The sequence below is a fragment of the Phacochoerus africanus genome, chromosome 1, assembly GCF_016906955.1.
Source record: "Phacochoerus africanus isolate WHEZ1 chromosome 1, ROS_Pafr_v1, whole genome shotgun sequence".
NCBI lineage: Eukaryota > Metazoa > Chordata > Mammalia > Artiodactyla > Suidae > Phacochoerus > Phacochoerus africanus.
The window spans coordinates 172357808-172429896 of NC_062544.1; the positions used below are offsets into that span (position 1 = coordinate 172357808).

General features: G+C 35.2%; 1 pseudogene; it reads left to right on the forward strand.

The window, feature by feature from the left end:
- The first annotated feature begins 3108 nt into the window (after nt 1–3108).
- On the forward strand, nt 3109–22006 carry LOC125110771 (arylacetamide deacetylase-like; annotated as a pseudogene).
- The last annotated feature ends 50083 nt before the right edge of the window (nt 22007–72089 follow it).

Consider the following 72089-nt stretch of genomic DNA (forward strand, 5'->3'; position numbering starts at 1 on the left):
AAGCAGTTTATACAACTCAACACCAAAAAAGCCAATCACCCAATGGGAAAATGGGCAAAGGACCTGAATAGACATTTCTCCAAGGAAGATATACAGATGGCCAATAAGCACGTGAAAAAATGCTCAACATCGCTGATTATTAGAGAAATGCAAATCAAAACTACCATGAGATACCACCTCACACCAGTCAGAATGGCCATCATTAATAAGTCCACAAATAACAAGTGCTGGAGGGGGTGTGGAGGAAAGGGAACCCTCCTGCACTGCTGGTGGGAATGTAAGCTGGTACAACCACTATGGAGAACAGTATGGAGGTACCTTAGAAAACTATACAGAGAACGACCATATGACCCAGCAATCCCACTCTTGGGCATGTATCTGGACAAAACTTTCCTTAAGAAAGACACATGCACCCACATGTTCATTGCAGCTCTATTCACAATAGCCAAGAGCTGGAAACAACCCAAATGTCCATCGACAGACGATTGGATTAGGAAGATGTGGTGTACATACACAATGGAATGCCACTCAGCCATAAAAAAGAATGACATAATGCCATTTGCAGCAACATGGATGGAACTAGAGACTCTCATACTGAGTGAAATAAGTCAGAAAGAGAAAGACAAATACCATATGATATCACCCATATCTGGTATCTAATATACAGCACAAATGAACCTTTCCACAGAGAAGAAAATCATGGACTTGGAGAAGACACTTGTGCCTGCCTGGGGGGCAGGGAGTGGGAGGAATCGGGAGCTTGGGGTCAACAGATGCAAACTATTGCTCATGGAATGGATTTACAATGAGAGCCTGCTGTGTAGCACTGAGAACTATGTCTAGATACTTACAACAGAGCATGACAATGGGAAAAAAATTTATGTATACATGTATGTATAACTGGGTCCCCATGCTTACAGTGGGGAAAAAAATTTTTTTACAAAATGGATTAAAGACCTAAGTACTATAAAACTCTTAGAGGAAAACATAGGCAGAACACTCTCTGACATAAACTTCAGAAATGTCTTTTTGGATTCACCTTTTGGATTCACCTTGTAGAGTAAAAAAATAAAAACATAAAAAAATAAAATGGGAGTTCCCGTCGTGGCTCAGTGGTTAAGGAATCCAACTAGGAACCATGAGGTTTCAGGTTCGATCCCTGGCCTTGCTCAGTGGGTTAAGGATCCGGCGTTGCTGTGAGCTGTGGTGTAGGTTGCAGACTCAGCTCGGATCCCGCATTGCTGTGGCTCTGGCGTAGGCTGGTGGCTACAGCTCCGATTAGACCCCTAGCCTGGGAACCTCCATATGCCACAGGAGTGGCCCAAGAAAATGGCAAAAAGACAAAAAAAAAAAAAATCAAATGAAGGGACCTAAGTAAAACTGAAAGGTTTTGCATAACAAAAGAAACGTAAATAAAAAGTCGTCCCACAGAATGAGAGAATATATTTGCAAATGAAGTCACGGATAAGGGATTAATTGCCAAAATATACAAACAACTTTTGCAGCTCAGTATCAAAAAAAAGAAAAAAATCCAATAACAAAAAGGGCAGAGGATCCAAATAGACATTTCCCTGAAGAAGACATACAGATGGCAAAAAAAAACCACTGAAAAGATGTTCAACATTGCTAATTATTAGAGAAATGCAAACTGAAACTATAATGAGGTATCACTTCATACCAGTTGAATAGCCAAACAATAAATGCTGGAGAGGGTGTGGAGAAAAGGAAACATTCCTGCAGTGTTGGTGGGAATGTAAGTTGGTGAAAAGACTATGGAAAACAGTATGGAAGTTCCTTTAAAACCTAATTACAGAACTGCCACATGATCAAGCAATCTCACTCCTGGGTTTATATCCAGAGAAGGCCATAATTCAGAAAGATACATGCACCCCAATGTAACTGTAGCACTATTTACAATAGCTAAGAATGGAAGCAACCTAAGTGTCCACCAACATATGAATAGATAAAGAAGTGGTATATATACACAATGGAATATTACTCAGCCATAAAAAGAGAGAAATAATGCCATTTGCAACAACATGGCTAAATCTAGAGATTATTATCTTAAGTGAAATAAATCAGGCTAAAATAGGCATCATATGTTATCATTTATATGTGGCATCTAAAAATGAGACAAATGAACTTACTGAACAGAAACAGACTTACAGACTTTGAAAACAAACTTACAGTTACCAAAGGAAACAGGTTGTATGAAAGGATGAATTGGAGGTTTGGAATTGGCATAGGCACACTATTGTGTAAGGAATGGATGTTCAATGAAAACCTGCTTCATAGCACAGGGAACACTACCCAGTATTCTGTGATGACTTGTGTGGGAGAAGAATCTGTAAAAGAATGGATATGTATGTGTATGTAACTGAATCACTTTATTGTACCTCAAAAATCATCACACTGTAAATCAGCTATACGTCAATAAAACTTTAATGAAAAAAATATAGGGAGCTCCCATTGTGGCTCGGCAGGTTACTAACTCTACTAGTATCCATGAGGATACAGGTTTGATCCCTGCCTAACTCAGTAGGTTAAGGATCCAGAGTTGCCATGAACTGTGGTGGAGGTTGCAGACACAGCTTGGATCCCACATTGCTGTGGCTGTGGTGTATGCCAGCACCTGTGGCTTCAATTCACCGCTAGCCTGGGAACTTCCATATGCTGCAGGTGCAGCCCTAAAAAGCAAATATATCATTAATGATATTTCAGAAGTTATTTATGAATCCCTTTGTTTTCGTTTCTTTTCTTCTTGGAATGTGCTTCTACTCCATTTTCCAGGATCTTTGAAAGTAGCATACTGTTCTCCTAATTGGTATTCCACAAATATTTGGTTTGCTAGTTCTGGCAGATGTGACATGACTTTCCAGAATGTTAGTATTCTCTTTTATAAACTGCACACTGAAACTTCGGAGCTCTTACTAGAAACACTAGTCCTTATTACCTGCCATGTGACATCCTATTGTACTAATGAGGAAACTCTGTGGCCCAGAACCTTACACAATAATTCTCGGTGGGGTTTGCACCAATGCCTATTTAGTTTCAGACATTGAAATGAGGTATAATATTGTCTTGCTTGAGAAACAGAACAGTTACAATATGGGGAAAAAATCCTTTGGCTTTCTGATATTGGGGGTTCTCATAGCATATTACATTTATGAACCTCTCCCAGATAATGTTGAAGAACCATGGAAAATTATGCTGTTTAATGCTTTTTTTAAAAACACCATCGTATTCGGTAAGTGGAAACATTTATTAATCAGAGAGGCAAATTTTCTAAGATTCTGGTTTTGTTTTGCTTTTTTTCAAGTTCTACATTTCCTTTGCTTCCTATTGTCAAATTCTGACTTCTTTCTTATACCTCTGAATGATCTCAAAGCAGACCACCAACAAGGTGACCAAAGAGCCATTCAGGTTACGTTTCTAAAAGAATTTATTCTAGTAGTAGTAAAGTAAAAATATATGTGTGTGTATGTATGTGTATGACAATTTTTGTTGAACTTTTTCTACTCTTGTGGTTTTAAAATTTCACACAAAACTCATAAGTGATGTTTGAGCTACTCTGTATTTAACTATGAGATTTAAACACTCATAATGGATTCAGAATATATACTGTGGACATGACAGTAGGCTCTTATACTATAGACTGGCTGACTGAAGATGCCTAATAAGAACCATGAGAGGTGTGGTTAGTGGCAATGAATTACTGCCACTGGACCTATCATCTCTGCTAGGACTATTGCACTGGGAACCTGACCCAGTTTATTCCTCTCACCCTTTCACCACAAAATTAAGCTTCTCTGTCTCTGTCTCTCTTTCTCAATTACACACACAAATTATATATATTCATATATATTTATGTGTATGTGTATATATATATGGAGAGAGAGAGGGTAGTCAGCAAAGATTGGTGGTAGAGATTGGAAACTGCTAGAGTTCTGGCTGGAAGAAATTTTTGATCTCAACAAGCACATTTCCAGGAATGGAGAGCTCACTACCTTTTTATGTAACATACCGCATTTTTTTTTTCAAAATAATTTTAAAGAAATTTTATTTTTTGAATAGTAGTGCATCCACATAGTTCAAAAATAAAAACAATATGAAAAAATACAGTGAGGCATCATGCTCCCATTCCTGTCTTTATCCATTCTATTCTCAGCTCAATTTACTGTAGAGCACCAGTTTTATTAGTTTCTTGTGATTCATACTGGGAATTCTTTATACAAGCAATACCAGTATTCTTATCCCCCTTTCATTCTTACCTAAGAAGCAACACAACAAGTGTTCTATTGCAGTTTTAACATTATTAATTTAATTATATATCCTACAGATGTTTCCACATCTTCACATATAAAGCCCTTTCATTCTTTTACATACTACAGCGGATTCATTATATGTATAAAATATAATTCACCTAATCAGGTCTATTGAGGTACAAACTTTTGTTCTTTATAGTATTTTCTTATTGCAACCAGTAAAATGATAATACATGAAAAGCACTTGGAGGCTGGGTTCTGTCTATGATAAATCAGTGAAGTGGGATTTTTGAGCCAGTGGGAATTTTGCTAATTATTGCAAAATTGCCCTGTAACTCTTTTCCATTGCTACCAACAAAGCATGAAAATATCCATACATGTCCTGTCAGCTTCTCAACAGTGTATTGTGATTTTTCTTGATTTTGTTTTATCAGCATAAGTGATAAACTATATCTTAGTACAATTTTTTTTTTTTATTTTTCTTAGTTGTAGAATCTTCTATGTTTAAGATCATTTGAATTTCTTCTTTGAGCTACCTGGAAAGCTGCATTGTCCCAATTTTTAATTGGGTTTTTGTTCCTTCTTTATTTTCTTCTATATGAGGACATGAGACCTATGTGAGAAGAAGTGCAAATTTTACTCTCATTTTGTCGTTAATATTAATATAATAAATTGGCCATGATGAAGTATTTTTATTATTCTTCATTTAAAAAAATTAAAATTAGAATTTCTGAATGCTTTAATTTTATCTCCCAGACTTTGATCAGTTAGAAAGATCTTGCCCAGGATTTTTCTTTTTTTTTCTTTCTTTCTTTTTATTTTTTTGCTGCACCTATGGCATGTGGAAGTCCCCAAGCCAGGGACTGAACCCTCACTACAGCAGTAACCAGAATTACAATGCTGGATTCTTAACCCACTGAGTCATCAGGGAATTCAATTTCCAAGGATTATAGTAATATTCACCCATAGTCTCTTCCAGTCTTTTTGCAGTTAAATCTTGTTCCAGTTGAAATTTATATTAATAAAAAGTGAGAGATTATAGATTGAGCTTAACTTTTTTCAGCTTGCTATCCACTATCATTCCTTTTAAAGTCTCTGTTGATTTGAGGTCCCTGTAAAAGATTCATGCAGGTCAGGCCTCTGAGAAGGTGCCAAAAGGAAGTGCCTCCTACATAAGCTATCATAGTATATTAGCTTAAGATAGGCAAGGTAGTACAGTGCTCTAAGAAAAAGGTTGGCATTCAAAATAAAGGGGCACATTGCCTTAAACAAACAGCAGGTACCCAGGATGAAAGCCAAATGTCAATCCAGAGCAGCATACACAAGAAGACTAGAAAGCTGTCACAGGAGCCTACTGTGAACCCAATTTGGGATTTTTTTTTCCTTATATTTAAAAGTTCACTGGATCTTATAAGAATATCCACCAAGTCAGGGAATGCCTGTGACTTTCACATTTTCAGCTGTGATAAAAGTCCTCAGATTGTTCAGGGAAATATTTTTGGAATGCAAATGGTAACCAATATCTATATTTTGTATGACTCTAATAAATGCTAATGATTGTGTTTCCAAGAGCAAATCAAGGCTCTTCTCAAGAGCTTGAGAAGATATTCTAGTTTTGATTTCTATGATTCTTGCAAAATTCATCTCAGCTTGCCAACAAAGGTCTTCCTTTCTTTCCAAGAATCCTGGAATCTGCTTACAAACTTAAAATTTCAGGTTTTGATATCTCTGACATCATGGACACCAAGTAGTTCTAATTGAATAGAGGCAACAGATTTGATATACTCCATCTAGACAAAATAATCTGACCCCAAAAATGTAATTTATGAAATGTACTATAATTGGATATTGGGGAACAAAAGGCCTACCAAGTAAACTTACCTTTTTGTTGTAGAAAAACTCCAAACCTGAACCATGACTAAACCCGCCATAAATCAGTGCAGCACATCACTACAGTCACTCAAATTTAAAACAGTTTATTGACATCACTCCCTAGCATTTCTCACTGGCAGGACCAGCAGTTATATGAAGGGAAGCAGGAGAGAGCTATGAACTGGGAAGGGGCCTATTTGTTGACTTCTTGATGGGAGGGAGTCAAGGAACCCTTAGATTCTGCCTAAGAAATTCAGGAAACAGAAACTTTCTCTCCCAAAGATAGTCATTTAAACTAAGTCATATTGCTACTATTGTGTGACAAGTCTGGGAATGCCTGCACAAGGTTATCAGATGCCTTCACCTTTGTAACTACCAGCTTTGTTGCAGTTTTTACAGGTGCACTGGTGTTCATGATAGTGGCTGGTATATATGCTTCATTTTGGAAGCAAAATAATAGTCTAGCCCCAATCTGTGCACCTATATCATGTACAATGTACATATCAAAGTGCATATCAGAGCTGGCCCCATCATATGTAGAGGCTAGTGTAAAACAAAAATACAAGAACCCTTGTTCAAAAGGCAGGGCAAGGAGTTCCCGTCATGGTGCAGTGGTTAACGAATCCGACTAGGAACCATGAGGTTGTGGGTTCGGTCCCTGCCCTTGCTCAGCGGGTTAAGGATCCGGCGTTGCCGTGAGCTGTGGTGTAGGTCGCAGACGTGGCTCGGATCCTGCATTGCTGTGGCTCTGGCATAGGCCAGCAGTAGAGCTCCGATTCGACCCCTAGCCTGGGAACCTCCATATGCCGCGGGAGCGGCCCAAGAAATGGCAAAAAGACAAAAAAAGACCAAAAAAAGGTGGCTCAAAAAGTACAACAATAGCAAAACAAAACATTTTCCTTTAAAAATATTTTATCACTCATGAAATACAATAGGGGTAACAATGATACATGAATAACAACACAAAGTTACAAGTTGCAAAAAATATATAGCTTGATGTAATTTGTGTGTTATGGTAACTAATAATAATTTATTAATGTAATGTTTTTGATCATAAGATTTTTCTGGCTTGTTTTTCTATAAATTTATTGATTAGGTCAACAAAATCTATACTTTTAGCAACTTTGTTTTCAATTCATGTAATTGAAAATGAAATCAGTTGCTTTTGTCAAATACAAGATTACAATTAATTTTTAATAATCTTTGTATATTTTGGGTATTAACCCCTCAGAAGATATATCATTTGTAAATATTTTCTCCATTCAGCAGGGAGCCTTTTCATTTTGTTGATAGTTTCCTTCAATGTGCAAAAACTTTTTAACTTAATGTAGTCTTTCTTAAATGTTTATTTTTGCTTGTTTCCTTTCTCTGAAGAGACATATCCAAAAAAAAAATTGCTAAGACTGATGTCAAAGAGTGTTTTCTTTTAGGAGTCCTATGGTTTCAAGTCTTACATTTAAGTCTTTAATATATTTTGAGGGTTTTTTTTTTTTTTGGTTTGTTTTTGTTGCTTTTTTTTTTGGCCATGCCTGCACTGTATGAAATTTCCTGGGCCAGGAATGAAACCCTCTCCATAGTAGTGACCCAAGCTGCTGCAATGACAACACCAAATCCTCAAACTGCTACACCTTGAGATAACTCTTGAAGTTGATTTTTTTTTTAATGTGAGGAAGTTGTCTGGTTTGATTCTTAGTATGTAGCTGTCCACTTTCCTTAGCACCAGTTACTGAAGATTTCTTTTCCCTGTTGAATATTCTTGCCTCCTTTGCTGTAGATTAATTTCCTATATGTTAAGTGTGGATTTATTTCTGGGCTCCTTGTTCTATTCCATTGATATATGGGTCTTTTTTTGTTTTGATTACTCTAGCTTTACAGTATAGTTTAAAATCAGGGAGCATGATACCTCCAGCTTTGTTCTTGTTTTTCATGACTGTTTTGGCTATTTGGGGTCTTTTGTTTCCAAACAAATTTTAAAATTCTTTGTTCTTAAAAGTTCTGTGAAAAATGCCATTGGTAATTTGACTCTGTAGATTGCCTTGGGGACTAAGGTCATTTTAACAATATTAATTCTTCCAATCCATAAGCACAGTATGTCTTTCCATATGTTTGTACTACCTTCAGTTTCTTTCATCGGTGTCTCATAGTTGTATAAGTACAGCCCTTTTAGCTCCTTGGTTAGATTTATTCCTAGGTATTTTGTTCTTTTTGATGCAATTGTAAGTGGAATTGTTTTCTTAATTTCTATGATAGTTTCTTGTTAGTATATAGAGTTTCAATGGATTTCTGTATATTAATTTTTTATTCTGCAAGTTTAGAAAACTCAATTATTAGTCCTAATAGTTTTTTGGCGATACTTCTACAATTTTCTATATATAATATACTGCAGTCTGCAAAAAGTGACAGTTTTATTAATCCTATTTCAATTTGGATTCCTTTATTTCTTTTTCCTGTCTGATTACTGTGGCTAGGACTTCTAATACTGCTTTGAAGTAAAGTGGTGAGAGTAGGCATCTTTATCTTACCCCTGGTCTTAGAGAAAATGGTTCACCATTGAGTATGATGTTGGCTGTAGGTTTGTCATAAATGGCCTTTATTATATTGAGATATATTCCCTCTATACCCCCTTTGTTGAGAGTTTTTATCATAATTGAATGTTGAATTTTGTCAAAAGCTCTTTCTGCATCTATCAAGATGAGTTTTATTCTTCAATTTGTTCGTGTAGTGTATCACATTGATTACAGATATTGAACCATTCTTGCATCCCTGGGATCATTCTGCCAATGCAGCTGTTAGTAGAGCTGTGGAATATTTTATAGGTTGTGACAATATTGCAGTACATTTCTGATCAATTATTTGAAAATATAAATTTCAGTAAATCTAGAGTTGATTTTTTTTTTCTTTTTTGCCTCACCTCCCACAGCATGTGGAGTTTCTGGGCCAGGGGTCAGGACCATGGCCTATGCCACTAAGTGCCAGATCTTTAACCCTCTGTGCCGAGCCAGAGATTGAACCTGCATCGCAGTGCTCCAGAGACACCACTGATCCCATTGCACCACAATAGGAACTGCTAGAGCTGATGATTTTTTATAAAAGATTTTTTCCTAAAAAGATTTAGCTTTTATACAAATCAATTTTATGTAAATCTGAATTTAACCTTAAATGTACATTTATACAGTGGAATTTTAGTATTTCTTCTAATGTTCCTGATAATTTGTTAATGTTGTATAAGAAACTGAAAGTAACTTCATGGTTTGCATATAATTTGAAATATCCCTTTATGCATTCTGTTGCTTTATCTTCAATTAAAAGAAAAAATAATTTTTAAAGTGTCTTCCTCATTAATTGTTTCATCCAAAGCTTCATATGAAGATAGTAGTCTTTTCTAACAAGTACAACAATCTTTAAATTTATTTTTTATTTCTAAGCCCATGGATATTTGCTTTGCAGTGTTGCAGCCATTTTCAAAATCAGAGACCAAATAATTTGAAGAATTCTAATAACTTGGGCTAGGCTTAATTGCCATGCCATTGTTTATACTTTAATTTTGTGACAATATAATTATGGTTTAACTGGTTGGACACCCACAGTTCCTGTCCCAGTGCACAGGCAACAGATTTAATATTTGTGGCATTTGAGGATGAATTGAACAAGGCCATTTTCTGTAACAATCCCTGGGCTGTGCCCTTGCAGAACCTCTTTTTTCTCCTAGGCTCTGGCCCCAGTGAGTCACTCCCATGCCCACTGTGCCCTACATTGCACACTCACTGGGTGCACAGGGCACTTTATCTGAGCACACACTGACTGCTGCCTACAAAGCCTACCAGTCTGAGCATCCAAAATGGTGTCCTTTCATTCATTTCTGATACTGGTAAATTGCGACTTCTCTTTTTCTTCCTGATTAGTCTGACTAGAAGCGGATCCATTTTATAGTATCTGCTCAAGGAATAAATCTTTAATTTTCTTTATGTATTTTCCATTTTATTAATTTCTGGGTTTTTTCCTTTATTTTTTCTCCATATTTTCGGTTTAATTTACTCATCTATTTCTAAATTCTTAGTGGAGGAAGCTTAGATCTCTTCCCCACTAAAATATGCACTTAAAGCTGTAAATTTTCCTCCACTCAGTGCTTTATCTGCACTCTACAAATTTTTATTATGCTATGTTTTCTTTTTTAATTGGTTCAAAATGTTTTTTCAATTTGTCTAGAGATACTCTTCCTTAACTAATGATTATTTAGGAGTATGTTGTTTCATTTCCCAGTGTGTGGGGATTCACCATAAATCATTATGCTCTGATTTTTATTTTAATTTTAATATGAAGAGAGAACATACTTTGAATGATTGTAATCCTTTCTAATTTGTTGAGATTTTTTTCCCCAAATTTGTCATCTAGTAGTACATCTTTGTGAAAGTTCTACATGCAATTTAAAAGATGTGTATTCTGCTGTCATTGGGTGAAATGTCCTCAATATGTCCATTAGTTCTGTTGGGTTACTAGTGTTTTTCAAATTTTCTATATGATTACTGTTTTCCTATTTACTTGCTTTATCAATTTATGAGGTAGGAGTGTCAATTTCCAAATAATAGTTTTGGATATTTCTATTTCTCCTTTCAGTTTTTTTTCAGTTCTTAATTCCTGTATTATAAAGTTCTGTTACTATGTGCATACACATTTTAGGATTACTGTCTTTTTTTTTTAACTAGCTTTTGTCATTATGATACCTATAATATGAATTTTGAGAAGCATATATGATAATACAGTTGTCCCTCATCATCAGAGTGGACAGGGGATTGGTTGCAGGAGTCCCCTCCCCCTCAGATACAAAAATCTGTGGATGCCCAAGTCTCTTATATAAAATGGCATAGAACAATGAATATAGTCAGTCCTCCTTATCAGTGGGTTTGCATCCATTCAACTAACCACAGATCAAAATACTAGGATATGGAGGGCTAATAGTATTTTGCTCTCTTAACACAGTTGTATTAAACTTTCTCTCCATCATTTTAATACAATTTGGAGAAATGGGGGAAGGTTAAAACAATGCTTATTCTACATCTTGTTGTATAAGCCATTCCTTTTGATTTATATACTTGAAAAATGAGTATTTTTGTTCCATGGAGCCCCAGTCATTCTAGACATTTCATGAAACAACTGTTGAAGTCTTTTGTCTTTTGAATTGCAAGTGTCATTATTCACATTGTGGCTTGTATTTTCAATCACTTTAGAAGATTTTTTAATATAAATTCTTAATCTTAACCAAACTGAATTTATCAATACATTTATCATGGTGTCTGGGCTTTTGTTTTGATTTTAATATATGTAGGTGTAAATTTTATTAAATTCTTCTTAAGGACTCTTTCCTCTCATTCATCTTCATGAAGTCTGTAAGTATAGGAATAGCAAATGACCTGTACTTTCTATATCACATTTTTTTCCTCTAGGCTAATCTCATTTAATCTGACAAAAGGTTTTTTGCTCAGTTGATCATCCAAACTCTACTTTCCCTCCAAGTCTTAGTTCAACTACAAGTTAAAAATTCTTTTCCTTCCCCAGCATCTTTATAACTCTTCCAAAGAATTTTGCCTCTATATCTAGTAAGCTGTCCTTTTATAACTTAAGTATTTCATTTGGCTCTGATTTTTTTTTATGGTGAAGAGTTTGCCTGGTTTTGCTGGGCATTCACATTATTTAACACAAAATTGTATATATTCCATATTAGTATTCTTATTGGGTGAAATGTATATATAAGCAGTAGTGTCACTTGTAGTAATTCATCATATGGTAATATGGTATCTGGGTTTCTATATTTTCTGCTGGTATCATGGGTGATTTTTCTGAGAATATGTAATTAAGACTTTTGGGGGCATATTGATTTTTTTTTTTTTTGCTTTTTAGTGCCACACCTCTGTGGCATCTGGGGTTGAATCAAAGCTGCAGCTGTACCACAGCCACAGCAACATGGGATCTGAGCTGTGTCTGTGGCCCTCACCACAGCTCCTGGCAATGCCAGATCATTAACCCACTGAGCAAGGCCAGAGATCAAACCCACATCCTCATGGATACTAGCTAGGTTCGTTTCCACTGAGCCACAATGGGAACTCAAGGTCATACTGAATATTAAAGTGCACTTCTTTGTTCAAAACCATTTTGATGCTTAAAATGTGTGTGTCTATGTATGTGTTTCATTTTAGGTCCTGTTTGCTGAAGTGTTGGGACTAAACCACTTTGTGGAATCCATGATGTTCCTTTCAAGCTTTTAGATGTTCCACCAACATCAGATGAAAATGTAACTGTGAAAGATACAATATTTAACAACATTCCTGTCTGTATATATGTGCCTCAATGGAAACCAAAATCATTAAGAAAGAGCTTGTTTTTTATCTATGGTAGTGGCTGGTGTTTGGGTAGTAATGGTAAGGATAATGGAAGTTCCACTTCATATATAACTATACAAATATTGTGATGGGAACTCCTCTTTTGTCTTTTGAACTTAATAATATATTGCTAGAAATGTCTTATTTATCCTTCAAGACTCAAATGAGTATTTCATTTCAGAGTACGCTTTTCTAAAGGCCCCAGACAGAGATGGAACGACTTCACATTTCTTTAAATTAAATATTAAAGTATAGTCTGCTTAACAGTATAGGGCTAAATAATGGGTTGTTTTTTCTTTTTAATTTTTTTCTCCTACATTTCTTCCCTTTCCCAGGTCAAAATGTACTCCAGAAAGAATTTAGTTTTTGTGTTGAAATAAGACATTTAGTACCTTTTTCTCATGTAGGATATTACATAGGATAGAGTTATAGATTAGAAGTAAAAAGACTCTGTTCAAGGCTCAAGGTCCAGGGTACTGAGAGTATGGTTTTCAAGGAAAAGACATGCCACTTTGCTCTGCTGGATCTATGCCCTATGGGGACTCAGGCAACCACAGAAGTCCAAACAGTTCTTCTAAAGTATGGGGCCCGGGCAAGGCTCCAGTCCCTAGGTCTAAAGGGCATTCTGATTGCTGGTGTTCTAGGTTGGGAGACTTAGAGAGTATAGGCATGAAGCTATTTTCAAATGTCGAAGGAAGATGTGATAATCATTCCATGTGACTAAGAGTGGTCAGAGATATAAAGAAAACCTGAGAGAAGAAAATATCAGCAAAGAGGATAGAGTTAGAAGTACCAAATGCTGAAGGAATCCTGAAATGTTAAAAGAAAAAAAATGCCTCGAACATTTTTTATTGATTTTGTGATAGCAGAAATTACAGAATGATAGGATGTTAGCCCAGTTATGATGAGTGAATAGTGAAAGTGATCCAAGGGCAAAGTTTTGCCAACACACAGGAGGGGCAAGTCTTGCTATGAGAGGGAAGAAATAGAAGGCTTTAGTGAAGAGATTGTATGTTGGCAGTGGGAACATAAAAAGTAATTGAGGAAGTATTGTTTAATGCTTACTATGCGTAAGAGTTATTGTTAACTGCTCTAAAGTTGTGTTTCTAAAAAAAAAAAAGAAAATGTACCACAGTTTGTCTTTCAAATGGGCCACTGCTCAAAGTTTTGCTCCTCAAACTGTTTTATTAAATTTGTACCTGTATAGGTGCCATTTCCCAAAATACACACACGCAAAAACACACATACACACACTTCTCATTGAAAACATTGATGCAAACTTACAGTTTCTACTCAAATTCTTTCTAAATTCTACCCAGAACCCCAGGGAAGATTAATGAGAGATTTCTCCCAATATTTCAACACTGCTTTATACTCTTAATTAAGGCAGATATTTTTTGTATTTTTGTTGTTGACCTATATATGTGCCCCTATACCCCATAGAGCTCCTTAAAGTCAGCTCCTTAAAGTCTTCAAATTTGCATTCCCAGCCTCTAACTACTTGCCAGGCACTTGATAGGCAGCTAAACAAAGCCAGTTTGGAATAGTCAATTTGAAAAATTGGCAAATGGAAAGGAAAGCTGATCAAGGGCAAGTAAAAAGATAATTGAAAAGAATGGGTCACATGTGAGTGAGTATATGCATTACTATTAGATTTTTTTTCTTTAGGTAGAATTTCAAGATAAAGGGCAAAAATAAAAAGTCATCACAGTAAACTTTATTAACAAGAGCATCATTTTTCAATTCTCACTAGTGGTCTATTGTTTTTTTCTTTTATTTCAGCTTTCATTACTATGACCTTCTGTCAAGATGGACAGCAGACAGACTTGATGCATTTGTCATATCAACCAAGTAGAGCTGTGCTGATTTGATCTGATGTCACATGCCTTACATATCAGTATACATTCAACTGCATAGAGTGTCTTATTATGCCAAAAGTTAATCAGTGCCTCTGATGACACTGACTATGGACAAATCTAAAGTTAGAGACTGTCCACTCCAGCATTGGAGAGAAAAGGTGTAAATACATATTTCAAGAAAGAACAAAGGACAGAAAGTCAAGAAGTTATTCAAGTAAAATTAACCTACAGTATGACACAGACTTAACTACCATCTATGGATTTTTTTCCCTATAAATAGCAGAGTATTAAGGATGAGGGCTTTGAAGTCAGAGGACTGGAATTAAATTAGGCTTTGCAAATTGGTAACTGTGTGATATTTTCAAAGATATTTAACTCTAAATAATAATAATTGACATATTTCAGCATTGATACAGGGATTAGATGTTGTAATACATTTAACAATGCTTGGAATGTTCCCTAGAACTTGGTGATTCATTAATGAAAGCAGGTATTACACAAGTTAACATTAAAGTTGAGGCAGAACCTATCTCAGAAGTCCATTCTAGAGCACACTTTAGGAAGAGTTTTAAATTTTTTATAGAACATACTCTCTTTGAGAACCTACTTAACCCTTTACAAATGCAAAATTAGTGGACTAATGTAATAATAGTCATATCAAATTTAAATATTTTGATAAGGTTGGAAAAGTCATTCTGGAGAATCAAATAGGTAAAAGTAGTGACTGATTTTTCAAAAAACACTTGGCAGTTACCAAAATCAATCATTCTGTAAATATTTTTAGCTAGGAAAAGATAGCAGCTAAGGAAATCTTTCCCCAAACTGAAACAAATTTAACATTCAGACTTTAAAATTTGATTGTAAAAATGGCAATATTTACTGAATGCCAGTCAAATTTTATGATTAGGGAAAACATGTTTTCCAATTAATAGAAAACATTTAAATATCACGTGGATGACAACAAAATTTTACTTTTGATAATTTGATCAGGAGTACACTCCTTGTTTTGGTACGTGACTAAAAATCAATGATTGAGGAAAGATTGTTTTTCTATCTACAGCTACAGACCAGCCGCAAAGTACCATTTTTCCAGTCAGTTTGAAGATGTATACACTGCATTAAAATGGTTTTTACACCCAGAAGTTCTCAAAAGCTATGGTGAAGATCCTGGAAGGATTGGAATCTCTGGAGACAGTGCTGGAGGGAATTTAGCTGCAGCAGTGACTCAGCAAGTAAGATGCTCAGCATTTTCACTTGCTCTGTTTTCTTTTATCTTTCATTTAATAATTTTTGATAATTTAAATTATAATGTATAAGTTTTTTTCTTTTAGTTAATTAGGAAACATTGAGAAGAATAATTTCATACTTCAGTACTTCTTTTTTATGTAAAACACTGACATAATGTCCTATATATTATACTAGCCTTTTTCATGGGAGAAAAACAATAAATGATAGCAATAATAATAATTAGGAAGTGAGAATATTGTATATACTCTGTGTATATTCACAATATATATTCAGAATATTATACATTATAATATATCATAATATGTGTATGTATGCTTCCCAGAAACAAATGTAGGTCATCCCTAAGAGAAGGCAACATAGACCCTAGGTTTCAGTTTATTTATAAAACTAAATTTTTATCCTGGGAATCAATAGTGAGTTGCAGGTAGCAGATACACAAAGAGGAAAAATAAGAACTAATGAACAGGAAAAAGTATCACCCAGGTTCAGATATTGTTATCATTAAGAAAGTTTTAAGAGAGTATGTTTAATGTAAATAAAAATGTGTATTAAAACCTGGAAATATGCTAATAGAAAAATTATAAAAAGTAATTTGAGATATTTGAAAAATAAACATAAAACTTCAGGCACTCACATTGTGGCTCAGCAGATTAAGAACACAACTAGTATCCATGAGCCATATGGGTTCAATCCTTGGCCTCATTCAGTGGGTTAAGAATCTGGCATTACCACAAGCTGCAGCATAGGTTGCAAATGTGGCTCGGATCTGGTGTTGCTATGTCTGGTGCAGGCCAGCAGCTGCAGCTCCGATTTGATCCCTAGCCTGAGAACGTCCATGTAGCCCAGATGTGACCCTAAAAAAACAAACTCAAAACCTCCAAAAAAAAACAAAAAAAAACCTAAAACTTCAATAACTTAAAATATTAACCATCAAAATTAAACACTCAATGTAGGGTTTTTTTTTAAGATTTTATATTTTAGGAGTTCCCGTTGTGGCTCAGTGGTTAACGAATCCGACTAGGAATCATGAGGTTGCAGGTTCGATCCCTGGCCTTGCTCAGTGGGTTAAGGATCTGGCATTGCCGTGAGCTGTGGTGTGGGTCGCAGATGCGGCTCGGATCCCGCGTTGCTGTGGCTCTGGCATAGGCCGGTGGCTACAGCTCTGATTAGACCCCTATCCTGGGAACCTCCACATGCTTCAGGAGCGGCCCTAGAAATGGCAAAAAGACAAAAAAAAATTATATTTTAGAGAGTTTTAGATTCACAGCAAAATTGAGAGGAAAATAAGAAATTTCTAATATACACTTTGCCCCACATACATAGCCTCCCTCATTATCAACATCCCCCACCAGAGTGGTACATTTGTTACAGTTAATGAACTTATATTTACACATCATAATCATCCAAAGTCCATAGTTTATATTAGGGTTCACTCTTGGTAGGACAATAGAGGTGTTTGTTAGCATATTGGCTGCAATACAGTAATGTAGAAAATTGGAAGACAGATCAGAAAAATTATTTGTAATATTGAACAGAGAGACTAAAGATACAAAATATAAAATAATGAGAATACACATTAAGAATATGGTGAGAAAGGCTAATATGAATATATCCTTCCAGTCTGTAGACAAAAAAAAGGACTTTTTTGACATATAAAACTCAAGAGAAATCACAACCCAGCATGCCGTCATTTTGGATTTTAAAGAAGATTATTTCAGGTAGAAGAACATTAACTGCAGATGTAGGATCAAAAAGGCAGAAAGAAATTACATTCAGGAAAAAGTAAATATATTGACAAACCAAAATGTAAATGAACATTGACTATATAAAACAATAATAATTGAGTTTTGTCATTTAAAAATAAAAATTAATATACACAATGACAATAGCCAATACATGAAGGGATGAATCAAAATATTAAAGTATTCCAATAAATTTCTATTGTCTAAGATTAAAAGATATAATTAATATTAGGCATTGATAAATTAATGAATTTTATCTTAATCCCTAGTGTAATCTATAAAAGAATTATTTAAAAGGTACAAATAAAAAGATATCATAGGAAAATGAAATGATAAAACAATACTCCAAAAGAATGTAAAATAAAGGAAAAGTAATAGAATAGGTGAGATAAACAGAATGCACAATAATAGATAAGTTTAATATATTTAAACAAAATATATTAATAAAAAAACTTCAGTGTAGATGGACTTAAAATTCAGGTAGAATCAAAAAAATGGCAGACTACATAAAATTTAACAATCCAAAATAATAATAGAATGTAATAAAATATATATTGATAGGTAGAAAGAAAAAAGATAGGAAAAGATGTCATGCAAATACAGATGTCATGAAAATACTAATTATTATAATTATTTTATAATTAGATTAAATAGTTTTAGAGGAAAAACTATTACTAGAGTTAATATGCAGCATTCCTAAGACAATTCCATTCAACTGGAAGATATCAATTTATATGAATAAATAACATTTTCTCAAAATACACAGAGTAAAATGGATAGAAATAAAGGAAAAATTAGCAAAATAATAGCAAAAGTGGAAGAAGTTTACTAACATTTTTCAGTGATTGTTGGGACAGCATGGATAACAAATTTGTGACTAATGAATGTAAAATAATAAGCAACAGAATGTCCATTCTTTTCAAACACACAAAATATATATTTAAATAAGAATATGCAGGGTTATAGACCGTTTCAATCAATTCAAAGAACTGAACCCAGATAGACCCCTGCTATTCATAGCATTCTCTGCAGACTAATAACATTAGCAGCATATAGGTATGTAAAGATGCAGAATCATGAGTCTTACCACAGACTTACTGAATAACAACATGCATATTAACAAGAAATCCAAGTCTTTTGTATATACAATAAAATTTGAGAAATCAAATTATTTCCATTATATCTCTGTCCACAGTTAGCATAATGCTTTGGATCACTAATAAAATATCACTAAGAAAACCCCATTTTTTTTTTATAGTTTAAATAATTGTTTTTAATTGATGAAGTTTTTTTTTATGGTCTCATTTTAACTTTTTTTTTAATTACTCAAATGAATTTATCACATCTGTAGTTGTATAATGATCATGTTTTTAAATTAAGATACTCAGTTCCTACTTAACCCAAGTGTGAAAGAGGAAATCACAATGAAGATTTGAAAATATTTGAACTACATTGTAATGAAAATATTATAGATTATGCTCTATGAAATACAACTATCTCAATATTCATAGGAAAATATAGTCTTAAATAAATACATAAAAATTACTAAAATTAATAAGTTGGCATCCATTCCATGAAATTAAAAAAGAAAAAGAATGTCTAAAAAGTAGAAGGAAAGATGAAATGAAAAGAAAAATACCATATGATATCACTTATATCTTGAATCTAATATATGGCACAAATGAACCTTTCCACAGAAAAGAAAATCATGGACTTGGAGAACAGACTTGTGGTTGCCAAGGGGGAAGGGGAGGGAGTAGGATGTATTGGGAGCTTGGGGTTTGTAGATTCAGACTATTGCCTTTGGAATGGATAAGCAATGAGATCCTGCTGTGTAGCACTGGGAACTATGTCTAGTCACTTATGATGGAGCATGATAATGTGAGAAAAAAGAATGTATACATGTATGTGTAACTGAGTCACCACGCTGTACAGTTGAATATTGACAGAACACTGTAAACCAGCTATAATGGAAAAAAATTAAATCATTATATAATAAAAAAAGATGAAATGAGAGAAAAAAAGGAGAAGAGAAAGATGAGGACATAGAAGATGAAACTGAAAACAAATACACTAGGATGAACAATGTCAACAAATGTAGTTCCTTGAAAAAAGTAATACAATTGATTAATAATCTCTGGTGAGACTGACCAAGATAAAAGAGGAGAATCTGGAGTTCCCATCGTGGCTCAGTGATTGCCGAACCCAACTAGCATCCATGAGGACACAGGTTCTATCCCAGGCCTTGCTCAGTGGGTTAAGGATCTGGCATTGCCCTGAGCTATGGTGTAGGTCACAGACGCAGCTGAGATCCCGCATTGCTGTGTCTGTGGCGTAGGCCAGCGGCTACAGTTCCATTTCGACCCCTAGCCTGGAAACCTCCATATGCTGCTGGTAAGGCCCTAAAAAACAAAACAAAACAAAACAAAACAAAAAAAAAGGAGGAATCTTAAACTAATATAAGGAATGAAAAGGGGTATATAACTAAATATCTTACAGATATTAAAAATACAGTAGTATACTTTGAACTCCTTCACTCCAATACATTTAAATTTAGATGAAATAGAAAGATTCTCTGAAAAAAGAACTGATTCTAGGATAAATGAAAATAAGTTTTATCCTATTATCATAAAATAAATTGAATAGTCATTTTAATGTTTTGACACACATACACTTAGGATCAAACAGTTTCAAACACAAATTCTAACAAATATTTTTAAAAGAAATATCTTTACTTCTAGAAAAAATCCAAAATGTTGGAAAAGTTGCACTTTGAGAAGCTAACATATTTTGATTCTTAGCCTGACAAGGTCAGTTTGAGAAGGGAAAATTACAAGCATTCACATTTATGAACATAGATGCAAAATCCTGAATGAAAATGCTATCAAACAAAATTAATCAATATATTAAAAACATAATACATCACTGTTATCTTGAGTTTATTCTAGTAGAGTGTGATAGGTTTAACATTAAAATGACTATTAATACAATTCTCCAAATTAATAATTTAAAGAAGAAAATCATACTATTTCAATACAAATGAATTCTTTACAGATAATATTCTGTATCTATAGAGATGGAACAAATTAGCAAATTGTGAATAAAAGTGAATTTCCTAAATTAGAAAAAAGTATATAAGAAAAAAACAGAAGAATCATAATTCTTAATGGGTAGTTATTAAAAGTTTTCTCTTTGAATTTCAATACACACTACTACTACCCAATTATACCTCAAGTCTTGATCAGTGCTTTAAATGACAAGCAATCAATACCATTTTTCAGTATGCTGGTCAGTTTGACTCTTCTTGAGTATGTTAGTGCTTCAGGTATATAAAAGATAAAGGTGATAGTGTTTGGAAAAACAACTTTTTGAATGTCTACAAATTTTAATTTACCCAAACATTACCGTTCAATAAAAAAGAAAAAAACATGGGTTACTAGATACGTATTTTATGACTGATGTAATAAGCATTTTTCCCCCATAGCAGAAACACATTGCAGGAAAATTAGCTTAGAAAAAAACTATAAAATTCTAGTGTTCCTGGAAAAAGAAGGGAACTAAACCTAGAAAAGACAAAGCAGTGCTCAAAAAATTAAAAATTAATAGTCCTACATGGTGTAGATTTATCCAGGATCAAACATCTCTTCAGTATCAGAGCTGTGTCTTTCCCTTTTCAATGCTTATTGACATACTTAGATATTTAAAATATTCTTAATAATGGAAAAGGGGATCATATATATATATATATAGCTTCAGATTAGAAATCCAGGTTTCATAAGTATGAAATTCACATTATAATAAAAGATCCTTTTTCACATCCTATGAAGAGAGTGGTACTGAATTTTTTTTAATTAAAACCTACATTTAATTTATGAACATTTAGTACTAAAAATTATTTGATATTAAGATTTTTGTTTTTATCAATGTGTTATTATTTTGTATTTTTAAGGATTTTAGATTTAGGAATACATTTTTTGTATTGTAGTTTTTTTTTTTTTCATTAAAGATATTTAATTAAGCAACATATTCTGATTTTTTTTCACTCTTAGAAGACCCTGATGTCAAGATCAAACTCAAAGTCCAGTCTTTAATAAATCCTATCCTTCAGAGTTTTGATTTGGATTTACCATCATATTGAGAAAATTCCCATTTTCCAGTTCTGTCCAGATCACTCATGGTCAGATTGTGGAGTGAATATTTTACCACAGATAGATCACTTGACAAAGCAGTGCTTTCTAACCAACACATACCTCTGGAATTAATTCATCAGTTCAGATTTGTTAATTGGAGATCTTTGCTCCCTGAGAAGTTTAAGAAAGGCCACATTTATAAGACTCCAACTCATGGTAGTTCAGAGCTGGCTAAAAAGTATCCAGGGTTCCTAGATGTGAAATCCAGGGTTCGTAGCACCTTTGCTGGCTGATGACAACAAGTTGCGTGATTTACCTCTGACCTATGTCATCACTTGTAAATATGATGTCTTAGATGATGGGCTCATGTACGTTATTTGACTTCAGAATTCTGGAGTTAGGGTGGTCCTTAACCACATAGAGAGTGCATTCCAGGGAACAGTTTCTTTTCTGTTTATTAAAGTTAGTTATAAAGCAGCCAGTCAGTATCTTAGTTGGCTACATGAAAACCTATAGTAAAAATCTGATCAATGTAGAAAAATATAAGCCAAACTATTTCGGGAAAAAACATGCAGTGGATTCACATTAAAAAATGTGTGTTTTATAGACAACAGTCTTCCTAAATACATATATATGTAATTGTTATTGTCAGTGAAGGAGTTTTATGCAGTAGGCTCAAAGTACTTCACTCACTTTAGTTTCTTAGAGAATAAAAGATTTATTTTTCTATTATGATTTAAAAATATACAGCTTTCTTACATTCCTTTTGATTTTCTTTCTTGATAAATTTTATTTCAGCACAAAGAAATGTCTGCTTATGTAATACCAAGGATTTACTTGGATTCAGGTCCTTGGAGAAGCCCCATTTATTGCTCACATGAATGAAGTTGTTACCCTATTTTAGTCCCAGTTCATTATCAACTGCCTACCTTTATAGAATACATTTCTTAACACACAACTCAACTCCTTAGTCCGGGGCAACAAAATCTCAATGATTATATATGAAAAATATCTAGCTCTCTTGATCTTTTGATGACAGGGTAGAGACAGCTTACTTTAGCCAGACAAAAGCAACATTTATGTTTGGTTAAGCTGAGTTTTTGAGATTGGCAAAGGGTCTATATAAGAAAATAGCTACAAATATGAGTGGCTAAATGATAATGGGAGAAGCACCAAATAACCAATACATATACATATACCAAATCTCAATATACCAATAAGTATTTAATTCTAGGAAAATAAATTATTGAGTAAATAGGTTAAGTTTAAAGATGTTATATATGAAATAAATTGATTTTTAAAAATTGTATGTATGCCTCTAAATGGAGACTTTTTGAAACACTATGAATTCAATAATTTGGAGTTTCCATCGCGGCGCAGTGGTTAATGAATCTGACTAGGAACCATGAGGTTGCGGGTTCAATCCCTGCCCTTGCTCAGTGGGTTAAGGATCCGGCGTTGCTGTGAGCTGTAGTGTAGGTTGCAGACGCAGCTCAGATCCTGTGTTGCTGTGGCTCTGGCGTAGGCCGGCGGCTACAGCTCTGATTAGACCCCTAGCCTGGCAACCTCCATATGCCGCGGGAGCGGCCCAACAAATAGCAAAAAAAAAAAAGACAAAAAAAAGCAGTAATTATAATAATAATAGTTTGAAAAAAGTCTTTCAAAAACCTTTTGTTGAATCCTTCCATTTCTAGTGTTTACCATTATCCTCCTCATACATCAAAGGATGCTATAACAGAAAAATTTAGTGGATAAAGAAAACCCAGTGTTTATCAGAATTCAGCATAATCTTGTAATCTGTGAATAAAGAGAATTAAAGGAATCAATTATTCCTTTCCAATCTGTAAGGCTTTTATCTCTTTCTTGTTTATTGCACTAAGACCTCCAGTATAACATTAATGGGGGAAAAAAAGTGGTGAGAATGGATACTTCTGTGTTTCCAATGTTAGTGGAAAAGTATTCAGATTTTAGCTATTTTGATGTTTTGTTTGATATCACGTCTACATAATAGGATTGCTTCTTACCAAATGTGTATATTCTCTTCTACTTCAAGTTTGCTTGTTGACTTTGAGACAAAAAAAAAAAAAAGAGAGAGAGAGTTGAATTTTGTCTAATACGGATGCTACATAAACCACAAATAATATGGTTTCTTTATTTGGTTTATCTAGTTGTTTAATCTATAAGGTTAATCAGTTTTTGTTCTTCAGAGATGAGTTCCACAATGACATGCAATACTTTGTATATATTACTTTTTCTTATTTTTTTAAGGAAAATATTTTATTCAAATTAGACTCAATTGTACTCCATAAGCATTCAGGGTACAAGCCAGTCACTAAATGCCTATGTAAATTCAGCCCCACCTTTTTTTCAACTGCCCATCACGACTTCTTTGCCCTCTGCTGAAGAAAAGGAGAAAGCATTAATCAAAAGTTCTAGCAGCCAGTGTAAAAATGCACAACAAAGAATATGGCATAAGTGTTCTCATGTGGCATAAGTGCTCCCCATAAGACTAGCACTGTATCATTCCATTCAATCCACTGCTAAACTGCCAAGCCGTTTTTTTTTGTTTTTGTTTTTGTTTTGTTTTGTTTTGTTTTTTGGTGTGGCTGCACCCGCAGCATGCGTATGTAAGTTCCCAAGCCAGGGATTGAATCCAAACCACAGCTGGGACCTATGCTGCAGCTGCAGCAGTGCTGGATGCTTTAACCCACTGTGTTGGCCCTGGATCGAACCCACACCTCTACAGCAACCAGAGCTGCTATAGTTGGATTCTTAACCTACTGTGTCATGGCATGAACTCCCAAGCCTATTTATTTTGATAAAATCTTTGATAGACTCCCCCCACCCCCCACAGCTGTCCCACAGCATGTAAAGCCTCTGGTGCCTCCTTATTATTAGCTTTTTTTTTTTTTTTTTGGTCTTTTGTCTTTTTAGAGCTGCGCCTGCAGCATGTGGAAGTCCCCAGGAGCTATAGCCGCTGGCCTGCACCACAGACACAGCAATAACAGATCTAAGCCGCTTTTATGACCTACACCATAGCTCACGGCAATGCTAGAACCCTTAACCCACTGAGTGGGGCCATGGATTGAACCTGTGTCCTCATGGATACTGGTCAAGTTCATTTCAGCTGAGCCACAATGGGAACTTCCCTATTAGCTTTTGAAGTGTGATGATTTCTTGCTCAGCTTTGTTATTCCAGTTTGTTCTATGCTTTTCCTTTTGACTTGTTCGTCACTGATAATTTAATCATAGTTACTTCCAACAGCTTCCAGGTGTGTACCCTCCTTCATTTCTACATGTTGCAATTACCTGATATAATCTGGGCTTCTAATTTTTCTGGAGAGCATAAAATGTCAGCAGAAGCTACTCTGAAAAGTAATAAAATAAAGACGAATATCCCTACTCCACCTCTCTTAGACAAGCCTTCCACTTGGTTGCATATTTTAAAATGCTAACATACATATTTAAAATAAATCTACATATTTTAAAGTACAGAAAAAGACAAATACTGTATGATATTTATATTTAGAATCTAACAAATACAACAAAGTAGTGAATAAAACAAAAAAGAAGCAGACTCACAGATGTAGAGAATAAACTAGTAATTATCAGTAGGGGGAGGGCAATATAGAGGCCAGGAAGTGGAAGGTGCAAACTACTGGGTGAAAGTTAGGCTATAAAGATATATTATACAACATGGGGAAGATAACCAATATTTTGTAGTCATAAATAGAGTGTAACCTTTAAAAATTGCATGAAGGAGTTCCCATTGCGGTGAAGCGGAAACAAATCCAACTAGGAACCATGAGGTGGTGGGTTCAATTCCTGGCCTTGCTCAGTGTGTTAAGGATCCAGCATTGCCATGAGCTCTGGTAAAGGTCGCAGATGCAGCTCAGATCCTGTATTGCTGTGGCTGTGGTGTAGGCCGGCAGCTATAGCTCCTATTCGACCCCTAGCCTGGAACTTCCATATGCCACAGGTGTGGCCCTAAAAAGCAAAAATAAATAAATAAATAAATAAAATATATATATATATATGTTGAAAAATTAAAACTTTTTTAAAAGGTACAATTTGGAAAATGTAAGTTTTTAGAAAAAAACAACTAAATATAATTATGTGTAGTCAAAATAGAGAAAGCACAGTTAATATTTTCATTAGGCCACCTTTCTTTAAGATCTGGTAGTTTTTTGCTGAAAATTCTCCTCATAGTGGTTTTCCAAGAAAAATCACATTTTCCTATAGCACCTCTCTAAAAATCTTGAGTTGTCTAGGTTGAGACAGTCACTATCATACCAGAATGTCACATTTTGCTCTATTTCCTCTGCAGAAAATGAAACATTTTAAAATACTACTTTTTCTATATGAGTAATTTGCTAATATTTTGCTCAAGATTTTTATCTATGTCCATTAAGAACATTTTGGTGTATTTCTCCTTTCATTGTAATATACCCTTTCTGCTTTAGTATTGCTATAATGCTGATCTCTTAAAATGAGTAGGAGCACCGTTTTGTGAGAAAGTTTATATAGGATTCATAATATGCCTTCCTTAAGTGTTTGAAAGAACTCAAAATCAAAGCCATTTGGTACTACGGTTTTCTTTGCAAGATTTTGGATTTATTTTCTGCAATAGGTATAGGACTATAACACCTTATTTTTTTTAATACCAGTGTTAGTACTTTGTGTTTTTTAAATTATGTACTTGAGAGTTCCCCAGTGGCCTAGTGGTTAAGGATCCAACATTGCCACTGCTCTGGCTTGGGTCACTGCTGTGGTGTGGGTTCACTCCCTGGCACGGGAACTTCCACATGCTGCAGGCGTGACCAAAAAATATCATCCACTTAGTGGTAGATAGTTTGTAAAATGATTTCCCCATCACCTACTCTTCACAGACATGTTATCTCCTCCCTTTATATGAACTGGATTTAGTGTTTTCCCTTTTAGGTATAGAATAGGGCAAGAGGGAGGGGATGGCACTTTCAAGACTAGATTGTAAAAGACTGACTTCCCCTTTCCTGGTAGTCTTACTCAGTCTGTGTTGTTCATTCTAATGAAGCTAGTCATCATGTTGTTAGCTTTCCTGTGGAAAGGCCCTCATAGTAAGGATTTATGGACAGGCTTTCTTCAACAACCAGCATGAATCTAAGGACATTAGCCTAACAGTGAGGCTGTCAACTGTACACATGCATGCACCTATATGTGACATTATCTGCAACTATGTTTGCCCTGTTATACATAGCCTATCTATATATCCTATCTATATATATTGAATCCATATCCATATCATTGTCCAGGCCCATTTCTATTTAAGTGTGTGTGTGTGTGTGTGTGTGTGTGTGTGTGTGTGTGTGTGTAAAACAAAAGCATTTAAAATACTCCCCTTTGTTTACAGTGTTTTCATAGATTATAATTACACAAAATTGAAAAGAAAGGAAAATTAGGATACTAGTTATAACTGACAAATAGATGGCTGTTTTCTTGAGCAGGAACCCTGCAGTAATGTTTTTATATTTTCACAGAATGGAAAATCTACAGTAATAAACCCTATAGTTACATTTTTATATTCCCTTAGTTAAAACCTTGCTCTTCACTGAAATGCCCTGGATAAAAAAAAATCAACATTAAATTCATCATAGTTACAGACCAAGAAAAAGAGCAAAGTCTGCTTCTAACCAGCTGCTTCTGGCTTACTTGAAGACCTATGGATACCTGGAGAATTTGCACTCCACATTATGTCAGCACTTTTGGTGAATAAATTTTGAAAGCAACATTAGGAAGTTTATATTTTTTGTTGTCTTTTGTTCTAACTGCTTTGAAAGAAGAGATTAAAGACACATGGAAAAAAGATTGATATAATTTTGACAAACATATATGCAAAATGTTTACTTATTTGTATTATCAAAGTCCAGATAAGAAACTGAAATGATGCTAAGTATATCAGTCAGAGGGAATTTGATTTGGATAGGTGTTTATACAAGCGTAGGAAGTTTAAACAAAAAAATTGAATCCCAGAGATTTCTAACTCCACAAAGTAGCCATCACTCTGAGTTCTGCGTTAACTCAGAGGAGGAGGGCATAATCAGAACCCAGGTGTGTAGAAGAGCAGTTGCACACCTTGGTGCTCAGACCTCTCAGAGTTGCTCCATGGCAGATGCTGATACCACAGATCCTTAAACCTTTAGCAGTCTGTGGTCTTTTTCTTGCTGGGAGTTCAGAAAGGTGCTGGAGCTTATATGTCTTTCTTTGGCTATTAGAAGACTGCCAGAAGAAACCAGAAGTAGGAAGAGGAGTTTCCTTTCTTCTTACCCATCTTTCAGTCCCCTGTTAGTGCTACTGTTGGTAGAAACTAACCAGTATCCAGAGGACAAGGGAATTTGGAAACAGTCTGCAGAAACCCAACCATAGCATTACAGAGAGAAGTATAGAAAGGTGGCCTATAATCAAAGATACAGTATTATATTGCTAACTATTATAAAAATAACTTAAATATAAAAAATTGCCACAAATTGGAACACAAATGGAAACAGTTGAACCTAATCATATATCATATTGGTAACATTACACAAAGAATGAATTTCTAGTGACTTTATTGAGTACTTGAGACAAGTGGATGAATTTAAGGTAGAAAGTACTAAAAAGAAATTTAAATCATCTGTAGGTGAGTTTATTAATTGTATAACATCATTATTAATATTTCGAGACAATTTGAGTGTAAAGTGAATATGAAATAATTATCAGCAATAAAGTTTTCAGGATAATAAAGATATGCAGCTAATGGGCGATAAACCAAATGCAAGTCCAGGCTCTCTTGCTCCAAAAAGAAAACAGGGTGAAGGTGAGCAAAGATTTCATTCATTCAGGGAGTTCTCGTCGTGGCGCAGTGGTTAACAAATCTGACTAGGAACCATGAGGTTGCAGGTTCGGTCCCTGCCCTTGCTCAGTGGGTTAACGATCCGGCGTTGCCATGAGCTGTGGTGTAGGTTGCAGACGCGGCTCAGATCCCGCGTTGCTGTGCCTCTGGCGCAGGCCGGTGGCTACAGCTCCAATTGGACCCCTAGCCTGGGAACCTCCATATGCCGCTGGAGCAGCCCAAGAAATAGCAAAAAAAAAAAAAAAAGACCCCCCCCCCCAAAAAAAAAGATTTCATTCATTCATTCACATGTAAGAAGTGATAAGAAATTAGTAATAAGAAATTATGGTAGAACAAGATAATTAGCTGTGTGCTTTGGTGAGTTAATTAAACTCTTGGTGTAACAATTTCCTCATTTTTAATATGTAGATAGCGTCAATTCATCAGTGCTTGTGAGAATTAAATGAGAAAACTACATTGTGTCAATGATGTTAGCTATAATTAATCGTACTACTGATAACTTTATTTACCTGAAGAAACCAAGATTTCCAGCGTGTTCCTTAAAGGAAAGACCCCAGGTGATTTCCTCAAATGGTAAAAACATAATTCCTAGGGAGGTTCAATGACATGTGAAACAAATTCAAACTATTTCAGCGTAGTAAACATCATCACAGGAAGAAAAATATCACAAGAGAGTAAAGCAAATCCTAAATTACTGAGTGTTCAAACAACCATAATCCAGGATGTGCACAAATAGAAATGTCATCAAGCCAGGTTGCTGGGTGATCACTGGTTTGTTGCAATTTTTAAAATAATATTTTTATTATGCCCAAAATGAATGCATACAAAATATCAAAAATACCTATCAAAGTTTAATTGTTCTTTTAGTATGATGCTTTCAAAGCAGTAATACTCCATGTAGTACTTTAGAGTTTTTTATTTTTCTCTTTTTGCATGTCAGTGTTTTCTAATTTTACCAAAATAAGAAACAAGATTTCAGTAATATAAAATGAAAATAAAATTCTTACTTGAAAAACTATATGGAGTTATAAAAATAAAGAAATTAAAAACAATCCTGTAGTGTTAAATTTACAGTCATTATAAACATGTATATTTTTTAATCTGTAATTTTTACCTCTGTATATTAAAATAGCCTACCATCAATGAGCATGTGCCAACTTTTTTTTCTCTATTTTCATTCCCTGTTAAAGGAAACCAGGACTTCTTGAAGAATGGTTATATCCAGGTTTCAGGCAGAAAAGATGTATGTATATAGAAAAAAGATACAGTAGGTAGGAAATACACTAATTGTGTCAATGTAGTGATCTCAGCAACGTAGAGAAGTGATTTATTATTATTTTCTTCCTGATTTCCAAATATATGTGTGTGTGTGTACATATTTCAAGAATATTTGAGTAAAAAAATGTTAGAAGTTTTAAAGAGTTTTCTATGTACATCCTTAACCACCTAGATTTTTCTGGCTCCATTATTTGATATATGACCTTGCCCAGTTTTTTAACCTTCTAAAAACTCATTTTACTCATTGATGGGAAAACAATAATGCTGGTCTCATAGATTTCTTCTTTGGACTGATTTATATGTAAATTATTAACATAAGGTAAATCAACTATACCTAAATTTAAAAAAAGGAAGAAAAGAAAGCTACACTAAATGCAAAAAAAAAAAAAAAATCACCAACTTAGGCCCTGGATCACAGAGTAGATGATTAATAAATGTTCATCATTACTGTTATCATTACTATTGTTATTATTTCTATGACTCCCCTCTCAAAAAGTCATCAGACTTAATTAGCAACATTATTGTTTCTTGTAAGATAATGTAAATTCTGTAGGGACAGAGATAACTATCTATACTAACTAACTATACTCTCCTTCTAAAAATGTTTGTTTTTCCATATTCTATGATAACTTACTTTAGAAGAAAGATTCTGCAGCCTGCATATTTTCTATGAACTACTTTATTACCATTAAAAGATTTTTTTTTCCAAGTTATTGCTCAATACATGTTTTGTTTGCTGGAATACAAGTAATAGCATGATAGTTGACAGAACTTTCCCAAGTTTCCTTTCATTCACTAAACCTTAAGCTTGTACTCAACATGATTATTTCTAGATGGCCAGTGAAATTTAAACCTTACTATGCCAACTCTTAAACTTAGGTGAGCAACTCTATAGTCAAAAAGTAAGATATAGCTTCTGTCTAGGTGGAGTTGAAGCATATTGACTATGCAATGTACTATTCTGGCATATCAACTACATTTACTTTCAGTGTTTCTGAAGACAGAGGAGGATGGGAATTATATCATGGAGGAGAAAATCATTATAGTTTTTAAATACGGGGATCCTTTTAGCATATTATGTTTACATATCTCTTCCAGGTAATTTCATGGAGCCATGGAAAATGACATGGGTGAATACATAAGCGAAAACTACAGCACATTTGGTAAATTTTGAATTTTGTGAATTTAGATGTGTATATGCAACCATTTGATCTGGAGAAGTTTTGGGATTCTGCTCTTTTGTATGATTGATTGATTCACTTAAAAAAAAATAAGTGCTGCATCCTTTCTGTTAGAAATTTACTGCTTAGAAATGTTTCTTCTTTGTTTGCTTTCTAGTTCATTTACCAGAAAAATTATTTTAAAAATCAAGATAAATAAGCAAGGAGGCATTTGAGTAGCTTTTCCTAAAAATGCATTGTTTAGGTTGCTTTGATGTCAAGAGAGTGACAGTTGTTTGAAATTCTTACCCTAGATGTTTCTTGGTATTTAATTTCATCTCCAAATCAGAGAACATATGACTGTGTTAATTATAGACTGTTATGCAATCATTTGGGTATCCAGAATGTATACTAAGGCATGTAAGGAAATTCTCAAGGAAATACTCTGTAAGGAGGCTGGTGGGCATGTACCCATGGTTAACCAGGAGACATGATATGCAGAGTTGGAAGGAAGAGAGGACTCAACAGTGTCATGGCAACTGGCTCCCTGCCAGAGCAGCTCTGATGATGGCCTGCAAAAAGGGCTCTCTCCTGTTCCTTGAGGGTGGTTTCTTATTGCTTCCTAGATTATTTTGTTCCCTTCATTTAAAAATACCTCTTTCTAGAGATTGATCTATTACTTCTCCTTTATTCAGCCATTGAACTCTTTGTTAAATTCCATCAGAAAAACAAGGAGTCTGCCCTCACAGAGCTTACATACTCTTGGTGGAAAAAAAATAAAAAATTAGTGTCAAATGAATGAATAATTTAAGATCATAGGAAGTGCCTTGAAGGAGGAGGAAAGGACAGAACTTGCCCAAGTTTCCTATTACTCACTAGGACAGTGATTCAGACAGATGGCAGGGGTGGGGCTGTATGGTCAGAGAAAGCCTCTCTGAAGAGGAAACATTTTAGAGACTGCCGAGACAAGCTTAGCAGGATGGGGCTGAAGAATGGGTGCTGTGAAACTTAAGGAAAAAAGTTAACATAAAACAAGACACAGAGACATTTATCTTAAGTAAAGGTGGGAACTGGCAGACTCAAGTTCTCAGGGACCAAGGGCGCCTCCTCAAGAAACCTCACTGCTTTTATTGTGCTCTTGAGGATTACGCCAAGTAAGGAGGGGGTCATAGGTGTAAGATACAGATTTTTTTAAGTTATTTAAAAAGTCACATAGCCAGTTGCTGATTAAGCTTTTATTCTGACCTTTAGGCATTTAACAATCATTAGCATTTGAGGAAGCTAATCAGCTATCTATGCATAGCATCTAGAGAATCACCATTGTGCTTCTGCAGACTATCTACAGCAACTGGGCATGCCTAGGTTTGCACCTCGGTTCTCCTTGCTAATGTATACCCTGCTAACGACCCCTCATAAACCCCTTGGGGCCATGAGGCGCCTCTTTCTTTTATTCTTAAAAGGATGTATCCTGCTGTGCAAACAGCGTGCCAATCTGCACAGGTCTGGCATGCCTAGACCAATGCATTATGTCCTCATTCAGCAGACCCTATGAATAACTTACACCTTTAGGTCTTTGTTCTTAAGCTTAAGTCATTTACCAGCACTGCAACTGTTTTCCAAGCAGGAAGATGGGGTAAAGCAGGACAAGATGGAGTTTTCAGCAAAGAGGCTAAGAAAATATTGTAGAAACATGTCTCGTGACAAGAGACCAGAATAATGAAAAAGAAACAGCCATCCTAAGTGTTGAGGACAACTTTTTCTGGCAGAACCAACAACAAAAGCAAAAGTCCCAGCTGGAAAATATCAACAGGGTTCAAGAAATCCTATGTGATATTTGGGATTCATGGGAAAGTTATAATTTAGTTTGAAGATGTTAAATAAATAGTGGTCTGTGGGCAGCAAAAGCAAGTTTTGTTTTAATTCCCTGTGTAATGTAGCTACTGAAGAGTTTCAAGAAGCAGAACAACTTTTTTTCTCATACTACATATATGTAAGGCTAATGCATTCTTGAGGGATTGGGAAAAGTAACTGGAATAATGCTTAAGGAAGGGCTTGCGGGGTACTCGCAATGTTCTATTTCATGGTATGTGTGCTGGTTATATGGCTGTGTTCAGTTTAGAAACTAAAAGAGTTGGACACTTAAGATATGTGCATATCCAGCATGTATATTATGCTTTAATAAAAAGTAAAAATATAAGTGGCATGAAAACCGTGTTTTCTCTCCACAACTATAGATTAGCACCTAAGTGTCATTTCCCATTTGAATTTGAAGATGTATATAATGCCTTAAGGTGGTTCTTACACAAAAAGTTTCTTGCAAAATACATCTTGAACCCTGAGAATTGGTGTCTCTGGAGACAGTGCAGGAGGGAATTTAGCTGCAGCAGTTACTCAACAGTTAGGATGTTCATAATTTCTATGTTTGAAAAAATTAACCTGCTTACAATGTACTTTATTATTCTACTTATGTAATTTAGTACATAAAAAAAGACTGGTGCAGCTTTGTTCATATTAGCATTATTCACATTAGCAAAGAATTAAGGATGGGGGGGATTCCTTAACTTTTTGTCGTTTCCTTCTCTTAATTATCCAACAATCATAACCCCAACCTGAATAATATCTCTGCTTACTCTGCACATCAACCTATGAAGCTGAATATGGTTGAAGAAAAACAAAAAAGTATGCTAAAATTCCCCACTTTAATCAAGATTACAAACTTCGTGTGTGTCTTAATGATTCCTAGCACTTATATTGAAGTTTTCTAGTCAGTTGAGTCTTCTTTTTAACTACTCAAACCTCCCGCACTTCCTGTACCATCCTTTATCTCAGCTAGTTATCAGGCTGTTTTTACTGAGAAAACAGAAGCAACTGATGCAATTTCCACAAGTTCTCACTCCACAGTAACCTCGCCCATATAGTCTTTCTCAGTTCCTATTACTACAGATGAAATAAAGATTCTCACTTTCAGGTATGTATTGTTTTTCTCTTTTTGTGCACTAGGTCCCATTCTCTTTTCTCAAGGGCATTATTTAAGGAGTGCTCGTCTTTTAATCCTGCATCATCAATCCCCCCCAATCATTATAATAGATAGTTGTTAATAAACACAGATATATTTCTTTTTCACTTATCTTAAAAAATAAACAAAAACCAAAAAACAACAAAACTTTCTTGACATTATTTGTCCTTCCTAGCTTCCTCGTTATTTCTCTATTTTCTTTTATATCACTATCCACAATGGAGCTGTGGGGCTTTAGGATAGAGCCAGGAACCTTGAGACTTGCCTGAGATGACCAAAGTAGTTAACAGTTTTATACTGATTCCTCCTCTCCCCACTGCCCTCCCTAAGGAAGGAAGGGAAGAGTAGCTTTCCATAACCTTAAGGAATTGATGGGATAGGCTTTGAAGCTGGGCTGTCTGGTGTTGATTTCCAGCCCTTCCGTTTACTAGCCATGTGACCTGGAGAACCCATAAAATCTCTATTTCCTCCTTCTCCATCTCTGCAAAATACAAACTAATATTAGCATGTACCTCATAGAGTCATGAGAACTTGAGTGTACATATGGTCACATATATTTTATATTTTATAAACACATATTTTTATATTTAAGACAAATATATAATGTTATATATTTATATGTGTATTATTTATATATATTATATTGGTACATATTATATATTATATGTATTTATATTTATAAAACACCTCACATACCTATATTTATATCTTTGTACTCCTTTAGCTCCATGATAGCCACCTAGGATAGTCTAAGGTTTCTGTCTTCTAATGTAAGATCCAACACATTTGAAGTTCCCTATTAGTCATATTCATTAACACTGAGAAATGAAATAATCTCAATAGTGTTGGACTTCTCTTTGTGACTGAGGAGCATTCCTCACTCTCTAAGGTAGTGGTATCTCTTCGCCCTCCTGCACATTCAAATCTCTTGGAGAGCTTTCCAAATGCTGGTGCTTGTGTCTTGCCCCCAGAGAATCAGATTAATAGCTTGGGGTGCAGCTTCAGCAGATGATATTTTATTATTTATTTATTTATTTCTATCAAGAAATCTTTTATTCTAAAGCATCCTTTCCTTTGATATTGCCAACATAGAGTGGAGTATTCATTTTGCTTTTCTTCTGAGTTTCACTGGATATACACAGAATCCTTGAGAATTATCAGTAATATTTTAGTTTCCTAGGTGATAGTAATATGAGATAGTAATATCCTAGGAGATACTAGGAGATAGTAATAAAATCTTCTGACTTTCCTATGTCAGAAGAAAAAAAAGTTTGACTTCACTCTTATGCTTGAAACTTCAGGAAAGGGAAGAGGAAGACAGAGAAAGTGGCTGGTGTGAGCCACAGGTTTGTAGTAGACAGACACTTTTCCATATCACATTTTTGTATTGACAGAAGTGATTGCTCCCTTCCTCTTGAAATTCCTATGTATGTCCTTATACATTCCTCAGAGACACTCTCCTAGTTTTTATTTTCTTGAAGCTTACCAAGCTGCATGGTCTCCGTTGGGATAGTTGACTCCTCATTCTTTTCCCAACTAGTGTCACAGTGGTCCATGCACCACACTGTGATCTTGAACAGCATGTCATGCACTGTACAGATGTGAGTAAACCTGACATGCCTCCCCAGCCTTTCAGAGCAATAATCAAAGTGTTTGGCTTGTCAGCCTAGACTCCTCATGACCTCAGTTCTCTCGCCAGCTTCCCTGCCATTCTGCTCTCCAGGGACAATGACAAGCCATGAGATGATGTGGCTCTCCAAAGCACTGCTTCTCCTGCTTGGAAATGCCTTCCCACATCTACCCTCTTCCCTGGAGACTGCTGTTCTTCCAAATTCAGGGCAAGTGTCAAGTCTTCTGAAGATTGGCAATATACCTCCTCCACCCCTTCCACTGAACAGCAAAATCCTTCTCTGCAGTTATCAACAGAAGTAGTTAATATATTTATCTTTCTCTGTCACCAGATTGGTTTTCTATCAAAATGTTTCTTTGTTTGGAATTATTTGAGCTTCTTGGGGAGTGAAAGATCTACATGATGATACCCTAAAAATTATTCTTTAAAAGAACTCTATCGAGTGATTCATATTCATGCTAAATTTAAAGAAACTTTGAAATCAATAGTTACTGATGTAATTCTTGGACCAGGAGTATCAGGATCACTGAGCAAATTTTTAGAAATGCAAGCTCCATGGGTTCTTCAAAATTCAGGCCAAGGGTCAAGACTGCTGAAGGGAAACTTGAAGTCTCTTGATAGTATGGTTCTTCCCCTTTCTCCACTGTACAAAAAAACCCCTCATAATTACCAATTCAAGTGGCTGATATATTTCTCTTTCTCTGTCACCAGGATGGTTTTATTTCAAAATGTTCTTTGCTTGGAATCATGTGCTAGGCTTCTGGAAAGAAAACTCAGGGTTATATTACACTAAATATTATTTTAAAGTATAGTCTCAGATGATTTTTAATTCCCACTAAATTTGGAAAAAAAAAAAAAGAAAGAAATCCGCAATCACTGATGTGTGATTGTTGGATCGAGAGTATCAGTGCCACTTGGAATTTGCTGGAAATGCAAAGACTGTGGTCTCAAACCAGACCTATTCAATCAGAAACTCTGGGTAGATCCCAGTTCTCCCTATACACAAGCTCTCTGGGTGATTTTTTTTTTTTCTATTTTAATTTATTTTTTAAAAGGACTTCAAAGAGGATTTATCAGAATATTTAGAGAATATATTTTTGTCTTTTTAAAAAAGTTTTATTGAAGTATAGTTGATTTACAATGTTGTGTTAGGTTAAGCTGGGCATACCAGTTGAGATCATGCCATCCAAAAAGGAACTTAGTGCTACAAAAGCTGAAAGCTATGTCTTTCTGCTCCTGACAGTCTCCAAAATTATGCTGCCTGGAAATCTCTTCTTCCCTTTTGGGTTAGTAGATGCAAACTATTGCATTTGGAGTAGATAAGCAATGAGATCCTGCTGTATAGCACAGGGAAATATATCTAATCACGTGTGATGGAACATGATGGAGGATAATGTGAAAAAAAGTATATATATGTATAACTGGGTCACTTTTCTATACAGCAGAAATTAACAACATTGTAAATTAACTATAATAAATTTTTTAAAAAATCTCTTCTTCCCTAAAAAGTGACCAATTCTATGCCATGACCATTATCAACTTTTGTCATGGGCTTTAAAATTCTATGCCTGTGAAAGACCTGAAGTTTAGAATTGGCATTTTCCTCTTTTTCAAATCCTTCTTCCCATTTATGGAGGGTGGGGAATCCATTCAGCAGGATGACATATGGGTTGGCCTTTCAGCTATGAACAGTTCTTTTCAGTTGCTCTTTCATTCTCTTTATCTCTACGTTGAGATGTGTGGTATATATTTAGAGATATAACCACAATTTTATAACTTTTTAAATATTTATTTTCTGAATTAAATGCCAAATTCGATGTATATATTTTTAAAATCTCAAGCAAAAGAATAGACAATGAGATTTAATTGTGACTACTTGGAGTGTAGGAGGCATTATACATGGGCTAGATCTCAAGCAGTAATTTGGAATTAAAGACAGGGACTAAGTGAAAAGGAAACTTCATATTTTATCTATAATAATTTAAATGAAAAACCTCCCTTTAATATATTGAAGTATGTAGGTATTAGATAAGTTCCGCTTTTAAATCCAGTTGAATTTAGAAATAACATAGATTAACACATTAGCTAAATCTCACTAATTTATAATAGATCACAAGGTTGACTTCATTGAAACTCTTTTCTTCATTCTAACCGTGCGGTCATTCTTCATGAGCATTCAGTTAATTATTAAGGATTAAGCATGGTTTTCAATGTTTTAGCCCCATTAATTGTTACACAATAGTTAACATTTCTAGATAGAAGAACACCCACAAATATAATACCTCCCTGAAAAAAAAAATAGCTTGTTAGAAAATATTTTTCCCAACTACTCTAATGACCTTAAAGTAAGTATAGAGGGGTATTTAAATATTCAGTCAAAATATGAAACTAAGTGTAACAGAAATACAAGAGTACCCAAGACATTTCTTATGAAAATACTAATCTATATAATTGGTATGAAAACAAAGGCATTAGTTATGACTTATACTATTCCATATTTTAAAATAAAATATCATAAAGAAAATTGATTAGTTGAAAGTAATGAAATGAAAATTATGAAAACTTATTCCTCCGGAATGATTTGTGACTTCAACACAGCTCTTCTTCTATCTATCTTTTAGAAGAAAATAAGAGATACATGATGTATGGTCAACCAAATGAATTTAGAATTTTAGTGCTCAGGTTTTCAGTATTTGCAAAGAAATAGTGAAACTGCTTTCACAATCAGAAGAAAAGAAGATAAAATTCAGTAAAAGGAAATTAGATCCAGATTCATTCAGCCTGAAAGAGACATTTCACCAGAATGAGGCTACATACAGATTGTGCATTATTTTTTTTAATTTGTTCTTAGTCTGCCCCCTTGTGGTCTCCAGGAAGCTGTTGCCCAGCATAAGCTAAAATGGCAAAGTTAAGTAATAATCTTATTATATATGTCCAATTGACAAAGTTTTATATCTCTTAAAGTGGTTTAGAAAAAAGTATCAGCCTGATCAGTTTAGCATACAAAAATTATTTAAAACTAGAAAAATACGCCTCAAAACCAACATCTTTGAATAAATTGAAGGAAGATATTTCCTTTAATTCCTAAAATTATTCCTAAGATAAAAACACTATATAAACTATACACACATTTCAGTAATTTTAAGATTTTTATTTTTACAAATGTTGTAGAAATTTCATCTTTGAAGAAATTGTCAAAAAATGCCATAGGAAGCTGGCATTTTTGGCTGAGGGTTTTTTGGCCTTCATTCAATATCCTGTGAATAGATTTTAAAAGCGTATCTTTATCACTTTCTTACAAAATAAACTGTGTTTTTACTGTCTGAGAGAGGAAGAGGTACACTAAATAATATGGTAGATGTTTGTCCTTAGAAATCTCTCTGATGGAGATATGACAAGCCAGAAGCGGACTTCACTGCTGATGCTATCATATTTCCTTGGTTTGCCTAAACTTTAAATGCCAATTTAAATAAATAAATAAATAAATAAATAAATAAATAAATAAATGCCAATGTTTTAAGTTTTAAAAGGTGTCCAGTGATAACTATCTCCTGGCATATTTTGGTAAGTAATAGGTCCATATCAACATTGTAGTATAGGTTTTTAAATTTTGGCTAAACAGGTAGTCTCAACTACAATATTACTAATATTAAGCATGATGTAGTTTGTTATTACTTATTCCATATCTTTCATTTTATCCTTTAGTTTACTAAGTATTCTTCTATGATTTATGAGATTTGTCTTTGTTTTGTTTTTATGGGGCAATTGTTTTTAGCTTTCCTTGTTTTTAATGGGTAAGTGGATTCTTAAGTGAATAAAGGAAAGAATAAACACAACTATTATCATTAATTGCAGTGACATTTCCCCAAATAATGTCTAAGGTTTCAATAGGACCATAACCTTTTAGGAAAAGGGGCAGTATGTTATTTCAAGATTGAAAGGAAAGGAAAGCTAGGTGGGCACAAACTATATTATATGCACACACACTCACATGTGTGCACACAATTTTTTTACTAAGATTTCTGCTTGTAACTCTTTGGTAACCCTGAACAAGGCTTCCTTACCTATCTGGACCTAACTTCCTTGCCTGTGAAATCAGTATAGGAGCTGGTCGGTATTTTTTCAACCTGAGGTCTACATATCTATTTTTAAGTGTGCACAAGTGCTCCAGTATTTTGTTTTCATAATCATGGTAATATAACCATACATGCAAATTGTGGATAATTTAGATGACCACCTGATTGTTATCAGGTTCAAAATGAACATATTCCAAAGGAAAAGATGGTTCAGAGAGTTTGGACTCATCAGCTGCAGTAATTCTAGATGGAAGGAAATAGGTGGTAAATAAAAAGAATAATATTTATTGGGTTTCTAGCATGTGTTTGTTTATAACTAACACCATATACAAACAAAAATGATAAGATTCAGGAGTTCTCTTGTGGCACAGTGGGTTAAGGATCTGATATTGTCACTGCAGCGGCTTGGATTGCAGCTGTGGCTCAGGTTCAATCCCTGGCCCAGGAACTTCCACATGCCATGGGTGTGCCCCCCCAAAAAATGTGATAGGTTCAAATTTTGTCTCTACTAGGCAATACTTCAAGATCCTCAAATTTGTTTAGATCATTAAAAAGAGCAGTTTTCAAAACTCATCAAATACAGTATTTCTTATTTTTTTAAAGTCAATGTAATTAACTACCAAACTATTTAATTACTATGTTGATGTTACTTTCCCGGTCTGATTATTTGAGTTTTATTTAGTTTGGTCTGGTAATTTGAGTATAACACAATCATGAGTCTGTTACCAAAATATTTAATGGTTAAAATTTTATCAAACAATGAAAACTAATTTAAAATTCATAATTGAATAAGCATTTTATTATAAAACATATTCTAAACTTAACTACTTTCTTAGTCATGTATATGTTTTTCTATATTATGTAGAATGGAAGGGCTATACTTTTTTTTTTTTTTTTTTGGTTTTTAGGGCCATACCTGAAGCATATGGAGTTTCCCAGGCTAGGGATCAAATCAGAGCTACAGCTGCTGGCCCTCACTACAGCCACAGCAACGCGGGATCTGAGCCACGTCTGCGACCTACACTATAGCTCATGGCAATGCCGGATCCTCAACCCAATGAGCGAGCCAGGGATCGAACCCGCAACCTCATTGTTCCTAGTCAGATTCGTTTCTGCTTCGCCACGATGGGAACTCCTATACTTCTAATTAATAATGAAAGTATGGCTCTAATTTTAAAAAGCAATGCATATTTCTTCATAAAGAGAATTTTTTTAATCCTAAAGAAGATTCTTTACAGCTTTATATATTCATTCCTTATCAAATGCAGTTAAAATCAAAACAAAAATTCAGATGAAAGCAAAAACCACACATTTAAGCTGGATCTACCCCTTCTTCTATTACCAATAATGGGAAAATAACCAGCTTGAGCAACTTTGTAGAAAAGATGCTACTGACCTCAAGGTCAAAGGCAAACAGCAGAAGAAGGCATATTTTATTATGGTGCTAACACAAATAGAAGAGAAAGCAAACATCTCTGCCCCAGCTTTCATAGCGCACAGGTTAAAAGCAACAGCTGGCTTTGCTTTCCTGAAGCCATCTATCATAAACATGATTGCCCAACATCAACTTAGAACGCTGTTTCATAAACCGAGTTGAAGGTGTAGGGGAGCAAAACTTGCAACCTTGCCACCCAGAATGTGTCTGGCATGTCAACTTTTTCAGGCTAAAAATAACCAAGGTCCAAAAGAGTCAGGAAGAAACTTTGACTTTCTCCCTAACTGCCTTAAAAGAATTTATTTATTTATTTTTTTGTCTTTCTGCTATTTGTTGGGCCGCTCCCGCAGCATATGGAGGTTCCCAGGCTAGGGGTCGAATCGGAGCTGTAGCCGCCGGCCTACGCCAGAGGCACAGCAACGCGGGATCCGAGCCGCGTCTGCAACCTACACCACAGCTCATGGCAACGCCGGATCGTTAACCCACTGAGCAAGGCGCAGGGACCGAACCCACAACCTCATGGTTCCTAGTCGGATTCGTTAACCACTGCGCCACGACGGGAACTCCTGCCTTAAAAGAATTTAGATAGCAGGCTTGTTCCTGGAATAGAGCTATTGGCAGAGAGATCTGCAAAGAATATAGGCCAGGTGTGGTGGAAGAAACTCAGGAGGGCCTAAAGATCAGAGTCCACCCTTCATCACATTGTCTCTTCAGGGCCCAGCAAACATTTATTTACCAAACATTTGCTTTTCCGGCTCCATGTGAATTGTCATTCTCCCCTGTGAAGTCCCAAACCACAGTGCCCAACATCCTCTTTTGTCTGCAGTTGGCTTTTTTGTTTTCTTTTTTAGCCACTTTGCGGCATATGGAACCCCCAGGCCAGGGATCAGTTCCAAGCCACAGTTGTGACCCAAGCCGCAGCTGGGGAGATGCTGGATCCTTAACCCACTGTGCTGGACTGGGGATCAAACCCATGTCCAGCGCTCCCAAGATGCAGCTAATCCTGTTGAGCCACAGTGGGAGTTCCTGCAGATGGTATTTAAGGGGAGAGTTTCAGCCATTTTACTGAATTACTCAGTTCTTCTGGGTCTTTCCTATGTATAAATGTTATTAAACTTTGTTCTGTTAATATGTCGCGTGTCAGCGTAATACTTAGAGCAGCAGAGGAATCTAGAAGTGTAGAGGAAAAGTTCTTCTCCCCCTACAAAGGTACATGGAGAGAAAGGGCTTATAAATCTGTTCTGGAACTTCAGATGGTCCCTGTTAGATTTATAGCACACCTTCTCAGATTCTCCCCCAGCTCAGTACAGTGGCTCAACACTTTACTAGTTTGTGTAACAGTCTGGTGACTTTGCCGTTATCTCTATGAAAACCATACTATTAATTTTCTTCATGTTTCTTAGTAGTTAGCTATTTGTAAATTAAATACATTGATTTTTAAGAAGGAAACTTTATATTATAAGTAGGAAACCAGTATCACCTTTCATAAATGTAGTGAACATAGGATACTATGTGAATATTCTTGCCTGTCAGTGCTCTGAGTCTGAGGCTTCATGGCCCCTTTTAAAAAGGGTAATAGTAAGTGTTAAAGAATGTTAAGTTTTAGTGTTCTTTAAAATATTAAGCTTTCCTTTCATTGTATTCCAAAAGGTTGAAAGTTAACTGAAAAGGGGATGAGTCTCTTTCAGTTTGTGAGCAGATGGAAGGGTATCCCCTTAAACCACCAGGAAGAGTTCCATACTTGGGAAACAAAGGGTGAGAACCAAGTATGATGAGGCCAAGAATGATGATGGTTCAGACCCTAAACTTTATACATACGTCATAGAGAAAAATATGAATTTCATATCCAGCTCCAAGATGACTCAGCTTAGACTATCAGGCCTCCCAAGATTGGATGGGGGGTAAGTTCAGCACACCAGGTTCTGCATCCTCCAAAGACTCCATGCTCTGCACCTGTCTTTTTTTTCTTTTTCTTTTCCTTTTTTTTTTTTTTTAACAGCCGCACTCGCGGCATATGGAAGTTCCTGAGTTAGGGGTCAAATGGGAGCTGCACCTGCTGGCCACAGCCATAGCCACAACAATGCCAGATCCCAGCCGTGACTGTGATCTACACTGTAGCTCACTACAAGGCCAGATCCTTAACCCACTGAGGGAGGCCAGGGATCAAACTGGAATCTTTCTGACTGGTGTGAGGTGGTATCTCATAGTAGTTTTGATTTGAATTTCTCTAAAAACCAGTGATGTTGAGCATTTTTTCATGTGCTTGTTGGCCATCTGCATATTTTTTTTGGAGAAATGTCTACTAAGTGAAGTAAATCAGAAAGAGAAGGACAAATATCATATGATATCATTAATATCTGGAATGTCATATATGACACAAATGAACCTTTCCACAGAAAAGAAAATCATGGACTGGGAGAACAGACTTGTGGTTGCCAAGGTAGGGGGTGGGGGAGGGTGGAGTGGTATGGTCTGGAAATTTGGGGTTAATAGATAGAGACTATTGCCTTTGGAATGGATAAGCAATGAGATCCTGCTGTATAGCACTGGGAACTATATCTAGTCACTTATGATGGAGCCTGATAATGTGAGAAAAAAGAATGTATACATGTATGTGTGACTGGGTCACCATGCTGTACAGTAGAAAATTGACAGAACACTGTAAACCAGATATAATGGAAAAAATAAAAATCGTATAGAAAAAAATTTTTTTAAAAATCCCTCTCAAAAAAACAAAAACAAAAAAACCCTCAAATCCATGTGGATACTATGTCAGGTTCTTAACCCACTGAGTCACAGTAGGAACTCCTCTGCACCTGTCCTTATCATTCCTTTATACTGAGATGCTGTGGTCTCACACCTTCTCTCCCCCTGTTTTTGCTCCAAGTCAGTTGACTGTTAATGTGCACAAGCTATTAATAAGAGTCAGAGCAACTTAGGGATGGATATAAGTTAAATAGAGTAAGCTTTGGCAAAAATAAGAAGTTTGGAATGTGCTGTTGTTTCCAAATTTACTTAAGTTTTGTTTGCTTGTTTTATCCTCAGTTTTATCAATTGAGTGTTTAAGATCCATTTTTTGTTTGCCTCCAAAGTCTACCACCAATCAACTTATAATTCCATTTCTAGAAACAAATGATAAAATGTGACAAAATAATTTATGCCCAAATTATATCAGGACTTTAGTCAATTAGCATCATTTGGCTGAATGTAGTCCATTTCATTCTCCAAGGCTCAATTCAATTCAAAAACATATTTGCTTCCTTTAATTTTCCAGTAAGAACTTTACTTATTTATAATGACAGTTTCATTCTTTTTTCTTAGTAGTAGTTCACCTACTTTTCATTTGTTTCCTATTAACAGTGCCTATTACAGTGTTTGTACTTAAAAACAAAGTACTTCCTGGATTAATTCATGGAATGAAAAATAGGAAGTGAATATACTCAAACAGGTATGTATTACAGTCTTCACAAATAACATTTCAACTTTTATGAAGAGAACATCCATTATTTCTGTATAACAATATATTGAATCTATAATAAAAATGAGCTTTGAAAATATGATATTAAGGAGTCTAACTTTGTATTTTGAAATCCAATGTGTAGACTTTTTACATAAATAACAGCGTTCCAAATACAAAGGTCCTCCCCCTACCACTAAGAAGAGTGGAGAAAGTCATAGTTTTATCTTCATTTTATTTAATAGAATATATATCAGTGCTCAGATAATTGATTTCACCAATGTTTAAAATTTTTTTATAAATTGAAACTGCTGTAACTATGTGGTATAATTTATGTTCAGTCCAAAGCTTTTAGAGTTGTTTCATAAAAGCAAAATTAACAAACTCTTTTAAAAATGTTTGCTGGAGTGCCCTGGTGGCCTAGTGGTTAAGGATCCAGCATTGTCACTACTGTGGCTCTGGTCTCTGTTGTGGCCCAGGTTCAATCGACGCTTGCCCTGGGAACTTCTAAATGCTATTGGTGTGGCCAAAAAAATATAATATTTGGCTAGCTATAATGTATTACTGAATATGATATAAATCAAAGTTAATCATTCTGCATATTTTTATCATTTTAAAAATATGTCTGAAATGATGAATTATTTCCTCATTGGAATTTTAATTAGTGTTATATTTTATTTTATTTATTTACTTTTTTTATGGCATATGAAAGTTCCCAGGCGAGGGATTGAATCTGAGCTGTAGCTGCGACAAGGCCAGATCCTTAACTCACTAAGCCCAGCCAGGGGTTAAAATGGCACTTCTGTAGTGATCCATGACACTGCAGTTGGATTCTTTTGTTTTGTTTTGTTTTGTTTTTATATAATTATTTTTATTTTTTTCCATTACAGCTGGTTTACAGTGTTCTGTCAATTTTCAGCTGTACAGCATGGTGACCCAGTTACACATACATGTATACATTCTTTTTTCTCACATTATCAGGCTCCATCATAAGTGACCAGACATAGTTCCCAGTGCTACACAGCAAGATCTCATCGCTTATCCATTCCAAAGACAATAGTCTGCATCTATTAACCCCAAGCACCCCATCCATCCCACTCCCTCCCCCTCCCCCTTCCCCTCGGCAACCACAAGTCTGTTCTCCATGTCCATGATTTTCTTTTCTGTGGAAATTTTCATTTGTGCTGTATATTAGATTCCAGATATAAGTGATATCATATGGTATTTGTCTTTGTCTTTCTGATTTACCTCACTCAGTATGAGAGTCTCTAGTTCCATCCATGTTGCTGCAAATGGCATTTCATTCTTTTTTATGGCTGAGTAGTATTCCATTGTGCATATATACCACATCTTCCTAATCCAATCATCTGTCAATGAACATTTGGATTGTTTCCATGTCTTGGCTATTGTGAATAGTGCTGCATGCAAATCAATGAAACTAGAACACACCCTCACACCATGCACAAAAATAAACTCAAAATGGCTGAAAGACTTAAATATAAGGCAAGACACCATCAAACTCCTGGAAGAGAACATAGGCAAAACATTCTCTGACATCAGCCTTACAAATGTTTTCTCAAGTCAGTCTCCCAAACCAAAAGAAATAAAAGCAAAAATAAACCCATGGGACCTCATCAAACTGACAAGTTTTGCACAGCAAAGCAAACCAAAAAGAAAGCAAAAAGACAGCTTACAAAGTGGAAAAAAATAGTTTCAAATGATACAACTGACAAGGGCTTAATCTCTAAAATATACAAACAACTTAACACAACTCAACAGCAAAAAAGCCAACAACCCAATGGAAAAAGGGGCAAAGGACCTGAATAGACATTTCTCCAAGGAAGATATACAGATGGCCAACAAGCACATGAAAAAATACTCAACATCACTGGTTTTTAGAGAAATGCAAATCAAAACTACCACAGGATACCACCTCACACCAGACAGAATGACCATCATTAATAAGTCCACAAATAACAAATTCAGTTGGATTCTTAACCTACTGCACCAGTGGGAACTCTACAGACCTTCTGTTTTTACTTTATTTATTCCGCAAATATTTAATCTGCTCTTATGTGTTAAGCACTTCGATATGTAATGATTAATTAATTTTTATCCATTCTGTTTAGTTTGGGCTCTTTTGATTTAAAGTAAAAGAAAAAAAAACAACACACACACACATTCAAGCCTACTAAATAGTAGAGCCGTTAGTGGGGAAGAAATGAGGGAGAGGATTATTAGAGTATGCAGAATGGCTTGTAGAAAGCCAAGGGCAAGAGCTGTACAGAGCAAGAGCTCATGAGAATAGGAAGGTAACAGCCATTGGGAACACAGTCTCTCTCTCCCACAGAGGGTCCCCTTCTTGCTCTGGACTTCTGATTTAAAATTGAATCAATGACACCATCCTTAACTTCATAGGAAACCATGATATATGTGTTGGCTTCTGCTCTTGAGGCTGCCTCATTTTCTGATCGTTGGGCTGACTTTTCCAAACTCGGCCACTTAAACCAAAGGTCAAACCAGGAACAGCTGACCTTACACAAGCCTTCAGAATAAGGCCTTGCTCAGTGGGGCCTGAAGGTGAGGAAGATCCCTTAAGTATGTGAGTGGGCTTTCTCACACATTGCCCTCCAAAATCTTATGATTTTATTGAGATAGGTGAGCACATTATCCAACGCTTTCTTTGCATATTCAAAGACAGAACCTGATTTTGCTTACTGTTTTGTTTTTTGTTTTTTTTTTCAAATAATGTGTTGACTTAAAATAGTATGTTTTTTCCTAAGTCATTCTTAACAGGTTAGAAACTAAATTCTATTTTCTAAAATATTTTCCAACACTTTATTTAAAACTTTTCCAAACTATTTCCTACGATTTAGTTTCAGCTCTGTCTGTTTTCAAAATACACTAGTGCTAATATTTTCCTTTCAGTTTTGCTCTGGTCAAGACTAGGAGAAAAACCACATTTTAAAATTCTTAGTAAAAGAAACCAGGTAATAAACCATGATTTTTATATCTTGGAGTAACACTTGTAACATAAATATCATTCATCACTAGGAAATTTTGAAAAATTCCATGTAGTTTAGTTTTGAAATGATTTCCTTTTTCCCCATAAATTCTTCTTTTATTGTTCTTATCATAGTTTATTTGATATTATCACCTTTGCCATTTTATATTTTTAAGTATAAAAGTTTTACATTTCCAGGTGGAAATAAAAATTTGTATTAGTTCAATATATTATTTCAAGTGAAGTGAAAATGTGTATCCAACCCGTCTATCTTTTTTTTTTTTTTTTTTCTGCATCTGTGGCATATGGAAGTTCCTGGGTCCTGGGCCAGGGATCGAATCCAAGATGCAGATGTGACCTTGCCAGATCCTTAACCCACTGCACTGACCTGAGCTGCTGCAACGACAAGGCTGGATCCTTAACCTGCCGCACCACAGCAGGAACTCCCTCTAGTTATTTTACTTAATGACGCATCATATCTTGTCTTTCATTAATACTTTGTCTATTTGAAAATTCAAATAACTTGATTTCATTTTCTTTCAATTTTTATTAGTTTTGCTCTTTTAATATTTCCCTTTTCTAGGTTCTTTTAGATGGAGACTTAATGATAGAAGTTACATTTTGTTTACAAACATAGACATTTAGGTCAATACATTATACCTTAAGTAAGATCTAGAGATAAGGCATCCCTCCTGTGAAAGGGTATATGTTTTTGTTTTTAGTTTTTTGTCCTTTCTTTTCCAACATTTAATGTAAAAATTTTCACACATACAGAAAGGTAAAAGAATTTTATAGTGAATACTTACATAACCAGCCCCTAGATTTGATAATATACATCTCATTAACACCTGCCTCATTAGCTCTCTATTCATCTATCCATTCTCTGTCAACTCCATCAATCCAATTTATTTTTTGATACATATCAAATTTGCAGACTCAGTGCATTCCACTCCTAAACATTTTAATATGCATTTCACTAACCAGAGTACAGTAGTTATTTTTGGTTTTGCTTTATTTGAGACAAACTTATATATAATGAAATGCACAGATCTTAAATAGATCATCCTTTGAGTCCTGACAAATGTATATACTCAGATGAATCCTATCCCTAATAAGATAAAGAGCCTTACTAGCACCCCCTGTAAAGTTTCTGCACACTCCTTCTCCAGCGAATCCCAGCCCTAGAGCCATAAGAAGCGGACTTTGTTATGATTTTTTTCCATGATAGATTTGTATCTGTGGTTGTAAGAAGTCTTTTAATAAATATTCTAGCCATGTTATTTTACAGATGGAGAATCTTAGGCTGTTAGAGGTGGGAAAAACCCACTTCAGTGCAGTCAAGACTCAGTCTCAGATTTACAAACTCCAGAGCCAATACTTTTTCCCATTATTTCATAATGTATGGTTGTTCTGATTTCATAATACTATGGAATGGGAATGCACAAACTTGCCATAAAATCTGGAAACAAGGTAGTATTTAATTGTTTTAAACAGAATGAGATACATATTTTGATGCTGGAATATGCTAAAAATGATGTTTTATTTGGTGAAAATGGGAGACACGTCATATGAGGCAATACATCACAGATGCACATGCATGTTTTAGGGAAATGCTCTGTGAGCACGCTGTGTTCACTATAATTTTGCACAACATCTGGAAGAAAATGTGTTTTGTTGTATTGCTGGTAAGAACAACATACTGAACATACCATGTGATGTCACTGAACACACCATGCTTTGCAGTGTGATTTCGATAATTTTTTAAATGTAATTTGTATTTGTTTCTGAATTTCATAGAAACTGTAGCATTTAGAATTCTGCTTATTGATTTTATACTAAGGAAAATTTTCTTCCTAGAATATGAATGTTTACTAACAATTTTTGTGAATGAAAAGAAAATTTTTCTTTATTACAACAAGATGTTTTCCTCTGTCAATAAATTCAATTTATTAACTGATCAGAGTAATACTTTGTTGTTTACATGACCTTCAGTAGCCTGGAAGCAGGGTGCTAAACAAAACTATTATATTTCTACTTTTGTCTCTTAGTAATCTCATTGTATACTTGTTTTCTAATGATGCTTAAAACAAAACTACAGTATCAAGTGATTAAGTTTTAATTTTACCATTTTCACCATTTTTGTGTTGGAGAGTGTTGGGCTGCACCTCATAAGCCTTCAGGCCCTATACTTGCCCAGCTTCAAGACCAAAGAAAGAGCCCAGAGTCAGCAGCAGAGATATCAATGGTGTAATGGATAAGGGAGCTTATACATCTGAAGCAAGGCCTTGGAGTAACACCCCATTGTGTGTGACAGACAGCAGGTGGGGCATTGTAGCAGTCTTTGCTACCAGAAAGATGTGGGGGAGGTTATAATTATGAGGGGAATTGAAGTCAAGTCCTCAGGGAACCAGGGAAACCAGCAGAGGAGCCCAACCTTCAGTGATCCTTTGATAAGCTATCATGGTAGAGATGTTTTGATCTAAAGATTAGAGCAATCACTCTCTGGGGCTGGGGTCAAGTAGGTAGGCACTTACTGCTTAGGCTCAATGATAAAGAGGGTAGGTCAGTCAGGAGAGGGTGAGACAGAGACTGATCAAGCAGGGGGATGTACAGAGAGCAAGAGAACAGCCATCTTGAATGAACTGTTTATCACAGGGAGGAAGAAATTTTCCCCTAAGCTTCTTGGTTCTTCTGACTAATTTAAGAATTAAATTGACATGAGACAGGTTAACAGGAGAAAATCAAACAAAAGTTTAGTAACACATAATCATGAGAGAGACCCCCCCAAAATGGGTAATTAGCTAAAATGGCCAAAGCCTTCACATTAAATACCATCCTCAGCTAAAGACAAAAGAGGATGTTGAGGATGTGGAGAATCAGATATGGGGGTTACTAAGAGAACCACAGTAACAAAGGATGATTGTGATACAGACCTAAGGCTTTGCCTTCTCCACTGATAAGTGTTTCTAGAGATTTTGTCATCTTCTTCTTCCATGTACCGAAAGGGAAATACCCTTAGAAATGGAGTCTTTCCCTGGTCTGCTGTTTTTCAGAAAAAAAGAGAAGAAACAAAAACAAACTTAAAACAATATGCCAGAAAGACATATCTTAGAGTGACAAATTCTGTTCCTGTACCTCATAAACTCCATTGCATCATTCAATCTGTTTAGTTCTCATATATTAAATTATTATATTGAATAAATGTTTAAGACATTTAAGCTTACCTATTGAATTACATGTGTATATCTTTTGATTTCTGGTGTGTGTCTTTAAGAGTTTTTAAATGAATTTTATTTAACTATTTTATAAGATTAATCAATCCATAATAAATTTGTATTATTTTTTATTTATAGAAATTTTTGCTTTGAGGTAGGCTTTATAATATTTAACTTTGCTTTTCTGAAATGGAATTATTTCTTCTTCAGCCTATAGACCAAATACAGTGTTAAAGAAAACTTCTAAATACAATGACTGAGAATATAATTTCAATTTAAGGTTCTTTATTTATTCAGGCCTAGAAAATAAAAACAAGGTAAGAATAAATGATAAATTTATCCAAAAAGCAAATTTAAAAAACTGCTTTTCATTCAATTTAGGATTTGGATGAGGTGATAAACTTTCCCTGAGGACCTGTGCAAGTTTCTACTTAAACAGAGCATTGATATGTTTCCTTACTTCCTCAGAAAACACCACTAAAATGCGAATGAGAGGATTGGATCATGTAAATTCATAAGAAAAAAACAGAAATGGAGAAACAGAGCTCTACAAAATTTTGGAAGATAAAAAGTTTTGAAAAAGCCGAAATAGAAAACCCTATGAGGAGCAAGCTGATTCTGACCATAGAAAACCAGGTAAACTTTGAATTTGAGACACAGGTGTTTTGAAAGTCAGTGGTTAGTTGGGGGATTAAAACAGAGATTTGATGAAAATCTTTATAAGGAGATTTTTTTTTAAATAGCCACATCCACAGCATATAGAAATTCCAGGCCAGCCACTGAATCCAAGCCGCAGCTGTGGCCTATGCCACAGGTGTGGGAACACCAGATCCTTTAACCCACTGAGCTAGGCCAGGGATTGAACCTGTGCCTCTGCAGTGACCTGAGCCCCTGCAATTGGATTCCTAACCCACTCTCCTTCAGTGGGAATTACTCCATAAGAACATATTAAATTTATAGAAGACTGGATATTAATTTTTAAAGTAAATAGTCTCCAGTCTTGGTGACAGCAGGCCCATGCTTAGCGAGGAACAGAAAAATTAAATGAACTTACATACTGAATCCTGAGACCTCTAGGATATTCACACTGCTTGATACTAAGTACATTAGCACAAGGTATGCCCATTTCAGGAAAATATTAGACAATTCTTCTCTAAAATATTTAAATAACTCTAGAGAAAAGGCCAACAGTAACATTTTTTGATCTTTCATACATGGCTTACCTGCTGCCTGCTCACACTGAACAATGAAACCCATCAATCAATTCCTTTTTTAAATAGTGCATTCTATTTAGTAAACACATTTTTAAAATGTCACTTGACATTCGAAGGCACTTTCCAATAAGAAAAACAGAGACCAATAAACAAAAAAAGGAAATCAAAATTGATTTTGATAAGAAGCCATAAAAAACTTTTGCTTTCTACCATCAATACATTCATAACTATGAAAGAAAAACTAGCATGGATAAAATAAGAACAGAATTGGAGATCCCATCATGGCTCAGCCAAAATGAATCTGACTAGGAACTATGATGTTGTGGGTTCAGTCCCTGGCCTTGCTCAGTGGGTTAAGGATCCAGCGTTGCTGTAAGCTGTGGTGTAGATCGCAGATTCAGCTCAGATCTGGTGTTGCTGTGGCTGTGGTGTAAGCTAGCAGCTGTAGCTCTGATTCAACCCCTAGCCTGGGAACATCCATATGCCGTGATTATGGCCCTTAAAAGAAAGAGAAAAAAAAGAAGAACAGGATACAATGAATAGAGAACAAGAAAAAATTTCTAGGAAAATAAATTGCTGCGTAAGTAAAAATTTCAATAGAAACATTGGAATATGAAGGCACCTAAATCTCACAAAAATAGATTCAGTTAAAAAGATAACTAGGTGGAGACTAGGAGATGAAATAAGAGATGACTAGAGGGTTAATTCCAAAGTTTCCAAGACCTGTACAAAAGAAATTAAAAGAAATCATAAAAAGAGATGGAGGGAGATGTATTTTTATTTCCCCTAAGGCTGCACAGACTACTACAGACTGGATGGTTTAAACAATAGAAATTAATTTTTTCACAATTCCGGAATCAAAAAGTCTGAGATCAAGGTGTTATCAGTGTTGGTTTCTTATGAGGGCTCTCTTCTTGGCTTATTGATGGTTGTCTTCTTTCCATGTCTTCACAAGTTCTTCCATTTGTATATATCTATGTCATAATTATCCTCTTTTTATAAAGATACGTCATACTGAATTGGAGCCCACCCTGAAAATCTCATGTTAACCTAATTACCTCCTCAAATTTCAATTGCATTCTGAGTTCCTAAATGTTAAGCCTTGGACATATGAATTTTGAGGGCACAGTCAGCCCATAACAGGAGGAAAAAATGATCAGTTAACTAATGGAAGCACATGTTTTTCTAAATCAAAGGATTCTAGAGGGGAGGAGATAAGTAGGAAGAGGAGAACACTGAGCTCACCTTCCCCAAAAATCACATCAAAAATGCATCTACAGGTAGAGTAGTTCTTACTGAAAACAAATGAGACTGGGAGAGATACTCTTCTGCAACCAAGGCTGTATAGGAAGAACCACACAGAGTCTGGTAGGAAGGAAAGAGAAAGGATCAAGTAGGGACCTATGTCCCTAGGAGGGGACAGAGAAGAGGAGGGAAATATTATAGGCTTGGAGAGCTTCCCTGGGGAGTAAGTGGTTCTAACCACATACTGGGTACCCCAGCCCTGGGGTCTGACACTGGGAGGATGAATTCCTTTAGCTGGTTTGAAAACCAGTGGGACTTAAAGAAGAGTTGTAAGACACTTATTCACTACTCATAAAGAGTGTATATATGCTTGCTTAGTCCTGGTAGCAAGGAGGAAGAAATAGAATGAAACTGCCTGGGGCTCTGGCTGATTAACCACTACTGCCCCAGTGTGTGCCCTGGCTTGTATCAAATGCTGGTTCCATCCTCTCTACCTCCAGAGCAACTCCCCACTAGGAGTGAATGTTGCTGTTGCTGAGGAGAGTGTGCAATTGGGGAAGATGGAGCTGGGTCAAACCCATAACTTCATCTGGACAGGGTGAGGACTGCCACTAATGGTGCTCAGAGAGGCAGTATCTTGAAAGCTGTCTGAAGGTCTGACTGGCATGCCAAGGCCATGCCAAAGTGTACTCGAGCCTGCACCAGGCACACACTCCAACTCTTCTTATTCCTCCATTACTTCCCTCTGAGGTGAAGGTTCCATTGCTGAGAAAGAAGAGTGCACATTTAGGGGGAATAGAATCAGCTTGACCTTGACCCTCAGGGCTTCTGTTCTAGATTCTTAGGAACACTTCTCAATAGGGAAATGATGGCCACTGAGCATTGGAGAAGCTCTGGTTCACACTTGGCTCTGGCTTGAGCCCCTCCACTTCTAGCCTCACTTCCCATCAAGATGATAGTTGCCAGTACATCTTGAGGGAAGACATGACTTATGCTCATTTCAGATCTAGCTCCTTACCAAAGCCATTGAGCACACACAAATTGCACTGAGATGCTCCCACACAAGGACATCCCTTCAAGACTGGGATGAGTAACTATTTAGCATAATTTCTTAGAGACAGAGAAAGTTAAACAAAATGAGAAGTCAGAGGATTGTGTTTCAAATTAAAGAAAAAGGAAAAACCCTGAAAAGGCAACTCATGAAATAGAGAAAAATAATTTGAGAGTTCAAAGCGTTAATAAGAAGAAAGTTAACTGACCTTGGGAAAAGAACAGATGAACTCTGAGAATTTTAATAAGGATCTAGAAAATTCACAAAGTAACCATTCAGAACTAAAAAATATAAGAACTGAAATGAAAAACACACTAGAAAGAATTAATAGTAGATTAGGTAATACAGAAAAATGCATAAGTAATCTGGAAGATAGAATAATAGAAATCACCCAATCAGAACAATTGATATATAACAAGTTTGGGTAGAAGTTTCTATTTGTTTTAAGAATCACTAGACAAAATTGTGGAATGCTCTAAAGTCAGTAAGATTATCTGGCATGTGTCATATGCCCCTTATAACTCCTAAAGAATATATCCAAGAGTTTAATTCTCAAACTTGTAGAAAAAAAGAAAATATGAAACAGGAAAATAAACATAAGGTTTGATCAATTTAACAGTGCTTCCTTTTATTTCAGGTAATATTTACTGACCTCTAATTGTATGTTCTCTCTATGAGAGGTCTCTAAAACTTTAACACTGAAAATAATAAAGTAACTATACTTATACAGCAGAATGTTTTATGTGCTCTAATAAAGTTATTTAAAAAAATGCCAGGGAAAGACTAAGTTTTGAATAGACTAAAGGGAAAGTTAAGAGCACAGTACAAAATAGTGGCCAATAAGGCAAAGTACATTTTCTCTAGAAAATAAATAACAGATCGCAAATCAAGGTCCTATAATGTTGAATGGAAAATTTTGTGTATATATATAATCCCAATTGTCTCTGTAAATATATTGCTGTAAAATAAATTAAAAAGTGGAACATATATAATGGTTTATAGATTTATATGTGACTCTGACCAAGAATCATTATAAAATAAATCATAGCTTTAGCCATCAATGTCATAAGAACAAATATGCAGCAATTAGATGCCTATTATTCAAGCTGAGTTAGCACCAGCCCTACTCTAGTTACACAATTTACACTCTTCCCCACCCACACTCTCAAATACACAAACATATGATGAAGACTTGGGGTACACAATTATCATGAACAAATATTTGTAAAGAATTAAGATTGTTCTGTTCTAACATTTAGGGAAAGGTTGCAATGTTTAGTCAAATCTGAAATAAAGCCCAAATTAGATAAAGGAAGAAAATGGAAATAATAAAAATAAAATTATAAAAGGAAAGAGTAGACTCAGTTCCCTGCCCCAATCTGAAATTTCTTTAAAATATAGGAAAGATTAATAAATTGTGCCCCTCTCTTTGTATTTTATTTTTAGGTAGAAGTATTATAAGTTTGCTTTAAAGTTGTCCTTTCAAGACTTCATAAAACAGAGTTCCAAGAATCAAACTTAACCAGGCATTCTCAGTACCAGGATGTTGTGGAATTCTGGCTGGAAAAGAAAATGGAGGCAAGAAGTAATACAGACATAAGCATTGGGCAATCATTATTTTACCATCATCCAGCTAGCCTCCCTGAAATTAATTAAGGTAGGAATTAATCCTTAACTTTCTCATTAAATGGTTAATATTAGAAGTAAAACAACTTCAGCAAGTTCAAATTTCCCTAGCTTTCCTGTTTACAAATACTCTAAAATGTCAGGCCAGGCAAGAGACTACTTACCACAGGGATATTTCTAGAGTCAGAGTTCTAGAATAAAATCTCAGTTCTGTCTTTTACTAAGTAGGTCACTTTGAGTAAATTAATTAACTGCTCTAAGTCTGTTTCATCATTTATAAAATATGGATACTATATTAAATTTATACTTTTTTGAAATTAAAATAGTGTATCTAAAGTTCTGGCAAGTTAATGACACATATGTCATAAAAATCAATGAATCATCAGCCTTCAAGAGCTGATTGGATAAGTGGAGATAAGGAAGAAAAATCAATAGGTCTTCTATCCTTTTTGAATGGTTGACTAGATGAATGATGATGTCATTCATGAAGATGGGATTACAAAGAAGATAGATATGGTGTGGATATGGATTAGGAAAGATGTGGTGAAGAGAAAGATTATTCTAGTTTTAGGTATGTTGTAATTAAGATGCCTGATTATAAGAGGTGCCCTTCCCTTCTTACTCCATCCATATCCCTTTCTATGGAAAACTATATTCAACTTATACCACTTGACCCCATGCCTTGCCTATTCCTTACCCAAGACCCATAGACCCAGCTGAAAAAGGTGAGCTTAGAAAGTTAGACATCTGATTCAAAAATTGGGAATGAGGTTATTAAGGTTATTAGGAAGTCATGCTGAAGGAATATGCAGGTTTAGTGGCTAAGGTGACCATTTGAAACAGTAGAGAAAGATGATTGAATAAATAATGAGAGTTAATAGGTAACAGTGATGATGATGATAGGTAGACATATGGACAAATAGATATAGATAAATAGAAAGACAAATAGACTAGCTTCCACTTATTAATTGCTGACTTCTAAATTTGTAGGTTCTTGGTGAGGCCTAAAAATACTTATTCATGTTATTATTATTTGTATTCTTATTTGTGAATGCATCCTTAAAATAAGCCTACTTTGCAATTGGATATGCCCTGACTAGAATACCGTGGGTGAAACCATCTACCTATTTGGTGTTTTTGTTTTTGTTTTTGTTTTTTTCCTGTAATTGCCAAAGGACTCTAAAATAGTGACTACTATGCATGGTCAATAAAAAAATCATAATGTATTTTAGCAAGCTTAGAGTGATGATATTACAGAAAAGTTTATATTACGATTATGTACTCTGAACTCAACTATGTATGCTCTTCATTTCACAGTTGATCTGTCATGAAGGGCCATGTTTATTTCATGTATTATGAAATGATATGTCACTTAATCTAATCCCCCTCTCAGAAACCAAGAAAATGCATCACTAAGCAACCGTTTTTGCTTTTCTGCTGTAAGCACTTCTAACATAGTCATATAAAATTTAGTAAATGAAACATAGCAAAGGATATAAAATGCAGTATACTCAAAAATCAAGAATCACATAGCAATTTTACATTTTTCTAAGTCCCATATTTAGTATTCCACATGTCAATTGGTCTTTGAGGAAAGCTAGAAGACATGAAGCTTCCCATTGAGTCTAGTTATATCCTAGGTTCCAAATCTCTGTGGTTACTGATGGTTTCAAATATATTTAGGCAGGGGCTTCGTTTTACTAACTATCTTTACCTTAGGACAACCTGCATAACACTTAATCATAACAGGGAAAATTTAAACACATCACTAATTTATTTCCAAATATATACAGAAGGTAGCATCTTTCTATTTCTGGAAGGTTGTGTATAATATGCTGTAATTTATTATAGAAAAGTTAATTTGTTTTTTAAATCACAGTTTACAATCCAAATATAATATACATCATTGAGTCACTGATTCAAGCAAGCCTTACATAGAACTCAGATTTAGGAGGATAATGGGAGCTCCAGAATTCATGGCCATGGAAAGAAGCTGTGGGTGGAGTTCCTGTTGTGGCTCAGCACAAATGAATCTGACTAGCATCCATGAGGACACAGGTTCAAGCCCTGGCCTTGCTCAATGGGCTAAGGAGCTGGTGTTGCAGGGTCCTAGGGTGCAGATGTGGCTCAGATCTAACATTGCTGTGGCTGTGGTGTAGGCCAGTGGCTGCAGCTCTGATTCCACTGCTTGTCTGGGGACCTCCATATGCTGCAGAACCCTAAAAAGACAAAAAAAAAAAAAAAAAAGAAAGAAAAGAAAAGAAAGAAAAAAAGAAGCTGTGGGGATTTGGGGATTTAGAGACCTAAGATATACAAGGTCAGGAAGCTGGATCTCATAGGACATGAGGACATAGCAACTATGAAACACGAGAGAGTAAACTTTGTGAATGAAAAAATGTAGAGGACATAAAAAGGCAAGTGACTAAAAGATCTTTGAAACAATTATGCAAAATTTCAATATTGATGGATAATATTACTATGTGAATGCTAATATTAAGAAAATACATGTTCTGCTATTACCAATAAAATGTTGCCCTTTCAAAATAGTCCTTTATCTTGCGTTAGCAAGAGTTGCAATTTTTAGCTGATAAACATTGTATCTCAGGGATTTTTAGATCTCAGAGGAAAATACAGGTCCAAAAAAGAAACACTGTAATTAAGTCTGTTATATTTAGTATAATCCAGAATTTGAAAAACTCTATGCCCATGGGGCTCCTCTCTGAAAGCTTGACCTCTGGTACATGGGAACTATGCAACTGCCTCTGTGCACAGATGTGTAGACATTGCTTTAGAGAAATGTTAATTAGCTATTTTGAAATACCTTTTTAATTTATGCAAGTTCCTCTGTGTTACAACTAAATATGACCTCATTTTTGGTCATATTTGGAGAGGAAAAAGGCCATTGAGAAGTGGAGTGAGCATGTGATTCATGTTTTTACCACCTGTCACCACAAGACTGGCCTGAGCCATCTTGGGGGTAGGAGGTGTCATTCAATGGGATTAGAAAATTTCAAGTGTATACCTCCTTTTGCACAGAGGGCATAGGACTGTAGAATTGCTCTCATCTAAGAACATTTTCAGAATTTAACATGGAGTTAATTTCTCCCTTTAAGATAAAGAGTGCCAATTCCTCAAAATAGAACGCTCATATCTTTTGGCCCAGATGAAGCCCCAATCATCCTGACTCCCTGAGATTGTGCTGGTTTAGGTTCCTGGATATATAGAGACAAAGAGAGATATTTAAAGACCATTTCTTTCTCTCTTAGATGGTCACTTTTGTAAGAAAAGCAATGTAACATCCTTTTTCTAATTTATTTAAGTGAATACCCCATGGCATTTATAACTTTTGTGAACACTCTATAACCATTTATTGCCAAAGTTAAAACAACTCATTCTATATTTTGTTTTTTCCCTTTATGATACTTGCACAGTTTGAAATGAGATACACTAAACTAGCAGAAATTTGATATGTCAATATAGTGAACACTATCAAAAGACTATTATACTTGCTATTATGGTTGCATCTAAAGCAATAGGTAACTTTAAACTAAATTAAGACAGGTGCAAACCTAGATGTACATAATTTTCCCTCTGAGGATTATATAGCAATTATTTATGTGATTATATAAATAATAGGCTTAAATCTCATGATTCAAACAAGATACATAATTTCAAGTCATTTATTATTTAGCTCCTTAAAGACAATAAGACATTGGAACAGAATCATTGTCAGTTCAAACTTAATGATCCTAATCATGAATCATGTTTTCTCATTGTAAAGACATTTTGTTATTCTATATTTAACTGATAAATGCCTGAAGAAAACCAGGAATAAAATAAATCAAAATCCAACATTTATTTCCTATAGCTTTCTTTCCCTTAAGGCCTAGACCAGCGGTTTTAAGTCTTTTGATATTAGGGAATTTAAAAATGAATTGATTGTAGCCAGGAGTGAGAAGTAGGCTGTCTTCTTATTTATTTAGCTGAATGTGGTTAAAGATTATGATTTCCTTCTGTCTCAAATGTGAAACCATGAAGAAAGATTGGGGGTGCTGAGCTGGGATGCTATAAGGAATAGAAGGAAGCAGAGTTCAGACTCCTGAATTCTTAGTGACTCCTCTTGATGTCCACAGTCATAATCATACAGGCCCACCTTTCCATCTGGTGCATCCAGACAGGAGAGAGTCATATCCCTTGCTTGAGAGTGGGTCCCTGCAAGAAAAGGATTCCTAGACATTTTTTGGAAGACACCATTTAGTGCTTTACATCACTACTGTTTGCTTGTAACTTCTTGCCAGGAGAGAACCTGCATGTGCTCACCAAAAGAACTAGGGGATTTTCATGCACAGTCATTTCTGTAAATATTCGTTTAATTATCAATAGTTTCCAAGAAATATGTACTCTATGACTCCAGGGGAAAAGGAGGCAAAAACGAGGGACAAAATGTCATGGTATAGTTTTTGGTTTTGTTTCAAATTAGGTACTCATGAAAATAAGGCAGGGGACTCTTTTAAGTCACTCTTATGCTTCCTAATGCACCTAGCATAGATTCTGCCAAAGAGCACTGTTAAAACACACACTGCTGGGAGTTCCCTTCGTGGCTCAGTGGTTACTAACCCAACTAGGATCCATGAGGATGCAGGTTCGATCCCTGCCCTTGCTCCATGGGTTAGTGATCTGGTGTTGCTCTGAGCTGTGCTGTACGTTGCAGACTGGCTTGGGTCCTGTGTTGGTGTGGCTGTGGCGTAGGCAGGCAGCTGTAGCTCGGATTCGACCCCTAGCCTGGGAACCTCCATATGCCATGGGTGCAGCCCTAAAAAAAGAAAATACACACACACACACACTACTGGGAAGTGTAATCTTGGACTGTAGATGTGTGTGTGTGTGCATAAAATATATATATTGATATATAATTTAAAATTCCTTCTGTAGCAAATGTATATATACTTGTCATATACATATTAGCTATATATATTTGCCATATACATTTACTAAATATATATTTTATACACACATATATGCTTATTCAATATAAGCATGTAAGTGCCAGTTAGTAACAATGACGAATATAAGGATTTATGGAGTGGTGTGTTAGTGAATGGGTAACAACCATCTCTCTGTGAAAAATAGGAGTTGAGGGAAAGATGGTGCTGATTCAAAGGGTTTGCCAATTTCCATGGTGTAAATATCCTTACTATGGCCAGATTAAAACTATTAACTTGACCTCAGCTAGCTTGAAATACTCCTGAAAATTGAACAATAGGCTCTTGTGAGCTGATATGATTGAGATCTAGGACACCATTGGCTCTGTATGTATGTATCTGCTTATACATGCAAGCAGGTAGAATGTAAGGTATTTGCTCATGTGAAAATGCTATCTGAATATCAGAGGAAATTCCTTTTGTTTAACACTACTGTAGACATGATTATTCTAAATAGCCAGTGGCTTTCTGTGACCTGTGTCATAATATAACAAATCATAATTATGATGACATCAAAGATGGACAGTTTATCAGTGTTCTTTCTTAGTTGGATACAACTTGTTGTACACAGTTAATATACAGACAGTAATGCATAAATTATTTATTAGAATTTTAGCCGTCATATGCAGATATTTGGTTCTCAAAATCCTGTGAAAGAAATTTAATGCCAATTCATTATATGAAAGGAATTATTGTTTTAGTGACACAAGAAGTTTCATTCTTTATAACTACTGTTTTCATCTTTTCTTAACATTATCTTAAGAAAAGCAGTTTATAATTCTTATTTTTAGTTTTCCTTCAAATGACCTTCGGCAAGAACAAACTTTGTAATTAAAGGTGAAAAAAAAACCAGTTTAATGTATTTAAATTTTTCTCATGTCCAGAATAATTCTCCGGTTATGCTTGGTATATCTTTGAAATTTTTAAAAGTGCTTTTTAGATAGGTTTTTTTTTTTTTCTTTTTGGCCACATCCCCATGGCATGTGGAAGTTCCCAGGCCAGGGATTGAACCTGTACCACAGCAGTGATAACACTAGATCCTGCCTTGCTACCAGGGAATTTCTTAGACAGGTTTAAAGCATAATGTGAGGACAAAGACAATGTCAAGCTAAAAATTAATTGAAGCTTTGAGACTCCTCCAAGTAATTTCATTCATTTCTGGTATCATTATATTCCTGCTAATTTTTGTACAAGAACAAGGCAATACTCTTTTACTTCTAATATTAAAGGAGCCACTACCCATAACTGCAGTATGGAAATACAAAACCATACATATTAATAGTGTGATTTATTCCTGTTAAAGAAACAATTATTACTTTACAATGTTTGACTTAAATCCTGTGTTAGGAGACCCCTGCTTTGGGGGAGGCAAAACAGACATAGTTTTTCTTATTCTTTTTTCTTTTCTTTTCTTTTCTTTTCTTTTCTTTTCTTTTCTTTTCTTTTCTTTTCTTTTCTTTCTTTCCTTTAGTATTTTTTGCTTTTTAGGTCTGCACCCATGGCATATGGGAGTTCCCAGGCTAGGGGTTGAATCTGAGCTAGAGCCACTGGCCTCTGCCACAGCCACAGCAACAAACGATCCAAGCCGTGTCTGCGACCTACACCACAGCTCACAGCAACGCGAGATCCTTAACCCACTTTCTGAGCAAGGCCAGGGATTGAATCCTCATCTTCATGGTTTTTAGTCGGGTTTTTAACCCCCTGAGCCACAATGGGAACTCCAATTTTTCCTAGTCTTGCCGTTAAGTGTAAATAAAAACCAAAGAAGATTCTGAAAGAGAGAGAGAAGAAGGCAGATTAGCTGGAGTTTGGTACCCAAAGAATAACACAGGAGTGACATCTTTTGGTTGTTTTTTGTTTCTCTATTTGTTTATTTGTTTGCTCTTGTTATTGTCTTTCTCATGTATACCAGAATTGGAGCTAAAGAAGTACAACCCATAAAGGGCAACAGGCATGGACAGGAAAAATAAAAAATCCCCAATAAATCCCTGTTCCCCATAGGCCAAGGGATAGGAAAGAGAGTCTAGTAATATATAAACCTTTTAAAATTGTTCTAATACCAGAGGGGTGGGGGTGGGGAGGAACAGTCTGACCCACTCCCACCGACACCAACAAAGACTGAATGAGGAACCTATATTCCCACCCTTGTCAGTCTGTAAAGGAACCGCACATGCTCCTGTAGGGAGCCAGGACCTTCATCCCTGCCTGACAGTTAACAAGGCACATCCCTTGCCCCTACTCTGGCCTGGGGTCAGAGGAGCCCAGTGGGCAATATTCACAATACTTGCTTCAGTGTTCTGACTTAGCTGGAAACTCCCTTATAGTTTCACATTAACCTTTTCCCTGCATATGTAATATTTTCCTATTGCCTCATTTATGACGCATAATCAGATCTTTTTCTTTTCCCTTTAACTCTCAGTTTAATAGTAGGTTTTATATTACTGACTTGCTGCCTAAAAATAGAATTTTATTCTTTTTTAATTTCCCTACAATTAAAAATAATAAAATTTTATCTGTGAATTTAGAACTTTGTCTGGCAAAATACCTGTAACTAAACTCTAAAAGTTATGACCTACAAAATTTTCAATTTTGTAAAGGCTGAGTATTCAAACTAAAATGAACAAAAACAGATTAATTCTGGCAAAATCTTCCCATCTGTGTAAATAAAACTAAACAGTTATAAAGTTAATGAATGTAGCATATTGTCATCATTAAAATAAATGTGCAACAGACTTAGTAAAGAAAAGGTAAGCCAGATTTTTTTAATTTTGAGAACTTTTACCATGAGCAGTGAATTTTCTGCTTGCTATTGGTAAAGTACTTGTTCTTCCCCTTAATTCTTTTTTTTTTTCCTCTTTTAAGGCTGCACCTCTAGGATCCAAGCTGGGTCTGCGACCTACACCATCACTCACAGCAACACCAGATCCTTAACCCACTGAGCAAGGCCAGGGATTGAACTCGCAACCTCATGGTTCCTGGTCATATTTGTTTCCACTTCACCATGATGGGGATGGGAACTCCCCCATTAATTCTTGTTCTTTGACCTTGACAGGCATGTGTTTGTACTTCCAAACATTTTCCACTCTTTGATGTCCTGGATTCTAAGAGGATTTTCTCCTCATTTATATGATTGATTTTCTTCTTAAGTTCACAGAGCATGGGACTTTGTGATAGCATTTTTTTCTCCTGCACTCCTTCTTCCCACATTTAACTAAGAGGCTGGGTTTTCATTTCTCTAAGGAACAAATAATACTTAGAAACTTATTCTTGCCCCTTATCCTTCCTGCTATTTAAAAGAAGACTTGAGTAATAACCAAAAGTGGACAAAGCCATTGCATTAGTCGTAAATCCATGTATTACAAAAATGAATTGTGAACATTTCAAACACTACATGTTCAATTCTAAATCAGCACACTAATACTCTGAATTACTTTATGTCAAAATTGATACCCTATGAGTCTTGAATAAGTTTATTCAAAGAATAAACACTGAAACATTAATTCACTTTATTTATTTATTTAGTCTTTTTTTTTAGGGCCATACCTGCAGCATATGGAAGTTCCCAGGCTAGTGGTCAAATCAGAGCTGTAGCTGCCTGGCTATACCACAGCCACAGCAAAGCAGGATCCAAGTTGTGTCTGTGACCTACACCACAGCTCGAAGCAATGCCAGTGAACAAGACCAGGAATTGAACCTTCATCCTCATGGATGCCAGTTGGTAGATTAGTTAACTGCTGAGCCACGACAGTAACTCCCACTTAATTATTTATAAGCTGACATTTTGCAAAAAGTATTTGAAGCAGCTTACAATAATTTTCAGATATAATAAGATGATTAAAACTAGAGTAAACAAATCTAATTCATTAACTGTGGTCACTCTCACAAACCAGAAATCTTCTAGGAGCCCAGGACAACAACGAAACATAAAATGGCAGAAAAGATTAGAAAAAAATTTTCAGTTGATTATTACATTTTTAAGAGGACATTATCATATGGTAGAACCAGATAATTTATACTTAAATAAGAGTTACTATGTGATATCTTTAATTGGTAGAGACTTCCTGGAGCACTCTGTTATGAAATATTTTGAGGTTGAGTTTGGTCACAGCAGAAGCAAAAGCATGATTGATGTCTGCCTTATGATTTGCCATTTATTACTCAGTTCACCAATTTGCTTCTTTTTTTTTTTTTTGAGAAAATCAAGGCTCAGGTAATGATGTAAAATTTTCAAGGTCATATATTAAGTGTGTGACTTTGCAAATCAACAAAAGATTATGGAAATCTATATATTTAATAGAGTATTATAGAAATTCTATCTTGTAAGAATTCAAACAATAACAAGTATCATATTGCAGACTAGCTGAGGACAAAAAAGGAAAGCCTCATATGTGATGAGACTTTGTTGAAACTTTTAGCCAAATTTGAGAGTAAAAAAGTTACAAGTTCCTTGAGGTCAGGCTTTATATCTTATTTATCCCTTTATTTCCTATATTGCTCTGAACATAGTAGGTGATCAATGCATGTTTGGTGAATTCATTTTTTTTATAGTAATAGTAATGAAATATTAGTGTCTAAGATGGAATAGAAGTTAGGAGAGAAGAGAAATATCAGACACTGTTTTGTGAAGAGATTTTCTAATTTCTGTTATATCTCCTCTCACAATGCTTTGAATTTAATATTCAAGAATCTAGTGTCGTTGGAAAAACATTTCTTTTTATTTTTCCTGTATTCTAATCTGTATGACAAATTAGCATTTCACCATTTACATTTCCTGATAGAAAGATATATATGGAGGCCTTTAAAATATGTTGGCTGGAGTTTCCGTCATGGCTCAGTGGTAATGAACCTGACTAGGATCCATGAGAATGTGGGTTCTCTCCCTGGCCTCTCTCAGTGGGTTAAGGATCTGGCATTGCTGTACAATTGCTCTACAGCCAGCAGCTGTAGTTCCAATTCAACCCCTAGCCTGGGGACTTCCATGTGCCACATGTGGGCCCTAACTAGCAAAACAAAAAATAAAATAAAAGATGTTAGGTGAAGAAGGAAAAAAATGATAGAATACAGGAAAATGGCCATTTTTATTTAAAGTTTTCTTGGAGTCTTGGCGTTAAGGTCCAATCAGAAGCAAAACAAATTGATGCAACTAGTGCATATCATTGTGGCCACAGTGTACAAACACACAGAATTTTATTTTGAGAGAATGGTCTTTTGGCATAAGATTTTGTGTCTTGCGGTTCTTTGGCAGTGAGAAGTTTCTGGCCAGCTCAGGTTTGTCATGTCCCTCCCTTGAACTTAGAGGCATCAAAGAAGGTCAAATGGCTGGATCCTCTTTCTCAAACTTGCTGTTATTTTTTTTCCTTCTTTTTTTGTTAAGATAAACAACATTAGACTCAAGTCTGGGGATGGGTCAAAGTGTGGTTTTTTCTTCCTGCAGCAGGAAACAATGATATGACTCTCAGGAAGGGCTCTCTAGCTCTCTTCCCTTCCCAGTGTGAAGCCTGGTATCCACTGTGCACAGAACATCTCTCCTGTATAGCCTTTCCTATATGTGTATCCATCCTGACCTCTCTGAGCCTAATGTCCTTGTACTTGGGATGAGGGAGCTCTATGCAATGACTTCTAAGCATTTCTCCAGATCTGACAGCCCATGCTAGGAGCTTTGACCAGCAGCAATTCATGTAAATAATACAAGTGATTTGGGGTTTTAAAGTTAGGTTAACATGAAAAAAAATACTACTCATAGACACATAAATGATACATACAAAGTAGGGGATATTTTAAAAGGCAATATTTGAAATATTTTCTTAAACTTTTGCATTGTTTAAATGTAATTTTCCAAACTGCTACAGTCTGAAAGTTCTTCATTTACTACATTACAAAATTGACTTAATAATGAAGTCAAATTTTATTAGTCTTGTGCTGTAATAAGTCCACAAAACCATACTTTAAAATAGTAATTGTATCGATGAGTGTGTTATAGAGGTAAACATACTAATACAAGAGAATCACATCACCAAATGTTTTATTAATGGGAACAGGTAATTTTTAAAATTTAATTCATAACACAATCACAGAGTACTTAGCTCTCTTAATGAATGTATTTCTCATTCTCCAGGGAATTTTGAAAATCTCTCAATTCAATTACAAATGCTCAGTGAGAGTCAATCAGATTGATTTCTTGTTCTTTATTCCAAGGGTAAATGATATATTAGAACAAGCAAGGGGTGCAAGATGGAAAAAGGTTAATTAGAATCCAGTTGTGCTTATATGCACATAAAACAATGAGTAAGCTGTTTTTTATTTTGTTTCATTTTCATAAATAATGCAAAATATTCCAAGAATTAAGAAAATATGTGCAATATTATACTGTACAATAGATGTGACTGGAAAAACTGAATAGTTGGATAGCCAATTCATAAATGAATAAATTATTTCAATATTTCAGGAAAACCCCTTTTTTGTTTTTTTTTATGTCCACATGCATGGTATATGGAGGATCCCAGGCTAGGGGTCTAATCAGAGGTACAGCTGTCAGCCTACACCACAGCCACAGCAACTCAAACTCTTTTTAGTTAAAAAGGCTATACCTTGGTCAGTGATAGTTAAGAATGAAAACTGACTCCATAATTTCACATGAATATTTAAATTTCATATCAGGAAAACAAGACAATATTATTTTTGTGGAGAAACACTGATGATTAACGCTTACCATATATTATTAAATAATCAGTTAACTGTTGAAATTTGAGCATTAATTGAAAAATAAAAAAGGGAGTTTTCTGTATTTCTAGACCATCATTAGTTCAAAGAACTTAGAATCTTTTCAGCTACAGCCAGATATTTTTAAAAAGTAATATATTTTAATTCAGCAGAAAACAATTCTTTTGAGCTATACTGAGAAATAATAAACATGACATATTTTATTCAATGGGCTAAGAAACAGAGAAGCAGCAATGTTGTACAAATTTGCATTATTAATGTGACTCTTACATGGCCAGGATTTTTATATGAAGAGGAAACATTGGAAATCCCTTCCTCAGCTGGAAGTTCCACCTTGGATGGATTACATGGTAAAGTAAATTTGGTCAATAGATGATTTGTTTGAATTTTAGAATCTGGAATTGTTTAGAGATACTCTACACATACCCTCTGTATGTCTTCTCTTTTGCTGTTCTCTTAATTTCTTTTTTTCTATCTCAACACATTCTTTGAATAGAGAAACAACCGGGTAGCCTTGGGAAGGTCCACCAGCACAACAACACCAAAATATCTTCTTCAATTATATTCTTGATTTATTTCAACCTCTTTGGGGTCATATTGGTATTATTATTACCCATTAGGGTTTGGGAGAAGTTCCTTGAATTGAATTAATTGTCCTCCTCTTTCCCTACTTATAATCATTCCCTTGATGATCAGTGTGACCCTTAGACCAGGTTGTTTTCCACATAGTCTTATTTGTACTGTTGAAAGAAATGTGTCATGTAAACATGCCTAGGGCTCTTGCTGGTAGAACCTTCCCATAAACTCTTTCCTTATTTATTTTAAATATGTCTGGTTGTCTGGTTTCCTATCTAAAATGTTCTATTCTATTTAGTTGGTGGATTTAAATACTTAAATTTAATACTAATTAATCAGATAACCAGTAATTAAACTTAGTGTTAATTTTAAATTTATTTTCATTAGGTTAAAACATACAGAATTGTGTGCTATATTATATTGCCATATATAGAGAGTAAAAATTATCCAATGTCAGCCATGCTATGTTTTGACCTAATATTTTCTTCTTTACCATGAGAGAAACAGAACAACAATCAAAGGCATAGGTTTGGGAGTCAAACAGACGAGCCTTCAAATTACAGCCCAGTCATTTACTAGCTGTGTGATTGTGGGTAATTATTTAGTCTTTGGCCTCAGTTTCTTCATCTGAAAATTAGGGCTAATAATAGTATTCACTGCATTGAATTTTTGTGTGTATTAAAGGAATTAATGCACACACAGTGTTGTTATGGAGTGCTCAAAAAACGTTAGTGAAAGTGATTATTAACATTGGATTTAATTAATATTTTGATTGTCTTTCCCACTCTTTTCTTTTTCCTCTTGAATTTCCTCATTGGTGCTCCTGGTTTATATGAACTACTCTTGCATTCCTAGCTCATTATATTTTCACATACTATCTCATTTGATACTATGAGCATGATGGAGTTTACTTCTATAACAGCTAGCATTTATTTAGCAACTACTATTCACCTCATACTACATGTATAAACTATGCTTCTACTATCTATGTAACAATTCCGTGAGATTGGCACTCCTATTGTCCCTGATTTACAGGTAAGAAAACTGAGAGCTAGGAAGTGGTCAAGCCAAGGTCTGAAAGGAGTTAGTTTGCCTCCAGGGCTTGTGCTCTTAACCAGTACACTGTATTACCTCTTAGTCAATTATTTGGCTTTATTGCTTTCAAAGTTTCATTGCTCCTCAACCAGTAAATTTCAAATATCACACTGTTTTTCAAAGAAAACAAAACAAGACCAGAATAAAAAACAAACCAACGCTGCTTCATTGAAATTTTATGTGCTGAATAGAAATTATTTCCTAGAATATTTGTACTCTCACAGGTAAGACTGCTACACAATTTGCAGAGTCTTGTGCAAAATAAAATTACAGGGCCCTGTATTAAAAAGTTGTTAAGAATTCTAGTGACAGTGTGACAGTAGAGCATTAAATTGAGCGTGTGGTCCTTTAGAGCAGGAGAACATGTGTGGCTAAAAGGTAGTACACCCATAACCTAAGACCTGCTTACAGGGCCCATAAACTGGCCATGGCCCAATGCATCTGTCCTTCAGTCAACCCCAGTGAAGGCTGATAATATGAATGGAACAGAAGCGCTGAAGACCTCTTGTTGTGTCTGTCTCAGAATCATTCTAGTTTCTACACTGAGAGCATCTCAGCAGAAGGACCTTTAGCGGAGACTTGGGAGGGAAGCAAGGATATCAGGTCTGATTACTGGTGCTGTGAAAAAGGAGAAGTATAGACCACTTTTCCTCTTAGCAGTCCAGAGTGAGATGGTGGTCAGGATGTGGGGAGAAGAAAGAGGAAGTTCTAGGGAACTCCCTGCACCCCACAAAGAGGGAATTGTCCTTGTCCCCCATCAGAGTGGTGGCAGCAACCTATGAAATATATCCATGAACGTTGTTTGTTTGGAAGGGGTCCATGTTAATTTATTTAAAATTAGTAAGCCTGGCACTGCTCATTCAAATGCTTTGCGTTTTGCACTTTTAACATTATAGACAAAAATGATGTTTTTAGTCTTCCTTCTAAAAGTAGAAAAGAGCTGCATATCTGAAAAATAGTTGTCATTAATTTTTGAGCTTTGATTCAATCTGTGGTGTATATCAAAAATATTGTCATTCAGTCTAGTAGGCAAACAAGCATGCAAGCAGATGCTTTTAGAATAAAAATATATAGGTTTAAATTCAGATCCCTCTCCTTATTGACTCTATGACCTTGGGAAAGTAACTTTTCTGAGCCTCAGTTTTTTAAATTTAAAAAGTGAGAAAATTTTAGAAATAATAAACAACCTCAGATGATCTTTATAATTTTTCAGTACATAAAGGTGTTTAGTGCAATACCTGGCACATCATAAGAATTCAATAAATTATAGAGACATTATTTCATATAAATATGCATATATTTCATTTAGAAGTACATTTGTATTCATGTATGTGTATACTTTTAAGTATATAAAATGGATAGGCATATGCATATGCGTATGTATGTATATTTGTATATAAATGAGGTTTCTGAGTTTTGGGTTCTCATATATTGGAGAAGGGAAAATGCTTGGCCAGGAGGATTGGCTGCAGTAGTTTTTTGGGGGGTTTCTGCCTGTCACTGCCAATTCAACATTTAAGTTTTATGGTATTCAAATTAAATTACTACTGTCTGTACAATTAGGGACTTTCTCAGCATTATCCCTATGCTTCGAATCAGGCAGACGGAGTGTTTACTTGAATATAAATCTATATAATCCCCTGAGAAATCCAGGTGTGTTTCCTCTCTGAAATGGTGGTGATGTGCTATGCAGAGCATTGATTAGAATGTGTACATTGCCTTCCATCTTACTTAGACGCCATCTCTCTCCCTAATCTCTAGCCACCTGATGTATTTTTTATGTGTCTCTTGATTTTAATCACTGAGAATAAGACAGAAAATACCCTATTTCTAATATCTCTTTTGATAGCATAGTGACGGAGTATGTGTCCAGATTTGTCTCCAAAATTTCAGTTTTATTCCCTCAAATTTCTTGATAACAGTTGTTTAGTTATTATAGGCTCAATATATAATGCACCAAACTTTGTGAATCTGAAAAATAAAGAAAAGGCAGAAGCAATTGTGTACCAAACATAAACAGTGCTTACCTTGTCTTATGATTTAAATATGCAAATAAGCATGAAAATAATGAGTGCTTCTCTGTTGTTTTGCTAGTGAGTGGAATAATTTCAACAGTAGTCTTTAAAAAATCTATTCATTGAATGTATTTTCCATAATGAGTAATTTGTTCTATGTCTCATTTTCTCTGAAAGTTCCCCTGCTTGAACCTCTGACTTGGCAGTTTAAACTTCTCCAGAACTTTTGAATTATTAATCTTGGCTGCATGATATGCAAATCAGACTGTACTAACTGGCCAGCAGCACAGCACTGGGTCAGAAGCTGTATCAAGTTGCTGGCAAAGAATATCTGTCAAGGGATCAGGGCTTTCCGACATAATGGTAAGCTATAATGCAACTTGTGTTGCCTGGGTATATATATTAATGCCAGATATCCTGTTAGGGATTTATTTTTAAAGTCACCTGTGAGCAACTAAGGTTTTAAGTAATGTTTAAATGAACTGCCTGATCTGTCATTTATAAGTATGTGTAGAACAGCAAAAGAAACTAAAAAGAAGGCATAATCATTTCCTCTACATTTATTTTTCCCTAAATTATACTTTTTGTTTTAATAGCCAAATACTAAGTTTATTTTATTAAAAGAGGTTTATTATATTTTTGAATATCTTGGTAAGTTATATTTCAACAAAAAAGAGTAACTGGATTTACTGAATTAAATATAACTACTTATAGAATGTAATTTTAAAGTTTTTAAGTCATATGAAACAATCTATCATCTACAATATAGTCCCAGAAAACAATGTGTTAGAGAAAATTTTAAGGCATTCTGAAAATGAAATTTAGTATTTATGTTTGTACAAAATTACATTATTCAAGAATATACTTCACCAAGAAAAAATAGAAAATTGCAGAAACTATTGCTATAAACCTTCCAGAACTTTTAATAATTGGTGA